Raw genomic sequence first — 65,860 nt, forward strand, 5'->3', positions numbered from 1 at the left:
TTTAATAACAGTTGTGAATTATAATGTACTTGACGCAATGCTGTTTAATTTTTGCTTTTCTTCCCCATTTTTAAGATAAATTTTTCATACAAAAAAATTCTGTAATATTTAGAGGTATTATTTAAAGACAACAACCGTAGCACTGAGAAAAGAATAAATTGAGTTAAAATGGTCTTATTAAATTAGACAGGTGTGGTGGTGTGTGTCTGTAGTCCTAGCTACTTGAGGTGGGTGGGAAGAGGTCGAGGTGGGAGGATTGCTTGAGCCCAGGAGGTCAAGGCTGCAGTGAGCCCCGATTGTGCCACTGCACTTGACTCTCAGTGACAGAGCGAGACTCTGTCTCTTTAGTAAAAGAAATAAAAGATCTTATTGACTGTCTTATTGACTAAATGTTCCAATGTACAGGAGGGCATATTGAAAAACGGTAAATGTGTGTGGTGTATGTGTGTATGTATTTGTGTGTATGCATGTATACACACATATATACATATACATAAGAAAATATTAATCATCAGTTTAGCCACCCCTTTTATGAAAGTAAATTTCTCAGATAATATGATGAAGAGTTAATTCATCTTTGAAAAGAAAATGAAACCAGGAAAAGATGGTTATTCATTGTGTAGGTAAAATTGGACATAGAGCATATCCTCAAATCATTAAATTTGTTTTTGAAGACTCTTGTAGTAATTAGAAATATGAAGTTCACCGTAAATGGAAACTTGGGGATTTCTTTCACTCCATCCTTCAGAAACAATAGGTACTTTTTATGTGTCAGGCTCTGTGCTGAGTGTCAAAAGAATTGAGCATGAAAAGTTGAGTAAAACCTAGCCCTTGACCTCAAGCTAACAATCTACGGTAGGAAAGAGGCAGAAAACCCTTACAGTGCAGTGAGACAGATAAACTGATAAGCACAGGAATAGGAGCACCTCCAAGGTATGTCTGTTATGGAATATGGATGTGGTGCTGAAGGGTGAGTGGCAAATTCTGTGGAAGGTGATAGTTTTTTGGGTGGCAAGAAATGTGGAAAGATATCACAGACCTGAGTAGGATCTTAAAGTATAGCATACAGACAAGGTACGGAAGAGGGCAGAGGGCAAGAGGCTGTAATGATTCAGGGAAGATGTCATGATGCCCTGAATTAAGGAAGTACGCCTACTAGAATGGCTAAAAATAAGAAAACTGGCCTAACCAAGTTTTGGAAAGGATGTGGAAGCAACTGGAACTCTTAGATGCTACTGGTGGAAATGTAATTTAGGTGCAACCCTTTTGAAAGGCAATTTCAGAGTTTCTTTAAAAGTTAAATATTTCACACATAGGTATTTATCTAAGAGGAATAAAATCATACAAATAGTTGTACACAAATCTTCATAGCAGCTTTGCTTGTAAAACCCATAAACTGGAAATGACTTAAATGTCCATCATCAAGTGATTGGATAAATCAACTGTGGTATATCCACAAAATGGAATGCTACTAAGAAATTAAACAAAATGAATTACTGATACCCACACATGAATGAATCTCAAAATAATGAAGCTGAATGGAAGAAGCCAGACAACAAAGAGTACATACTGAATCATCTCCTTTACAGAATTTGAGAATATGTAAAATAATCTATAGTGAAAGCAGATCAGTGTTTCCCTGGGGATGTGAAGCAGGTGTAGAAGGAATGACAAACAGGCACAAGGAAACTTGGAGGTAATGATTATGTTCATTATCTCAATTATGGTCATTCCTTTCCAGCTGTAAATATATATCACATGTATCCAACAGTACCCTTCAAATATATGATATTAATTGTAGGTCAATGTTGCCTCAATAAGGCTGTTAATTTAAAAAAAAAAAAACTACCTGGCAAGTGGAGATAAAAGTTTGCAGAATAGGAAAACAATCGTAATTGAAGGCAGCAATCAATATGTGAATAGTTCTTTAAAACCTTGGATGTAGATGAGGGAAAGGTAAACAGAATCCTGTGGGAACGCCGACAGGGCACTGGCAGAGCAAGAGGACTCACGATGAAGGCAGGGAAGGCACTGTCAGAAACATCTCTTTATTTCTTAGGTTGTTGTCTTGTTTTTGTCATCCTTTCCTACTTGGACAACCCATAGCATAGTTTTGAAATCTGTTCTCCAACGCTTTTGCTCTCAAGTTAGGAACGTAGACTTCCCAGATGGGTCACTCTGTCTACGTGGGACACTGGCTCTGATCTTGAGTGAACTATCTCCAAATAAAAAATGAAACCAGGAGAAAAATTTTTCCTTTTCTTGGGCAAATCAGTGATTTTATTGGTTAAACCTCATTTCTTCCTGTTTCACGTGACACCACAGACTATTCATTACCTGTAAAGTGTACAGTTTGAGTTCTGCACCTTGAACTACTATGGCAAGAGTAGAAGCAGATAGCCCTGATTCCTCCCCACGGCATCACCTTGCTGCCCCAGCGTGCTGGAGTTATGGGTGACCCAAGCACGGTCTAAGCATGAGTCCACTTAATATGGCATTTTCCAACCAGCATAGTTAGGTGTTTGCTGTTGTTGTTGTTGTTGTTCGAGATGGAGTCTCACTCTGTCACCCAGGCTGGAGTGCAGTGGTGCAATCTTGGCTCACTGCAACCTCTGCCTCCCGGGTTTAAGTGATTCTCCAGCCTCAGCCTCCCAAGTAGCTGGGATTACAGGCGTGTGCCACCATGCCCAACTAATTTTTGTATTTTTTTAGTAGAGACGGGGTTTCGCCATGTTAACCAGGCTGGTCTCAAGCTCCTGACCTCAGGTGATCCACCCGCCTCGACCTCCCATAGTGCTAGGATTACAGGCGTGAGCCACCATGCCTGCCTCATAGTTTTTAATATTCTCTTTGGCATTCTAAATATTATAAAAATAAAGGAATTGGCTGGGCATGGTGGCTCACTCCTGTAATCCCAACACTTTGGGAGGCTGAAGCAGGTGGATCACCTGAGGTCAGGAGTTTGAGATCAGCCTGGCCAACATGGTGAAGCCCCATCTCTACTAAAAATATAAGAATTAGCCAGGTGTGGTGGTGCATGCCTGTAGTCCCAGCTACTCAGGAGGCTGAGGCAGGAGAATTGTTTGAACCCAGGAGGTGGAGGTTGCAGCGTGCAGAGATAGTGCCAATGCACTCCAGCCTGGATGACAGAGCAAGACTCTGTCTCAAAAATAAATAAATAACTAAATGAAAATAAAAATAAAGGAATTAACACAGAAATGAAGATGGCACTCGTCATATCTCCTGCCATCATTTTCTTCAATTTGTGGAGGATCTATAATGTATGAACAAAATGGGTAAGGCAATTGCTCCCTAAAGCTCATGTTCCAGTGGTGATATACATAGGAACAAAGAAAAAGAAACGTTAACAACATGATTCCAGTAGCAATAGGCCTAGAGAACATTATAATATAAGGTTGATATGACAACTTGCTTCAGATTGTGTGGTCAGAGGAGGGTCTGTCTTTGGACAAAATCTTTGAGGTCTGTTCAAAGATTAGGCTTCAGTAGAGAAAGTTAGCCACCTTATCCTCTGGGGGAAGAGAGTTTCAGATGGAGAGAAGAGGCCACAATGAGGCCCGTTGATGGGAGGAGCCCATGGGGCTGGAGTAAAGTGAGTGAGTTGAGAAGTTTTCCTTCATTTAATGAATGAATAGGAAGACATAGAGGTAGAGAAGGAGACAAAGGTCAAAGTTCATGATGTTCTGTTTGGATTTTGAGTGTTTTGAAATTGGGAAGGGGAGAGATTACGGTGATAATCTGAGAAGTGATTTTGAGAAGATCACCCTGGCTTCTTTGTGAAGTGCAAGACAGGTAGTAGTGAGGCCAGTCGGGGACAGCTGTAACCTAGAGATGGTGGATCAGAGCAGTGTTGATAAACAGGAAGCACAGTGTGCACACCTAAGACGTATTCTGGACAAAGAGCTGACGGGCCTCGCTGATGGGCTGGATGTGGGTGTGATGGAAGGAGGCATTCGGGAATGACTTCTGCCTGGGATTTCAACATGAGCAACTACATGGGTAATGATGCTTTATCCTGAATTGGGAAAGTTCCATGAGGGAGAAAAAGATTCTGGCCCGGGGGAATGATTAACAGTTCTGGTTTAAATGAGTTAAATCCTTCTCAGGACACAAGACCTTCAACTGCCTCTAACTGCATTGCCTTTTTTGTTTCCAGGGTCAAGGAAGCAACAAGAAAAAGCATGTTAGCCACCTAGATTGACACCTAGGTGACAGAGGATCGGGACAGCAAAACTCAGACACAGGGCATTGGATCCCATGCCAGGAACCCAGAAACCAGGGGACACAACAGAGCTGCAGGGGAAAGCTGACATGGATCAGGTAAGCGCTGGCAGATCCCTGGGAAACAGGCCAGGTTGACAGAGGATTGCAGCGTGGCTTAGAGGACAGAGAGGAAAGAGGCATGTCAGAATCAACTTGGAGAGGCCACTTATGCCCAGACAGATGTCCTCTACAACCTTCTATAAAATATCCCATATTTACCTGATGCAGCTCTAGGGCCACCCTTCTGAAGGACATAAGATCTACTGGAGATATAGCTTATCCCAGTTATCCCCTGCCCTGACATTTTTACAGAGAGACACCTAGAATCAGCTTCACAGATATCTTTTCCCACTGCCACATGCAGGCACGCTGAGAGACTTCCACTGTGAAGCTTAGTGCACCCCTTTTGAAGCCATAAATCCCAGGTACGTCTTCAGGGCAGGTGCCTAGAGGGATTCAAAGAGCCTCTCCCACCTTCCTTCAGGTGGAAGGTGCTGGCAGAAGAAGTCAGCATAGACTATAGGATATGATCAGCTTAATGGGCTCTGCCACAGCACTGAGACCTGAGGCCTAGTGTGCTGACGGAGGAGTGGAAGATCTGTCCATTCTAGAACCCTGCTGCTAAAGCAGAATCCACAGATCAACAGTGTTGGGCTCACCTGGGAGCTGGTTAGGAACTGCAGACTGTGTGGACCAGCCACCTGGGGGCCTTGTTCAATGCTGGACTCTGATCCAGGAGGTCTGGGGCAAGTCCTGAGAGTCTGCATCTCTCCCTGGTGACTCTGCTGCCAGTCATTCTACAACAGGCATGGCACTAGGACACCTGGTCATTTCACCACAGGTTACTCTCTCCATTTTTAAGGAAATGTTTTTAAAATTGGAAAACATGGTTAGGTATTCTTGAGAAATCCATCTCATTATTCTAGGGACGAACAATGCTGAAGTCAGTGAGGGCAGGGGAGTAACAGTAGAGGGAGCAGTGGGTGGAGAGGAGAGAATTTTTAATAATGATAGTCGTTCTGAATCCAGCTGTTTATGCATGAATCAGACTTGTGCATGTCTTCCAGCAGTCAATTCTTTCCATCTCTCAGGTGCTCTGTGTTTTTATATTGTTACTATTGTTCATTATCATTATTATGGCAGTTAGGATATAAGACAGCTCCCCTCGTTACTAATTGCGTGACCTTGGGCAAGTCATTTAACCTCTCTGAGCTCCAGCCTTCTCATCTGTAAAATGGGGATAGTAATTACGCCTCCCTCCTTGAGTGGCTGTGAGACTGAAATGGAGTTAAACAGAGTATGGGTGTAAGCAGTAATGATCTAGTGAGATGTCAGTTGTTGGTACTGCTGTTAGGTATTATACTACACCGACACGCTTGTCCCGGAGAGTACTTGGATGCCTTTTCCTTAAGCAGAAGAGAGAAATTGAAACCTTGGTGTTAAAATATAAAGTCTATAAACGGGTCAGAATAGGGGAATTATTGGAATAAAGTAAGCAATTTGTCTGAATTAAGTAGGTAACTACTTCTAAAAGTTTGACATGCCTCTGAGAATACATCCACTCAGTGGACTCTGGAGATGGATTTGCCAGGTTTGAGTATCCTGACCTTACTTTTTGTCCTTGTCAAGTGATGAGACCAAAACTGGACTCTCTTTCAGTGGCCCAGTAGCCAGAGCCTGGTCCTGTGCCTGGCTCATGGAAGTCACCTGATGCCGAAGTCCTATGTCATGCTGTTGACTCAAGTGCAAAGAAATGATGCTATCAGAAGAGGATAGAAAAAAATATTTAGGAACTGACAAGAAAGTGAATATGCCCAACTCATGTCAATATCCCATTACTTCTTTCTATTGCTTGTTAAAATTTGGAACAGAAGGGAGGAAGGACAGGGAACTAAGATCTGATTTATGTACTCTACGAGTCCATTTTAGATGCTATTATCCCATTTCATTTTCACAACAACATTATGGGTTAGATAAAATTTCCACTGTTTCAGAATTGAGGAGACTGAAGCTCATACAGGTTAAATTATATGTTTGTCTAAGCTCACACAGCTCATAAATGATGGGGCTAGGATTCAAACTCAGGTCTGGCCTGACTCCAAAGCCCATAGTCTTTCCATCACATCTTGCTGCTTCCTGAGAAAGACACCAATTTGAGACATGAACAGCAGCTACACAAACAGTGTCGACACACTGTGGGTTCTCAAAGCTTTATGTAAGGCAATTGCTCTCAAATACCAGCATGCATCAAAATCACCTGGAGGGCTTGTTACAACACAGATTTCTGGGCTTATCCCCAGGGTTTCTGAATCAGTCTGCTTGGGGTGGGGCCAGAAAGTCTGCCTGTCTAACAAGCTCCCAGTTGACGCTGATGCTGCAGTCCGAGGACCACGCTTTAAGAACCAGTGGCTTATAGAAGTGGTTTCAAACTTGGCTGCACATGAGAATCACTTTGGGAATTTAAAAATGTTACTGTCTAGGATGCACCCCACATCAATTACGTCAGAATTTTTTTGGGTGGGACCAAGACATCAGTGATTTCTAAAACTCTTTAGGTGAGCCAGGAGTGGTGGCTCATGCCTGCAAAAATAATCCCAGAACTTTGGGAGGCCCGGGTAGGAGGACCACTTGAGGCCAGGAATTCAAAACCAGCTTGGGCATCATAGTGAGACCACATATCTACAAAAAAAAAAAAATTTAATTGGGCATGATGGTGCATGCCTGCAGTCCTAGCTACTTGGGAGGTTGAGGCAGGAGAATTGCTTAAGTCCAGGAGTTCAAGGTTACAGTGAGCTGTGACTGCACTGCTGTACTCCAGTGTGGGTGACAGAGTGAGACTCCATCTCTAAAAAGAAACCAAAAACTCCCCAGGTGATTCAAATGCACAGACAAGTTTGAGAACCTGTGACTGATGTACGGCCATGACGATCCAATCAGTGGATTTAGCTGAACATCGGTGAAATATTGATAGACTGTCGTTCTTAAAGTTATGGTATAGGGAGGAGGAGCAAGACTTTTCTTTCTGGGGAGGCTTCTTGGGTGGAGAACCCCACTCAAAATCTATGAATGGGAAGTTCAGTATGAAAAAGCTCTACTTTACCATGTTTTCTGTTTCCTATTCCATTTTGAAGGAAACCAGTAGCCTGCTGACTCTCTCTAGCCTCTGGGAGCAACTTCTTTAGAAACTCTCCTACGTTCAGGGCTGGAGCCTGTGGTTTAGAAGAAACATAGTGCAAATCAAGCTTCATTGCAGCCTTCAGCTCATAAACTAAAAGTAAGCAAACTTGATTATGCTAATGCCATGCAGTGCAGCATGACAACAGCCAAACTTTGTGGTAGATTTAAAATCAGAAATGTATGTTGTGTTTTTTTCCCCCAATCTTGCAATGCTTCCCTGACACACTATTTCCTTGCTTTTTTGGTCATGTATCAGAAGCTTATGGGTTCTTAATTTTTAATAAATGAGATATTGATTTGTTTTGCAAAATGCTCCAGCAGGTAAACTTTAATTGACTCTTCCTAAAGACCCAGGCTATAAAAAAGCCATCAGACTCCACAATTACACTTTAAGCGTTTTTACTTTGGAACTTCAGGAGATAGTAAAAAGCATTCCTGCCTCAGTGGCATCCTTTGGAATCGTTTGACCTCCTTAAGAACAAAGCTGTGTTCATTCCCAGAGGAGCTGTCCAATGGAACTCTGCCCTCTCACATTCCGTTATTTCCAGAGTGACTTTTTCATCTCAGACATTTCAGCTTGACTTGTGGGGGGTAAGCGGGGGGGAGTATCTTTGCTCTGTTCAGGATCACACATTAGGGAGGAGAAAAAAAGCAGCAATTTTCTAGGGCATCTAGAAGTCAACTCCTTCATGCCGATCAAGGAAAGGGTGAGGTTTCAGAATGTAAAGAGGTTCCTAGTGCCTCGTAGCCAGCTCACTTCAGCAGATCTCTCTGTGAGATACTTTGTAAAATCACATCCTTGCTTTGCAACTTATTGAAGTGGGTTGCTCATTGACAGCGAAGAAGGGAGACAGAGGAGGTGGCAGGTCAGAGGGTAGGGAGAATCCTCTGAGCACTACATTCCAGACTCTGCAGCTGTATTCTCTGTCAGATAATTAAACATTAACTTTTGACACTAAAATTTAAAAACATGGCTATTAAACTAATGCACAAGGCCATCAGGCTAAATAGGAAAGTCTATTTGTAGTTGCATTCTTGGTCCTGGGGCTATACCTTTGGGTTTTGAGGCATGGACTGAAATGTACGTTTTTCAAAATATGGCAAAACCCAGGACTTAAAGCCATCAGTAAGTCCTAAAGAGTTTATGAATCAGTTCATTCAGGAGGTCCCACATTCACACTGCAGTAACATTCTAAGTGGCCCTCAAGCCGTTCCCAGCCAAATGCTCTGCAGACATCCTGAACAGATTAGTGCCAGCATTTGGTGGTGGGTACACATAATTGCCTACTTACTGTTTCCTTAATTTGATTACTATCTTCCCTCAGTTTGGCCTACCCGCTGTAATAGTGGTTATCCTGTCAAAAGGAATTATTTCATACTGTGCAAAGATTCCGTCAGGGCAGCATATGGTGCTATGCAAATGAGTAAGGATACTGCAAATCACCTCAAGTGGAACCTGAACGGGATGACATTGGCTGATACCTTCAAGCCGGGAAACCTCAATTAAACAAACTGCCAAATAATCACTAGCCCCTGGTAAGTGAAGCTGATATGATTTTCTTTGTTTTCCCACATAGACACATTCACTTTTATATATTTGTAAAAATGATAGCTGATTATGGGGAAAAATTCATGCAATAAGGAGTACAAAGAGCAAAGAAAGGAAATCATGGGGAGGCATCCCAGCTAAGGAACCTGTCACAGAGGCTTTAAGAAACTTTAGGGACCATGATTCTGGCTAACTATACACAGACGGAAGGAAGGAAGTCAGGAAGCAAATTTCACAAAAAATGAAGTTACTGTGCAAACTATTTTTGTGAAAATATATTAAGCTTCATTTATCTAAATGTTAATAATGTATAAGCAAATGAAGTAAGATAAAGTACAATGATCTTCACATAAAAGTGTTTTAAGTTTCTAAAAGATGCCTACAGTTTGAAAGAGAAGGTTATGGACAACATTAAGAGACTGAGAATAATTTTTTTGTAAGTTCCCTATTCTGGCCAGGTGCTGTGGCTCATGCCTGTAATCCCAGCACTTTGGGAGGCGGAGGTGGGCAGATCGCTTGAGGTCAGGAGTTCGAGACCAGCCTGACCAACATGATGAAACCTGTCTCTACTAAAAATACAAAAATTAGCTGTGCATGATGGCACACGCCTGTAATCCCAGCTACCTGCAAGGCTGAGGCAGGAGAATCACTTCATCTCAGATGACAGAGAAAGACTGTCTTGCAAAAAAAAAAAAAAATCCCTATTTTGACTTAGGCAGTGATTATTGATCCTTGCAATAAATTATAAGGCAATTAACACACAGCTCTGTCCATCTGATGATGATTATTGGTTCTATGCTCTACAGTCTGGCTTTAACATTTGTGAGGTTGTAGCAACGGTAAAATGAAAATTTACTTTCCCTATGTCTTAACATTTAAATGTTATAAATGGTAACTGTTAAATGAAACACATTTCATCCTCCTAACTTGACAAATATACCTTTATAATTACAAAATTGAAAAACACGTGTATGCGTAAAATGATAGTTTTTTTTAATATGGTTAAAATTGGGAAATATTGTAGAGAAGCGAATATAATTATTTTTAATCCTACTGATGTATTTCAATGTTTAAGTAATAAAATGAAGATATACATAATTTATCAAGTATTATGTATTTATTTTTTATACTTTAGAAAAATCACATATTATGTCTTTATAATTGAGATTTTAACATAATTTATTTTCTACTGGCAGTAATAAACCAAAGCATTCAAAATAAAATGTAATTTTCATATAACACATGAATATGTTTGAAGCCAAAGTGTAAATTAAAGTAGACATAGAAATTAAAAATCAAAATTATTTTTCATATGGATTTTCCCCTGAGTTGTCAGTTGTGGTTTATCATTGAATGCTGTCACTTAGATATTTTTTTCATGTAGTTATGATTTGCTTAAATGCCACAAGATTCTTGCCTTATAGTGTGAGTTACTTGGATATAGAAAATTTCGTATCTGTTTTTGGCTGACACAGTGTTTTGCATAGCCAGACAATAAGTGCCACATAATATCTTATTATTACTACTAAACTACTAACATCTCCATAAGCATTTCTTTGATTATATATTTGAACTTTTTTTTTTTTTTTTTTTGAGACAGAGTCTCTCTCTGTCGCCCAGGGTGGAGTGCAGTGGCACGATCTCGGCTCACTGCAACCTCTGCCGCCTGGGTTCACACCATTCTCCTGCCTCAGCCTCCCGAGTAGCTGGGATTACAGATGCCCACCACCACGCCAGGCTAATTTTTGTATTTTTAGTAAAGATGGGGTTTCACCATGTTGGCCAGGATGGTCTCAATCTCCCGACTTTGTGATCTGCCCGCTTTGGCCTTCCAAAGTGCTGGGATTACAGGCGTGAGCCACTGTGCCTAGCTCTCTATTTGAATATTTTAAGACTCCTTTTGTTTTGTATCATATAGGAGAGGCAGTATAACACAGAAGTTTAGAATATGGACCCTGAAAGCCAGACCATTGGTTTCAAATCTCAGCTCTGCCACTTATCTCGATGTGATCTTGGATAAGTTACAGAACCTCCTTGTGCCTTGTTTTCCTCACCTATGAAATGGAGACCTACTTTCATAGGGTTCTTATAAGGAGTAGGATACGTAAGATACGTCATATGTATATGTGTCTGCCTTCCATATTTATCATTTTGTTGCTATTACTTTATTTTTTAAATTCAACATTAAAATTAAATTTTTGTTGCTATTTAAGATAATTTCATCAAATGTGTAAGCAATGGCTCTGACAATGCTTATATCCAATTTTTTTTCTACTTTTTGTTTATGTGGCCTTCCTCTTTGCAATAGTTCTATTCTCTCTTCCATTTCTTTTCTATGCTCTTCCAGCTCAGTTTGCAACTTTTTAAGCAGTCTTACCTCATCTTTTCTTTGATATTCCCATTTATTTTCTTTTTGAACTTTTTTAACTTCAGAAAGTCCATGCCATCTTTCATTTTCCTAAGACTCTAGAGCACTAGTTGGTGAACTCTTCTGCTTTCTGTGATAATAAATTGATTTGTACTTATGTTAGATACTCTACTAAAACTAACTAAGTGTAAAGGGGCTTGCATTTGCTCATTGCACTGAAAAGTCCTAAGGCATTGTAGCTTTGGAAACATCTGAGATCTCCACTGTTTCTTAAGCTCTTTACAAGTGGTAGCCATGATGGTTGCTCTCAACCCAAGACTCACATTCTACTGCTTAGCAACCCAGTTAAGACAAAAGCATCTTTTCTCAGAGAACTGATAGAGAAATTCCAGGGAAGACTCTGCTTGGCCCAGATTTTGTCACATGCCCACTCTTGAAGGTATTGTCTGACTAGGCAAATGGTTGTTTTGATTGGTCAGATTTGGGTTACATACTTCTGGCTGGAAAAGTAGGGGAAAGGGATTGGAGCCACATGAAATGAGAGTGGATTAGTTCCCAGCTCAAAAAGTGGATACTACCAGTAAATTTAGGAGAAGGAACATGTTGACTGTGTACCTTTGCTTATGTTTCTTCCCTGGTTTTCCACCACAAGAATCAATGCCTAAGTTCTACATGGGTTCTCTTCTGTTTAATGACAATCTTTGAATGAAGCTGTCTCCACTGAGGTCAGCTGGAATATCACCTAGAAGGGGAGGACGAGTGAATTGGCCAAGTTCATGGTTTTAGTCGGAATGTGCTATCTTGATGATTCTCTCACTGAATTTGCTACACCTCCCCAGAGGTAAGTCGTCCTTCTGTTTTCAGTAATTCCACCTTCTGAGAACGCAAGAAGTCAGTGAAGTTCACAGTAATGCCACCCAAATCTCAAAGACCCAGTGTGTGATTATTGCTTCCCTTTCTCTGTCATCTGAGCATATTTCTTGCAGTCTGCCTTTCATAATAGACCCTTGTGTGGGCCTGAGCGCTTTTCCCTTTATATCTACCTATCATGTTGATGAGGAATTAATCCATATTGATACATTTCCTCACTATTCTGATGGCCCATCCAGGCCCCTGGATTATCGAACAAACCTTTTAGGATTGTGACATTGCTTAGAGAAATGCATATCCAGCCAGGCATGATGGTTCACACCTGTAATCCCGGCATTTGGCAGACCGAGGCAGGCAGATCACTTGAGGTCAGGAATTCAAGATCAGCCTGGCCAACATGATGAAACCCTGTCTCTAAAAAAAAAAACACAAAAATTAGCCGAATATGGTGGTGCACACCTGTAATCCCAGCTACTCAGAAGGCTGAGGCATGAGAATCGCTTGAACCCAGGAGCCGGAGGTTGCAGTGAGCTGAGACTGCACCACTGCACTCCAGCCTGGACAATCGAGTGAGATTCTGTCTCAAAAAACAAGCAGAAATGCATATCCTTCCTATAGTTTAGAGTACCGTATATTGGTTTTTAGTGCTCTCTCACATTTTATCCCAAACTTCATTGTATAGTGCAGTAGGTGTCTGTCCCTTGTAAAAAATTGCCCCAAAACTTAGAGGCAAAAAACAATAAATATTTATTATGCATAGTTTTGGGGAGTCAGAAGTTTGGGAGTGGCAAAGGGTCTTTATCTTGTGTCAAGGTACCTGCTGGGAGGGCTGTCATTTGAAGGCCTGATGGAGCTGAAGCATCCACTTCCAATACGATTCACTCCCAAGGCTGTTGGCAGGAGATCTTAGACCTTCATCACCCTGGCCTACCCATAGGCTGCCTCAGTCCTCATACCATGGCAACTGGCTGTCCCCAGTGCCAGTGATCCAAGCACACAAGCTAGAAACCACACTCTTTTATGGCTTTGCTTCAGAAATTGCACTCCATCCTTTCTGCAGTATCCTTTTGGTTACAGAAGTCAGCCCTATTCCATGTGGGAGAGGATGCTAACAAGGGTATGAATCCTGGGCCAGCTCGGAGGCCGCCCACCACAGGCAGATAGTCCTCATGGTTTAATAACAGAAACAGCTTCAAGGCTTTTCTCTGTCACTTAGTAGCTCTTTTTGTTATTATAGAATGGGCAGACAATATATCAAAATTTGGAGATAAATGCAGTGCATATCCTGGAGATGACTAAAACAAGTTTCATTTAAAACCTGCACCAGTCTGTAGGCATGCCACATGCGGAAGCACGTCCCTAGCAGAGACTAAGAGTATCCAAGTTTGGAGTCACATCCATCATATTTCCCCATAAGCAGAAGAGAAACTAGAGTCTCACTTGAGCCAGCATTCCCTCTTTCTCCTTTCAAACCAAGTTCAAATGTGTGATCCTACCTACTGGAGGCTGCTGGCTGAAGGGACAATTCCCTGTCTAAACACATGTTGTGTTTCCCTTCAAAACTGGGGGCCTGAACACCACCCATCAGCTTCCAGATAAAGTTCCTTTTGACCCCATATCTGGCCTGCACATACCATCCACAGGCAGGGCCAGCCACAAACACCCTGTGGAAGCCTCCCCTCTCAGCACCTTCCCCTCCCTCGGCACCCAACTCCCTGCCCTCCCAGGTGCCTTTTCTGTTTTCTTTTTCCACAGATCTTGTTTTCAGCTAGCTGTCATTTAACTGTCAACAAATTTCCTGGAGGCATTACCTGATGGATTATACACACTTAACTCACTCAGAGGCATTACATTTTAATAGGGCATATTTAAGGCAAAGACGTATTCAATACCCAAAGGAATACATCCTAAACAGTGAATTTTAAGCATCAAGGCTCAAAAGGGTACTAGATAGGACAAGAGAGAGATTTCGTAGTTAAGAGGCCCTAATCATTGCTTTTCTAGTCACTGGCCACTGCTATAATTTGCTCTGGGAGCTTAATCTTCATCCCTTTGTCTCCTATGTCCTTATTCACAGCTTGATTTCCAAACCCAGAGCTCACATACCATCTCTCCTCCAGAGTCTGTTCCAGCTCTCCTGGACAGCTATTCACATCCATTTGTGCCTTGCCCTGAGAAATGCCTCTGCTTCCTATCTCTTTACCTTTATTCCAGCGGTGCCTTTCTCATCTTTCTTCCTCCCTTCCCTGAATTTCAAAATTTGATCCATCTTCTAACTTCCAACATAAACATCCTCATCTATAAAGACTTCCTCAAATTCTCCCAGGCCAATCTCATGACATCTGCCTCCCAGTATCTCCTCCCAGCACCCCCTTCCCCCACACCATACCCTTTGAAGACTTCAATGGAGCACATGCTTCCAGGAGGGGGAGGTCACCATGCACTGTTGCTCCTGCTCACCTTGGTATACTTGGCTCCCAGTATGAGCTTTAACACTGTCCCCAGTGCCAGTGATCCAAGCACACAAGCTCGAAACCACACTGTCTTTTATGACTTTGCTTCAGAAATTGCACTCCATCTAGGTACCTAATAGAAGTCTCATAGGTGTTTTTGTTGGTTTTTATTTTTTTTAAATCAATACTTACAGTTTCTGCCATTAATTAGCTGTGTGCTCTTAGTCAAATCATTCCCATTTCTCTGGGCCTCAGGGTCCTCCATTTTAACATGAGGAAATTGGACAAGGGTATTCATAAGGCCTTTCCAAACGATGAAACGCAATGCAAGAGGTTGGGCTTCATGTCCAATCTCTCTAAAGTGAAGAATTCATATTTTCTTCACAGTACGATAAGAAGAGTGAGTTCGTTTTTAAGAGTACTATGTACACATGTTTGTACAAATCCATGAACATTCCCATCTCTACTGACTCATATGGCCTGGAATGCAAGTTCACATACCAAAGAGAACTGAGAAGGGGGATGAGAAGGGGAATTTATCAAGGTAGGAGCACCACACCTATTTTTACTCCATGAGTCTTAGGCAAGGTCAGCCTCCCCCTCTGCAGAATGGGAAAGTTCTGGATGATTCTCTGAACAGCATGGGGTCAAGGATGACTGCAAGTCATCAGGTGTCATCACACCTGCCTTTCTCCTGGATGTCTTTGCTTATCATTACAACTGAAATGCAAGAGAAACTCTAAAGGAAATGTGAGGCTGAGAAGGACACAGCTCTCTGACCATGACCACAGAAAGTGATAAGCACAAACACGTTCCTCTGGTGGTTTCACATCGTTGCCTCTTCTGTCCAGCCCTGATGGGTCTGAGCAAACACCCATTTTTAAGACAATAAGAGGCCTGACATTTGCTGTCTCTACCGCTAAACCTTTTTCTTCTTTTACACCCATACACTGTGCCTGGGGTAGACTCTGTAGATGCCAGACCCAAATCCCTTTAACTGGCTGGTGACTTGACTTTACCTGCTGTGAGGAGTAAGTGCTAATGGCTCACAGCTTCCCCCTTCTCCAGATAACTGCCCTCAGAGGACAGGAGCCATCTTGCCAGCATCATTCCCCTGATGCCCACAGCCAATGCCTAAGGGACATGGGCTATAAAGGTCAACCTCCTATAAGGGGATAGTTGTTCTGTGTGGTGTGGGCTCCAAAACTTTCCTCTCATGGATCAGATTAAGACTAGGCCTCACCCAAGACCAGATCCTTGCTGTGCTTCTCGCACTGCCCTCTGCTGTGTCAGGCTCTGTTTCTAAGGAACCCAATCTAATTTAGCTCGTCTCCCTTCAGTCTGTGATTCCATAGAACCCCCTTGTAGACAAACTATTTTCACTGGCAGGCAGACTGCTTTGCTGCACAGCTGCCCTTTGGAGGTTTTGTGTAATCCTATTAATATTTGTCTGTGGTTAATTTATATTTAAAGGGCTAGTGGGTTTCTGGTAGTAACATCTGTAGATCACTGGGGAGGAGGAACCTGAGGCAGCATAGACTAGTAGAAAGAGTGTGCCTTGGCATTGAAGGGAACTGAGTCCAGCTCTACTCTCAAGGGTCATTTTGACCAGGGGTCAGTTGATGTATCTCTTGGGTCACAGTTGACTTCTCTGTCAAGTGGAGAGAGGGCAGAGATGAAGCCTAAAGTCTCTTTATGTTCTGCTGAGTATTCTAGGACTTTAAGATTCATATTCTTCTCTCCATTTTCATCCAGGAGGAACATGCAGAAAGACATGCCCTTATGCAGGAAGGATACATGTGGACAGAGTGGACCCTAAACTCAATTATCCGTTTCCTATCTCCAAAGCAGAAAAGCCACCCACGTATTTTAGTGATATTTATTCAGCACATAGTGCATTCAAAGAGCTGGTTTTAAATAAAATGGTCTAAGCACCTGCTTTTTGGTAGGAAGCTGGCAGCAGGGCTTCCTCATTTCACTTTGGCAACCACTCAACATCTGCTCTCCTTGGCTGTTTGCATTCATAAAACTATGTCAGCGTCTGTTGCAAAAGACAAAACCTGCTCAGATCAGTGCAGGACTGATTTGTAAAAACGAAAGTGCTCACTGAATCAATCATAGACCACATTGTTCATTTGAAGAGTGGAGACTTCACTTGCTCTTCCTTTCCTTTTAACTTTTCGAAATGCTTTCACATTTCCTTCTTCATCTGGTCCTTCTGGCAGCATCATAACATACTATCATTTGTACTTGGAAGGAAACTGAGGCAAAGTGTGGTTGTATGACTTGATTTTTAAGTGACCGAGAGTTAACATCAAAGCAGGCCCAGAGCACCCTGTTTAGGCTCTCAGCTGCCTGAATTCCTACCACATCACAGTCTTTCAAAATGGTCTAGAGTTTTCCTCAATGTTTCTTAAGAATTGTACACAGGAAGTTTTCAAGGAAGGGGGATAATTGTTACAGAAAAATGAATGGTTTCCCATGGCCTAAGTTTGGGAAATGCTGCAGTAAGCAGGCTTCTTTACAATGAGACATCTTGGAGCCTTGGATGCTGCTGAAGTGTTCCAAGATTAGGCATTGCATTTAGGATTTCCAAACATACTGGACCACACCTCCCTTTATTCCCAGATTACCTTGCATCTTGGAAAGCATCCCAATAAGGCAGACTCACTGGTGTATATGATACCCACAGTTTGGATATTTGGATGATTTCTGGAACCAAGTAGGCATAGTCTGCTATTGCAACTATTTCAGTGATCAGTAACCTAATAGCTTGGTTTTGTTTGCATGTTTGTGTATGTATGAATGCTGACAACCCTACTTGTTGCAGTGTGAGGAGTGTCATCTCTAGCCCTTTGGCTTTGAAAAGGTTGCCATAAAGAACATACTGATCACTCTCCTGTAGAACTAATTCAAATCTCAAACCCTCTCAAAGTTTTCAGCCAGCTAACGGGGCCTCGTGACTTCCAACAATCTAGATATTCAAGGTATAGCAGTTCTGACACAGCCTGTAATCTCTTGGTCTTAAACTTAAGACTTATTCAAGCTCTTTTTTTTCTGAAAAGCTCTACAGCTCTCCAAAACAGATTGACATCCATCTATAATTACAAGCACTTAATTGCCCATATATAATAAAATTTCAAAGACTGCAATTATCTCCTCCACATAGACATATACCTCTCACAATTCAAAACCAAGTACCTTTGTTGGATTCAGATTATGTATTAATACTTCCCCAGATCACTCTGCCCTACTTGCCCCTAGGTCTTGGATTTTGCTCAGTGGAGATCCCTGGCTACAGTCTCCCCATTTCCTATCACCACTGGCAGCAGCTCAGGCATCCTGTACAGACCTTACTGGATCCATGAAAGCCTGGGACCTCCTTATTTTGGGGAAGTGAATGAAACCAGCCATGGAGCTGGGGATTAGCCTTCTCCCAAACAGGTTGAGTAACACAGGCTGCCAGTAGAGGGGATGAGGGGGTAATTACCTCAGTGAGAGTTCTGACCAGTAAGAGGTAGGAGGCAGAAAGAAGCTAAGAGAAAAACTCTGCTCCCATCCTCCTGCTGACAGGTAGTTCTGAGGTGCAGTGGTTCCTCATGCTACCTCCAGAGCCCTCCAAGCAAGTGGCTGTGTGTGTATGTGTGTGTGTGTCTGTGTGTGTGTGTGTGTGTGTGTGTGTGTGTGTGTGTAGCTATGGCTGGCTCAGAAACCACTGCCTTTGACTTACTGTGTCAACTTCCCTTGACTAGCTCGTTATGCCCTGGACTTATATCTCCCAAGGAAGCATTAACATTCAAACTCTTCCTTAAGCTCTGTTCTGGGGAACTCACGCTAACAATTCCATACATTTCCAAGAGTTTTCTCTGTTTATAAAGTTATCATAATCATAGCTCATGTATACCAAACCTTACTATACAAACTGTTCACAGACAATACCTCCCACTGCCCACTGGATGAAAAGAAAATTGTGATAAGCCACTGTCTGTAACACATTGTTTATTCTTATTGGTGCTAAAGTAGATCTATTTCAAAGTCTTTTCTGTGGATGATAGATATAAGTGCTCATTGAGAAAATAATTATGCTCTAGACAAGAATGCTGCCAGATTTCTTACTGTTTAAGTAGGACTAGCTCATGATTTTCTACCCCAATCCTATTCAAGGGATAAAATGTATTCAGATAAAGAGGGGGAATAGTATATGTGCTATATTATAGAGGTTATAGATTGCACAAAAACCTAGGAAGAAAAACAGATTCATCTAATCATATATTTTAATAAAGCAATTGAAAAAAGTGGTTAATGCTCTATCCTTTTCTGGCACAATTATATAAAACTAAATTTGTATAAAACTTGATTCTTTCCTGGGGCCTAGATAATCCATAGTTCCCTGGACTGGAGATGAGACCTTTTCAAACCCTCATCTGGACAGATGTTCCTATAAACATAGATTATTTCCATGAAATGCACTTCCATTGGCAAGGAAAAGTCCCTGTCTTCCCAGAGGGGATTGTGAGAATCAGGAAAAACAGAACAAGCTGTGCTGCAGTAACAAACAAACCAATTATTTTAGTGGCTTATAACAGTAGGAGCTTATTTCTCACTCTCCCTACATGTCCATCAAGGGTTGGCAGGGCCTGTAATCCAAGTCATCCTCCCTTTGGCAGCAGCAATCGCCGAAACCATCGCCAGTCACCTTGGCAGGTACAAGAAGTGTGAATTATGTAACAACTCTTAAAGCTTCAACACAGAAGTGACATAATCATTTCTTCCCACATTTTAGTGAACAAAGCAAGTCAGATAGTCAGATGGCCACACCTTATTTCAAAGGAGGTGGGGAAAAAGATAGTTCTACCAAAAGTCCTAAAGAAGGAGGATCAGAATATTTGCTTATAGCTCTAATGACTGGGGCTCTATGCACTGTCACTAAAGGAAGAATCTATCCTGGGAAAGGACGGTCAGTAGAGCAGTCTTGCCAAGTACAGCTTGCCCTCTCTGAGGTCGCTGTAGCTATCCAGATGTTCTCTAATATTGGAAGGTGGTGTGCCACAGGTGCATGACACACTACCACCTTGCTCTGCCCCTGACTCAGGCCACCTAGTGTAAATGTGTAAACACTTGTCTGAAATCCCCATCTAAGAAAGAGGCAAATGGAGCTCTTCCTCTCTGGGCTAAGCAGCTTGGATAGGGCAGAAGTAGAAGCCTGTCAGCCCCATTGTGGGGCAGGATGGTATTCAGAAGTCATACCCTGACATATCATCCACTGTGCTGAAGGTTTACATCTCCTGTTTCTGAAACTGAACCCTGCCAGTAGAGGTGAACTCCCTAATGATTTGGCATCCAGAATACATCATCTCCAGATTCATCAGCCTGCTCTGGAAGGCTTTGCAAACACAATCCCCAAATCCTCTGCAGAGAGCATCCTGTCAACCTGGGAGTTGGCTTGTTTTCTGTGGTGCTTTCTTAGCAAAAACCAAAAAGCTATTTTCCAGAGAGTTCCTTTGAATAGTTCCTATAAATCAAAGACGAAAGACATTGTGGCCAGAGGCCTTTTAAATAATTTTTTGGTCTTTCTTCTCCAAGCTTTTAAAAGACCACATCTTCAGAAGCCATTTTTTAAAAATCTATCTAGGGCTAAGTAAAGAATAATATAGAGCAGAGATAGAGGAGAATTTTCCAGAAAAAAATAAAGAAAGAATAGAACAAATCATAAAGAGTTTTTAGATACAGGAACCTAGAAGCATCTATACTGGACACATTTTTATAACTATAAAAATGTCATTGCTTCTTCTTTAACCCCATTAAATGGGGCAAAGGAGAAAAGCACATTTCCCATTTTCTCCACTGAAGCGATTCCCCCATTATGCTGTCCGTGTGCCCAGAGGTTAGTGCATTAGCATGACCAAGCCCCCAAAGGTCACATCTGCCAGCTCAGAGCCTCTCTGGCTGCTTAGAAAGCAGGCCGCAGTTTAATGAGACAAGTTCCCCTTGGAGACTCCTCTCCCCTCGAGGAATTCTGTAAGTGCTTTATATAAAACAGTAATAGGATGGTTCAGCCAGACTCTCTGGCTCAGATACACTAACTGGTGCTCCCTTTGGGAAGAAGGAGCAGGTAGCCGAGTGATAAGACCATTAGGACTGACTGCGCCCTGTGAGCTAGGAGTCCCAGAAGCCACTTTTCTTGCCCTTTGTAAGCATGAGAGGAAGTCGGTGAAAGGTTGATCAGAACAGACTTCCTGGTGGGAGATAAAGCTGTCCATGGACAGACTCTGGATGATAATGGGCAGAGAGTGATTTAGTATCATGATTACTTCTGAAGGCTACACGCATTGGGCCCAGGAAGCCCAGTGGAGTTGCAGGAGAGTGACCAGTGAGAAATCCACTAGGCTGGACACACATAGGACAGCTGAGCTGCCTACTCTGGCATTAGGAGGAGCCAAGAGAAACCCCTGGGAGGCCTTAGCAACACCTCCCAGAGCTCTGGGAGGCATCCGATAAAAGATTCCCATCTGTGGAGAATTTCCCTCCTCTTTCCATACACACTTTACCCCTGTCCTCTGAACTTACAGATTTTTAGTTTACTTATGACTCCAGGCTTCAGGGGTACCCGAGCCTCTGCCTTATTTTTATTTATTTATTTTTTCCTGACAGGCTGGGAATGTTCTTGAGATTTACTAATGACAAATCAACAACTGGAGTTAGGGAGAAGTTAGTGAACGCCATGAGCAGCGTCAGAATGAAATCAGATCTGTGGATGGGACTTGAGATGGAACTTCGTGAGGCAGGATAAGGAGTGGCCTGAAAAAAGCTGTGCTTTTCTTTTACTTTCTTTTCTTCTTCCTCTTCCTTTTCTTCAATGTATGGTATTGATTGAGATCTCACTGTCAACTGCACCAAATAAAAATTCTATTCAACCCGTGGAATAATTTTAAGATATGTCCACAAATTATTTGATATTCTTCCTTTTATAAGAGTTGGAGACTAATTCTCCTCTGCTTGAATGTGGGCTGGACTTCATGACTTGTTTCTAACAAATAGAATAAAGCAGACGTGACAGTGTGTGACTTTAAAGACTAGGTAACAAAGCTTATTGTGGATTCCTGCTAGTTTTCTTTCACTCTCTCACTTGGAGCACTCATTTTGGGAGAAGCCAGCTGCCATGGCATGAGGACCCTTGGGCAGCCTATGGACAGATCCGCTCTGTAAGGAACTGAGGCCTCCTGCCAACAGCCATGTTAGTGCACCGTCTTGGAATCAGATCCTCCAGCCCGTCAAGCGTCATTTGCTGCGGCCCTTGTCAGCATCCAACTGCAGCCTCACAAGAGATCCTGAGCCAGACCTCCCAGTTGTGCTGCTTCCAAATTCCTAACCCACAGAAAGTAAGTATGAGATAATATGTATTTCTTGTTTTAGGATGATTTGTTATGCAACTACAGATAACTAAGACAACTGGGATTGTAGTTCCTATCACACAGACAGTGGCCCGAAGTAAGTAACAGATGACCAGAGTAAAGTCTGTACCAGTGTTCTAGAGTTAATGCCACAGTTTATTAGCACTTGCTTTTATAAAACACTTTGAAAATCTGAAGGCGGCGGTGCAGGGGGTGTGGAAGAAAAATGAGGCAAAAGCTTTCCGGTCTTTGCATGGTATTGGCCAAATGAATTTGTTACTTTAGAGCATCATAAGGTTTGTTTCTTTGTGCCTTTCCCTGGGTCATGCGAAAAAGTCTTCCAGTTGAAGCTGTATTCAAAGCAGTGGTTACATGTTCATTCAGTCATCATTTAAAGTAAATTGGAAGACATATTTTTCTATTCTGTATTTAGACGTTAGACTGGCTACATTGGAGCAGAAAGGAAGAGAAGGAAAGCGGGGAGAAACAAGTAAAAATGAGAACTATAGTTTATATTAGCTTGTCTACGAAGCACCAAAAAAGTCACGAAATTTCATATTTTAGCAGCTAGAGAAAAGGTGTCCTCCCGCAGTTCACGTTTTTATGAATTTTATCGCTAAGCTTTTCATACCCACCTTGATTTATTAGCCTTTCTCAGCATTATATCTTATGGACCTGACAGAAGAACACAGTGCGATGAAACATCTGGTAAATTTTCCCAGATCCTATTATGAAATATCTTCAATTTTCAATTCAGTGAAAAGTAAACAAGTCATTGTCTTCCCCAGAAGTGATTCACTTTGCTGTCAGAACCCACAGGCTGTAGGCAATAGAGGTTTCAGAGTCCTTCCTCGGGCCGATGGGTACATGGGGCCCCATCTTTTGCAGTGCGGGTGAGCGGGAGGGGTCATGAAACTCTTGGATGTTTCACCTAAACAAAGACATCTGCCTGCTCAGTGAAGGGGTCATTTTTTAATTTTCAAGTAATGTGCTTTGTTGTTGTTCAGAGGTCACTTATGAATTGACATTACATCAGCAAATAGTAATTGCTTAATTTCTGCAAAAATACCTCGTTTCATTTCCATTCCAACTTTTCAACCCAAACACACACACACACATATACACACACCCCATGGCTAGGCTTGAAAAAGACAATGCAGATAATGTGGCCACCTACAGCTGCTTGTTGTATTACATTGCCAGCTTCTTTCTCAAAGGAAAGCATTCCAGCAGATCTTTCTGACAGCAGTCTGTCCTGGACTTAAATTAAAATGCACATTTCTGAAAACTTTTTATTCATTAAACAGAAAACAATGCCCAACAGCTGGAAAAGATACTATCAGCTTGGTATTTCAGGAGATTCTTTTTTCAACAGGCATGTTTATAGACATAACATATAGAGATACTAAGCAGATACACTTGACTGACAGACAGGGAGGCCTGAACCATAAGGACTTTAAACAAGCACGTACTAGCTTCAAGTGCACTGAGCATCTGCCAAGAGACTGAATGACTCAGAACCAGATGATTTTATAACAACACATATGGAGAAACTGAGGTCGAATGTGGGAAAGAGATTTGGTTAGCGTTTCACATAAGTGATATCAGTGTGGTGCAAACAATTCAGATGTTAAAAAGTGGGGGAAAAAAAGGCAAAGATAAATGCTTCCAAAATTAGAGTGGGTTGGCTTGATTCTGAAATCACTGCAGCAACTCCATTACAGAGGCTCAGAAATGGTCCACAACAGGACATCTGAACTGTGGCTAGCATCTGAGCCATTCGAATCGTCAGAGGCTGTCTCTGCAGTTCACAAAGATAAGCTCGATGATTGAATCTTATTAATATCATCTATATCAATCACAGTGCTGGCCACGTACTATGCATTCAAGAAATGTTTATGCAAGAAAGGGTGGAATTGTTTTCATCATTTTGGATCATACCTTCTACATCAGCTGTGTACTTCCTGCTTTTCTTCTTCCATTTGAAGCTGAATGAAGACAGAGGGGGATCCACCCCTCCCTAAATCTTTTTCCTTGAAACAAATGAGCCTGCTGGAAACCCTGAGTCTCTGGCACCATTGTTAATACAGTTTCTCTGTCTTTCTCTCCTTTTGATTTCACCTTAATAAGCCCTAAGCCTATTAATGCTTCTACCTGGGGAAGCCAGCAAGGGGAGAAGAAGGAACACCACCTGCATTTTGACCTTCCTTTTCTCCAGGAGCCAAATTATGTTATTTTTGTAAAAGCATCTCTCCTTTTTTTCCTAGTTATCTCTCGGAGATGATGGTGGATCTCCTCCGTGTGGGGGCTGCTTATCTTGGAGGGGGTCTGGTGGTGGACTTTTAAAGTTGGTCCAAGCTGAGCTGGCTGTCTGCAATTCTTTGTGCTATTTATTTACTTTTTTTAAAAAAGGAAGAATCATCTATTGCTGTCTCCTCTGGCGTGCTGGTGTAGCAAATGTGAGTGAACGTTTTCATTTTCAGCTCCAGTTTCTTAATCCCTTGCAGTGGAAGAAAGACAGTAGGCCGGTAAACTCAGAACTTCCCAGGCCCCACACTCATGCTCAGCTTTACGGTAAATATTGTAATACTGCCCCAGGAAAGTGGGACACAGGCATGGGAGAATGTCTAAAGGCAGTCTGAGTGTGCTCCAGTCAGTCGTATTTTCTTCTATGACAAATAGTTATCCTTTTGGTGAAATCTGTTTAAAATGCTAATCCAGGTTTGTTATAGTTGGCCTTAGCCAGCAAGCCTGCAGGCCTGCCAGGCCGAGCAGCCATGTGTGACCCTGTTCCTTGAAAACAGCTTCACCCAGGGCTCAGGCGTCTTGTGGAAGAAAGGTTTGCTACATTATAAAACCAAGGCAGTGGAGGCCAGAGCTAAGAGCAAGTGGCCTTGGAGTTTTCTTATTTGATATGAAAAAATTGGCAAAGCCTATTTCAGGGGGAGATCAGGGTTCAAAAAACAGTGGTCAGGAAACACTGGATAAGGCTAAATTTAGTGGTACAGAGAACTTTGATTCCTCCACCAGCCTCTTCATGTGGGATCAGATAGGAGAGCTGGTGTAAAAGCAAGCAGCCAGCGGTAAAGTGTTGAATATGAATGTGCGGGCTCATCATGGGCTGGCTGCTGAGTGGGGTCATCTTTGTGGCCAGAACTGCTGTCTGTTAGCTCAGTTCGATTGCATGGGCCTTGCTGGCCTGGAGGAAGCAGTGACAGAGGCAGACCCATGCTTATCCAACCTCAGTGCCCATAATAGAGAAAAATTAAAGTAACACCTGAAAAATAAAAAAAGAAAAACAAAAAATGGCTACACAGCCAGGCAAGAAGGAAATGAAGACAGGATGGCTCTGAGCTGTGTACTCTCCTTTTTTTCTTATTGTAGGTTAAACTATGTTCTATAGAATGCTGAACTTCCACAAACATCTAACCTAAATATCCCCTGTATTAGGAAAACAGTCAAATTTCATAAAAAAAATGAATTAAAAGGGAGCCCAAAATACTATTTTATGAAACTGAAGGCAGCTTTTTGAGTATAATGAGTAGGGTGTCTATGTGTGCAAAGATTAAGAGTGAGGGCAGGTAGTACACTTTTATTTAAAGGATTCCTGGTTAGGGAGGTAAGGGTATGGCCAAGAATGAGATTCTCAAGACAAGAGAACCTAAATTACTGCGCACAGTAAGGCAATAATAACAACAAGAACTTGCTGTCATGTGAAATGAGGTTTTCATTTCCTCTGTTCCAGTCTCAGTAACAGGGTAGGGAAGAGAAGAGTGGACAGGAGATTCAATGAGGAAAGCATAGGTCCCAGCAATAAGATGAGGAAGCCAGGGTCCAAGGAAGGAGCTCTCAGGACAGGATGATGGGGATGTGCCAATAGTGAGAGCTCAGCAACTATGACGTTGCATAACTGCTGTGGTTTGAATGTGTGTTCCCCCAAATTCATGTGTTGAAATCCTAACCCCGCTGGGATGGTATTGGGAGGTGGTACCTTGGGGAGGTGATTAAATCATGGGGCAGAGCCCTGATGAATACAGTTAGTGCCCTTAGAAAAGAGACCCCAGAAAGCTCCCTTACCCCTTCCACCATGTGTGGTCTCAGCAAGAAGATGGCCGTCTACGAACTAGAAAGTGGGTCCTCCCTACACACCAAATCTGCCTTGATTTTGAATGCCCCGGCCTCCAGGATTGTGAGAGGTAAATATCTGTTGCGTATAAGCCCCTGAGTTTATGGTATTTTTGTTACAGCAGCCTGAACAGACTAAGACAACAAATGCTACAATCACTCTCCGGCTTTCCTCACACCTTTTTAAAAAGAGCTTGAAGAGCCATTAAGTTTAGGATCCACCTGGTGATGAGGCTGCTTTGGGTACACTGTGCTCACACTGCAGGTCACAGGGACCCAGAGGCCAGAGAGGACTGAGAAAGTGAGCCAGGTTGGGAGAATGCTGTCAGGTGACACCAGGACACATGGGGACCATCTAGGAATTCTCAGAAATGTCCCCCAAAACAGTCAAAACCATGGTCATCAAAATGAGGAATGAGCTGAAGCTGTCTCACTTTAATAGTTAAGCCAAAGTTAACCCAGAAGTCTGGGAATTGGGAAGACTGTGTCACATGGCTACAGACACTGCTCATATTGATGAAAAACATAGATACCACGTTGTTCTGTGAGCACAATGGGGCCCACGTGCACACCAGGATAGACAAACACCTGGTTTCAGAAATGCTGATTCGGCTGTCCCTACCGTCTTCCATAATTCCTGGCACACTTCCTCATCTCCCTGCCTCCTCTCCTATAATCTTCTCCTCACATCTCCCTGGCTGCGTAGCAATTAGCAAGCCTGGTGGTGCAGGTCCTGCAGCGCCTGGCGGCTACACTGTCAGTCAGCAGCTTTATGCCAGCCAAGGAGTGTGGGAGGCTGTGATGATTTATTGAATTTATTGTTTCTACTAATATGAGTAAACAGGCCAAACTACTTTTAAAAAACCAGAAGTGAAACTGCTTCTCCTGGGGAATCATTAATATAAAATAAAATGATTGGTGGAGAGCTTTAATGTAATATCATGCTAAATGTAGAATAGTACAAGGTTAAATTGCTTTCTGCTATCTGTTCTTTTTGTCTTACAGTCTAACACTCTGTATGATATTATCATTAAACCACATAAAATGTTACTTCCTCATTATCCTGAGACTTGAGTAAATACTTTATTTTGGTTCTTTAAGTTGCTTTTTTTTGAGGGGGAGCGGGGGGTGGGTGCTTATTTCTATTTTTAAAATTTATTATTACTGAATTAAATTTACATATAAATAATGAGCTTAGAAAAATATATTCACCCGTGAAACCACTACCCTAATCAAGACATAGAATGTCTCCATCATCCCAGAAAGTGGCCTTATGTTCCTTTCCAGTTACTCCTAACCAAAGCCATCCCCTGCAAGGTCACCACTGTTTCCGTTTCAAAGGTTAGTTCAGTCTGTTGCCGAACTTCATATAAACAGGGGCATGCTGTATGTAGTCTTTGGTGTCTGATTCCTTTGCCTCACAGGTTTTTAATATTCATTCATGTTGGTGTATGCCCCAATGATTTGTTCATCTTTATTGCTGAGTCCTATTCCATTATATACATGTAACACAATGTGTATATTCATCCTACTGTTGATGGACATTTGGGGAGTTTCCAGTTTGGAACTATTGTGATTAAAAGCTGCTATAAAGGTTCTTATGCAAGTGTTTTTGTAGGTATGTTTTCATTTGTCTTGGGTAGGAGTAGAAGTGTAAGATCAAAGTGTAGACGTATGTTTAACATTAAAAGGAACTGCCAAACAGTTTTCCAAAGTACTCACAACGTTTTTCATTTCTACCAGCACAATAGGAGAGCCCTGGTTATTCTACATCCTTGATGCCTTCTTTGATGTTAGCCATTCTAGTTGATGTGAAATGATGTTTCGTTGTTGATGTAGTTTGGATGTTTGTCCCCTCCAAATTTCATGTTGAAACATGATCCCTGGTGTTGGAGGTGAGGCTTAGTGGTGGTGTCTTGGTCATGGTGGCAGATCCCTCATGAATGGCTTGGTGCCCTACTTGCAGTAAAGAATGAGTTCTGACTCTATTAGCTAATGTGAGAGCTAGCTGGTTAAAAGAGTTTGGTATCTCCTCCTCCCTCTCTCTCTTGCTCTCTCCCTCACCATATGATACGCCTGCCCCGCCTTCACCATCCACCATGATTGTAAGCTTCCTGAGACCTCACTAGAAGCAGATGCCAGCACCATGCTTTTTGTACAGTCTGCAGAACTGTGAGCCGAAATAAACCCCTTTTCTTTATAAATTACCTGGCTAGCCTCAGATGTTCTTTTACAGCAACACAAAATGGACTAACACAATTACAGACTTAGTTTTTATTTCCCTTATGATGATGGTGATCCTATTTCCATGTGATTTTTGGCCATTTGCATATTTTGTTTTGAGAAATCTCTATGTAAATATTTTTTCCATTTCATTATTGAGCTATTATCTTTTTATGTTATGGTTATTTATAGATGTATTTACACATTCTAGATAAAGTCCTACTATGTTCTCCAGCCTGTGGCTTACCTGTTTATTTTCTTAACAGTACTTTTTAATGAGAATTTTTTAGCTTTGACAGAGTCTAGTTTATCAACTTTTTTCTTTTATATGTAGCATTTCGTCATTTCCTCTAGGCAATCTTCACTTACCTGTTTGAGTGGTTTTTCCGCTGAATCTTAAAAAAAAATTTAGAAAGTGTTCTCAATAATAAAAATGCCAGATTACCTATGATTTTAAAAATATCTCTTTATTTTTATTATTTTAATTTTTATTAATTTATTAATTTTTATTATTTTATTTTATTAAAATAAATTATTTTATTTTTAGTTGCTGGTAAACTGATTTCAGCTTGGGCAGGGGAAGCCCTGATTTATAGTATTTGTCAATTTCCATGGTGTGCATACTCCCACCATGGCTGATTTTAAACTGTGATTTAAAAACTGGCTTACAAAATTCCTGAATATTTGACAGTGGGCTCTCATTAGCTATTATGAGCCCCTCCAGCACACCACTGCAAATGCCACATGAAAACGTGTGGCCAAAGATAAACCCTTAGGGAAACATTGTTTCCAGGAACACTAGAAAGATGCCATGTTTTGAGAGACACTTTGGAGCAACAGTGACCATGACTGACCTCAGAGTCAGATCTGACTTCCAACTATGGTTCATATACACAGAAGTGCAGATCAGAGTGATGTGAAAGCCAAAAATTCAACACTGAAAATGATGAACCCACTGTCCTGGTAAATTAGTTTAAGAGTAGAGGGTCTGCTGATATTCCAATTACTGATAAGATGAAGAGGCAACTATCACCTGGAAATGCTAAAAGGAAACTGTATGGGAAACTGGAGGACCTGATAGGCTGGGGCAAGAGGATAGACACTGACACTATAGACAAAGGGAGCAGAGTAGAGACCGATAGGGAACGACTCGGGAAGCCTCGGGACCCATGGATGTATCTTCTACTAGTAAGTTCACCTGGAGTAGGAACTGAACGTTAAACCACAAACGCCAGTGAGAAGGTAAGTGGATATGTGTCATCCACCCCTGCTGTGGTGAGGGACATGCTGACGTTACACCACAAGAAAGGGCCATGGGCTCAAAACACCTTTGAGTAATGAGGAAGAATCTCATACATTACTTTCTTTTCATCAAAAAGATAAGAAAATTCATAGTAATCTCCTACCATGGTAGTAAAGAAAAAGAGGCATTTCACAGCAATCATTCTGCAACGAATTTTCATATTAGAGTGGGGAAAGCCTAGAGATTTACAGCTGCATATGGTTCTCTGTAGCAGCAATAACAGAAATAGGGAGCAGGGAACATATTTTGAAAAACCTGTACTCTTTCAAAACTAAGCTTTGACCAATTATAGACAGATTTGGAAGCATTTCCAGTTTAAATATATTAAAGTTATTTTATGAAATATACTATATTGCATATATATACATATATTTATATTTAACTTAGTTTAAATCATAACAACATGAATCCACTTATACTCACTAACGAGCTTACATAGTTGTCCCTCTGTATTCGTGGGTTCAGCATCTGCCTGCAGATACTGCAATCCACAGACTACAAATATTTTTTAAAAAACAATTAAAAATAACAATACAAAATTCAAAGTAACGCAAATTTAAAGATAGTACAAGAACTATTTTCATAGCATTTACATTGTATTAGGTATTATAGGCAATCTAGAGATGATTTAAAGTATATGGGAGGATATGCATAGGTTATGCAAGTTCTGTTCCATTTTATATAAGGGACTTGAGTATGGGGGATTTTGGTATCCACAAGGAATGAATCCTTCATGGAATACCAAGGAACAACTGTATAATAAAAATTCCCCAGTGCCAGTACTTTATATTCATCCCTTGATCCAGTTTCCCCACTTCCCTCCATTCATAGAGGAAACTTTTCTTCATTTCAGGCCCCAGTGGTTTTCCTAACTCTACTATCTGCTCAGTCATGAACTAAAAAGATATTTCTTTCACACTAGTGTGGCAAATTTTTAGAAACAGGAAGTCCATATATTTTTAGGATCACTAAATAATAGGCTTGTAGGGGACCTGCTCATCAAGGTGCCCCCACCCACGTGCTCTTTCTCAGAGAAGCTGCCCCACCCTCTCCAGCACAGCAAGCTGCAGAGCCTCAACCTCATCCACACCCCACTCCTGTTTACAGCTGATTACATGAAGCTTAGACGCCTGAAACAAGCAGGGCTTGATAACGGGAAAATGGAGATCTAGGTAGCTCATCTTGGCTACTGGGTTTGAGAAGTTATGTAGAACTGGGACTGAGGGTACTGCTTTCTCTCATATTTACTCTCTTCTGCAGAGAGGAAGGATGAAGGGGAGGGACTTTCTAGTCTAACTCCCTCATGATTCCTAGTTGTACTTCTTGCTTATTGGTAATGTGTGCTGCTTTTTAATCTTTTCAATGACAGTATCTTTTTTACATTTTTGTTTGAAAAGTTTTAATGAGGTTCTGTTTCTTAGGAACTAAGTTTCTCTGATAAAGACAAGCTCATGTTGGCTTGAGGAGATAGAAAATGCTGATAGAAGCTACAGTGGCCCAATGTGAGAATAAATGAGAGTCTAGCCAGGAAAACAACAACGTCTTTAAGCGTTTCCAACAGAGAGAATTTAATGCAGGGAGCTGGTAACCCACATGATAAGGGAGCTGAGCACCAGTCAGAAGATGATGAGAAACCTAGAGTTTAGCAGCAGCAGGAAGCCACTATCACACCTAGTCTAGAGGGACAAAGAGAGCAGGAGGTGTTACTGGAATCAAAGGTTTGGGTTTTGTTGGGGGTTGGGGTTCTGGAACCACGAAGGGCCTGTCTGGTGAGAGATGGAACAGAGGCATAGCTACTGCCAAAGAAACCATCCATGGCACAGTGTGAGGGGAGAAATACTTCTGGACTTCTTCCTTTCCCCATTCTGCAATTTTCCTGTTAGTGTCTTCCACTAGGTAAATTCAGCCAGAAGCCAATTGACCCTAAGTACGATAATGTGGAGAAGAGCAGAGGAAGGAAAGAAATGAATCTGAGGTCCAGGACTGGTACAGTGTAGATGCAAGGCATTCTTCTCTCTTTGTCAGCGGAGTGAAATAATCATGAATATTATGTATATGGAAACAACTTAAGTGGCCAACGATAGGTAAACGGTTAATTGGTTATAAAATATTATGTGGCCTTTAAAAATAATATTTAAAAGAATCTGCAATTATATGAGAAAACGTTAAAAGTTGAAGGTTACATAAAAATTTAGAAAAATATTACATATAATTTCAGCTACTTAAATTATATGTAGAAAACAACTGCCAAGTATGTATATCAAAAGTTAAATATTGTTCTATTTTAAGATAATGGATCTTTGTATTTTCTTATTTATAAATATTTTTTGTATTGGGAAAATTATCAACATTGAGCATCTATTACTATTATAACTGGAAAAGATTATCTTTATCACCACTTGGAATATGAAATCCATCAGGGAAATGAATATAGCTCCCAGGAAGTTTATCTGCCATTTGGTGACGTGACTATTAGAAATGATAGTCATGATGCTCTCATCTTCCTATAGTATTTTGCGTTTTATGAAACACTTGAACTATTTTTTCTTTATAATCTCACGAACTAGCTTTTCCTGTCTTGCAGAGAAAGAAATAGAAATGTTACAAGATAAGACTAGTACTAAAAGTGAGAGCCAAATTCGGAGCCTTGGTGTCCCTTGCCAAAGCACTCTGGGAGTCAGTACTCTTCTCCAACTACTTCAGAGTTTCCTCTTTCAAGACACATGGTAGGAATATACTTTTCTACTTCCTGGGAAGTGTGGTCATGTGATGTGCCTTGGCCAATGAAATAGCAGCATAAATAATATGTTTTACTTTCTGGTAGAAACTGTAAAAGCTGGCGTACAATTAGTGACAGTCTCTTTCTACAATCATGATCGTTGTGGGAACACATCTAGAATGAAGCCTCCATAAGCCTAGGCCTTTGAGAATCCCATCTATTCACCTGCTTTGGGCAATAATATAGCACGAACAAAAAATAAGCTCCGTTGGGCTAAGACACTGAGATTTCAGGGATGTTTGTAAAGCCTAACCTAACCCATTTTGATCAAAACAGAATTTATTTTCTTCACAGCACTAAAATGTGTATCTGATATTTCTATTCATATCCAAAGATAATTGAGTAGTGACTACTTGTATAAACAGTCCATATACTGTACAAAAAATGAAAATATCAGAGCAGAATAGTCAAAGATATATGTTTTATTTGTCTAGAATAACTTTATAAGTGATACAGAAGTAATTGTGTAAACTCAAAAAGAGATGGAAATAACAAATGTGGTTTGGAAAAAATCTCCCACGCACTACTTTTTTGCTTTCTCTTCCTCTTCTCTTCTTTAAAAAATGTAAATTGGTTTCCTTCCTTCCTGTATCAAAAAGCCATTAAGGCAGACCCAAATGTGTAGGTGATCTGAAGTAAGCAGGCTCAAGCAGGGGTTGGGCTTGCAAGCAAGGAGGGGGCAGCCAGGTGGGGTCAAGAGATTGATTACATACCAAGAGACTTGGGTAGTGGGAACACTGGGTGACAGCTTTCTCACTGTCAAGCAAGAGAAGTACAAGTATGAAAAGGAGAAAATTTAAAATAGACCCTGTGGTATTGGATTGGAATTGGAAGTAGCAATGATTTTCACTGCAGTTGAAAAGTAAAGAATGAAAGAATGAATACTATCTACATAGACACACACACACACACACGACTGATCTTCAGGTGTCAGGGGAAGAACAGGATATATATGAAAGTGAGTCTGGAAAACTTTTTGGGAAAGAAAATAAGGAAATGATCAAAGAACGATGAGGAAATGCCCAGAGTTCACATACATAGGGTCTTTCATTGACCAAACTTGGGCAACTTGAGCATCAAAATAAATAATAAGAATTGTTTATAATCCATTGAATTAACTAGAAAGCCAAGAGTCTAGACTGATATGAATAAATGAATAAATTCATCAGTGAAAAGGGAAAATCCTTCCTTATGACAGGAAGCCAGCTAATAAATGTAGAAGGAATGACAGTATTGGAAAATAACCATTTAGCAACCATCACAATAATCATTAATCTGGACAAGAAACATATTGATGAGTGCAAAAACATGTGGTTATTGACTTCAAACTATACTACCAGGCTACAGTAATCAAAACAGCATGGTATTAGTACAGAAACAGACATATAGACAAATGGAACAGAACAGAGAACACAGAAATAAGCCCTCACATCTACAACCATCTAATATTTGACAAACCTGACAAAAACAAGCAACGAGGAAAGCATTCCCTATTTAATAAATGGTACTGGGAGAACTGTCTAGCAATATGTAGAAAATTGAAACTGGATCCATTCCTTACACCTTATACAAACATTAACTCAAGATAGATTAAAGACTTAAATGTAAAACCCAGAGCTATAAAAACCTTAGAGAATATCTAGGCAATACCATTCAGGACATAGGCACAGGCAAAGATTTCATGACAACAACATCAAAAACAATGGCAACAAAAGCAAAAATTGACAAACGGGATCAAATTAAACTAAACAGCTTCTGCAGAGCAAAGGAAACTATCAGAGCAAACAGACAACCTACCGAATGGGAGAAAATTTTTGCAACCTATCCATCTGACAAAGGTCTAGTATTTAGAGTTTACGAAGAACTTAAACAAATCTACAAGAAAAAAACAAACAACTCCATGAAAAAGTGGGCAAAGGACATGAACAGACACTTCTCAAAAGAAAACATTTGTACAGCCAACAAACATATGAAAAAAGCTCAACATCACTGATCATTAGAAAAATGCCATCTCACACCAATCAGAATGGTGATTATGAAAAAATCAAGAAATCACAAATGGTGAGGCTGTGGAGAGATAGGAATGCTTTTACACTATTGGTGGGAACATAAATTAGTTCAACCATTGTGGAAGACAGTCTGGTGATCCCTCAAAGACGTGGGAGCAGAAATACCATTTGACCCAGCAATCACATTCCTAGGCGTATACCCAAAGGAATATAAATCATTCTATTGTAAAGATTGATGAGCATGTATGTTCATTGCAGCACTCTTCACAATAGCAAAGACATAAAATCAACCCAAATGCCTATCAATGATAGACTGGATAAAGAAAATATGGTACATACACATCATGGAATACTATGCAGCCATAAAAAGAAACAATATCATGTCCTTTGCAGGGACATGGATGGAGTTGGAAGCCATTATCCTCAGTAAACTAATGCAAGAAAGGAAACCAAACTCTTCATGTTCTCACTCATAAGTGGGGCCTGAACAATGAGAACACATGGACACAGGAAGGGGAATAACACACACTGAGGCCTGTTGGGAAGGGGTGGGGAAAGGGAGAACATCAGGAAAAATAGCTAATGCATGCTGGGCTTAATACTTAGGTGATGGGTTGATAGGTACAAGAAACCACCATGGCAAAAGTTTACCCATGTAACAAACCTGCACATCCTGCACACATACCTCAGAACTTAAAATAAAAATAAAATAAAATACACCTTGGCTGGGAATTAAAAAAAAAAAAAAACAAAGAAACATGGGTAAAAGCTAAATGAGGAATGGGATTTTACATTGTGTCAAAGTACAACCCATATTATATTTATTAATAACAAAGAAAGAGTAATTTTACAGTGAAGAAATCTGGCAGGCATCATTTCAATCGAGTGATCAACCTTAACACCACCAGTAACATCACAGATATTGTGTGCCACTTGAGGGAATGCATTGCAAAGATCACAGCATTTGTGGTATTTCCTCCATAAAACATGTCATTGATGTCTAATCATGAGGAAAATTCGGAAAATTCAATTTGAAGAACATTCAACAAAATGACTAGTCTACAATCTTCAAAAATGTCAGGGTCATGGAGGTCAGGGAAGACTAAGGAACAAGAGCATAGGGAGGTTTTTCTACTCTTCTTGCAACTTTTCTCTAATTTGGAACTGTCAAAATAAAGTATTAAACAAATCTCTTAGCATGGCACGATAGGTTCACAGCAGCCACTAGAGGAGGGAGGGTCCAGTGGAGCAGAGGGGGGCCCTGTGCCGGAAGAGAGGCCTTGAGGTATCGTCAGCATTTCTCACAGTATCACCCAACAAAATCAACCCTCTTGTGAACTTCCACTGTTCCATTGCAGTAAGTGGGTGATGGGCACTAACAGTCTTGCTGGCTGGGTAAAGATGCTTTCCAATTTCTGCAAATTCCCCATTTGGAAGAGTCAGATAAGATAAGGGAATTCAGTGAGTACAGGCCAGGAAAGCAAGAGGAGAAGGGCACAGCAGGCGAATGAACCAGGGTCCAAGAGAAGCTGCAACCCAAACCGCTAAGCAGACAGCAGCCCTAGTGAGAAAAGCAGGAGCACAGAGGACTCGTCAGTGGGTAGTGTAAGAGCTTGCAGCTGGGGATCCCTGCAAAGGAAAAGAAGGACAAGGTAGGGGCCGGGAGGCCACCACCAGATAGCCAGGGTATAAAACTAGGGGAAAGGAGGCCAGATCAGAGAACCAAAGCGAAAATATGTAAAAACGAAAGACAAAAAGTAAAAATATATCAAGCTGATAAGAAGCAAAAGGTCAGCAGGGCCTCAGAGATAGGTGGATTATTTATTGGTGTTAGAAAGTGAGATTACAGAAAACTGAAATAAATTCTGTGCCTGAGAGTTTATGGGAAAGGCTGGCAGATGGGAGACAGAAATATAAATTCCAGGAAGAAAAAAAAAAAGCACAGCTAGAAAAAGCAAGGGAGTGCACATGTTGATAATATAAAGATTATACTACCTGGAATGTGATAAAGCATCAAATTTGGAGAAATCATAGCCTAGTGTTCAAAATTGGCAGGGAAAAAATAGCGACACTTCTCTTTAAAATTGCATCCTAAAGACAAGAAGCTGTTCTTACTCTGTAAAGAGATGAACATGCTATGCTCAAAACATCATTCTGGAATCAGAGGAAGTAAGAAGAAAGAGGGAAAGCCTCATCTGACATTCCTAGTCGGGAACCTCAGTCTTCTGATCCAACTGGTGGGAAGACACACAGAATTTACCTCCACAGCCTGAGGGCATTCGTTTTAGCATCCCTAGTACCTGACACAAGAGCCAGTCACACAGCAGTTGCTCAATACGTTTTTTTGTCACTATCTGAAGATTGAAAGTTTTCCCCAAAGGATAAAAGCAAATAAAGAAAAAAGGAAGAGTCTATTATTAGTTGAGATCTCTGGGAGAGTACCAGGAATAAATAATTATGGAGTAAACAGTTACATTAAGACTACCTTTTAGGATTTCATTTTAAAACATTTTGAAACAAACTTGCAAAGATTTTAATCAGCAATTTACCACCATAAATGGTTCCTGTAAAACTCCTAGAAGATACCAATGAACGTACCCAGAACAACTCCTATACATTCTTCTGTGAAATGCATTTCCCTGGTCTCTTTCCCCCTCCACCCACTCGAGTCAGGTGGTCCTAGCTTAGGCTGGAAGTCATACTACCGGGATATCCAGATGTAGCATCGCTAGTGGTAGCCCAACTGCAACTGCTCAGCCTACTCCAAAGACTCCTGCAGACAGCTGCCCTTCACACTGACTGCCCGCTGTAGTCCCTGCCTAAGCAAGAGTCTGGCTGCAGAACAGGTCCAGCCACAGTGCCCAGGCAGCAGAATGCTTGAGCGGTAGTGTCCCTAGAGAGAAACGTTCAACCAGTGAGAATGGAAGATGATGGCTTAATAGCCCAGTGTTCACACCCTCCGCTGGGGGCAATTCTGAGATGTACTTCTCACAGATTCAGAGGGTCCTCAGCATGGTTGAGCTGTGGATGCCAATGTCATTACCAAATTCTGTACTGATCCTCTTCCTGCCTCACCGCTCCACTGCTTCACGGTGCTCTCTGGGACAATGCTCCCAAATTAATGACTTGCATTCAAACCCTTATATCATAATCTGCTTTGGGGGAGAACCAAACTAAGACATCAAGGATGAGAATGTAACCTAAACAAGAGCAATCACAGTCCTGCCTTGAATGTTTTCAGATTAGAGCTAAGAGAATAAAGCCTCTTCTTGTTGGAGAATCCGGGAAAATGAGAATAGTTGCTGGTGATAATCAGGGTTCCAGTTTGGCAGAGAAAGCTGGTGTATTAGTCCATTTTCATACTGCTGTAAAGAACTACCTGAGACTGGGTAATTCATAAAGGAAAGAGGTTTAATTGGCTCAGAGTTCCACATGGCTGGGGAGGTCCCAGGAAGCTTACAATCATGGCAGAAGGGGAAGCAGGCATGTCTTACATGGCAGCAAGCAAGAGAAAGAGAGCATGTAAAGGAGGAACTGTCAAACACATAAAACCATCAGACCTTGTGAGAACTCAGTATCACAAGAACAGCATGGGGGAAACCACCCCCATAGTCCAATTACCTCCCACCCTCCCTCGACACAAGGGAATTATGGGGATTACAATTGGAGATGAGGTTTGGGTGGGGACACAGAGCCAAACCATATCAGCTGGTAGGGGTGAATGAATTCGTATGCCCACCCAGGTGTATTACATTGTACATTCTCAGCAAGGTCAGTAGGATGTGAGGGGTTACTTCCCCTACTTCTCTAAGTTTCACTAGAGACCCCAAGGCTCCATTTTAATAAAACAGATGTCAGAGACCCTCCTCCAACCCCATTTTATTGAGTTCCTCAGCTCAGGAGATTTAAAACACATTTTGCCAAATATAAGTTGTATAGGGAAGAAGGCGAATAATGCATTGAGGGTTCCAAAAGTTGTAGTGCCTCAATGAGCCACCACTGCACACCCACTAGAGCAACTCAAGTTAAAGTGCTGGTGACGATGTGCAGCATCTGGGACTCCTAAACACTGACGGAAGGGATGTGAAACAGTACGACCACTTTGGAAAACAGTTCAGCAATTTCTTAAGATGTTAACTATATAGGCATCATACAGCCCAACTATTCCATCTCTAGGTATTCATCCAGAAGAAATGAAAGCATATGTTCACACAAAGACTCGTATGTGAATTCTGACAGCAGCTTTATATGTAATAACCTCAACCTGGAAGCAACCTAACTGTAAGTGTGGTACACCCATCACCCGTACAATGGAACACTACTCAGCAGTAGAAAGGGACAAACTTTCCAAACACAAAATAACCTGGATGAATCTCAAAATAATTATTCTAAATGAAAGAAGACAAGTCAACCCTCCCACCCCCGAAAAACAGAAAAGCAAACCAGACCGATTCTATTTACACAAAAATCTAGGAAACACAAAGTGAGGAAGCAGATCAGTGGTTGCCTGAGGACAGGGGTCAGGGAGGCATGGAGCACAGAGTGGCATGAGAAAACCTTTGGTGTGATGGATATGTCGTTATCATGATTGTAGTTTTGGTCATGCATGTTTGTGTATGATAAATCCATCAAATTATACATCTTAAGCATGTGCAGTTGTTTTGTACATCAATTATGCTTCAATGAAGCTGTAAAAGTGCTAGTACAGATATTTTGAGAGACACTTTATGTGCCATATATTCCCTCATAACCTCCCCTCTGAGGACAGAGGTACACCCCCCTCTTTTTCAGCCAAGTGAGAAGGGCTTGAAAGGACCCACTCAGAAAGTCTGATACACGTCCTCTGGAATTTGAGAGATGAAGAGGATGGCACCAAATCTATACCTAAAAAAATTCTGAATGCTCCATCAGCCTAAGGGGGGCAGAAGAAAGAGAGAAGAGGCCTGCATAGGAGATGGATGTGTCTCCACCAAAGGTGGGTAAATGAGTATTTCTTGTGGTCCGGATAAGGACTCTAGAGAAAGGAGCTAGACTAGGTCATCTTGCAGGAACTATACAGATAAATACTGTAGGGCGACATAACCCAATAGGCTCTGTATGCTATCTGCCCCTAACAATTTTGAGGCCTTGAGGCCCACAGTATATAACTCTAAACATTAAAAATCGGGCCTGGCACAGTGGCTCATGCCTGTAATCCCAGCACTTTGGGAGGCCAAGGCAGGAAGATTGCCTGAGCCCAGGAGTTCAAGACCAGCCTGGGCAATATGGTGAGATCCCATCTCTCTCTCTATATATATATATATAAAAATAACATTTATACATCAAGCTAATTAACATAAGTAAAATGGGTTCCATCCCCTTATCTTGACAGATATGGCTTCATCTGTATCTTGAAGTCTAGGTTTGCATTTAGACTCTTCAGTCATCATTGTATCCTATACTAGAAAGTGATGTGCAGAGAGCCCAAGCTCTTCATTTTCTATCTCTAGGCCATGATGAAGAACCATGTAGTTCTTCTCCTCTTCTCCCCTAACTGACTCCATCCCTCATTATGACAGCCTTGTAGGCACACTTGTAGCTACCCCCACTGCATGTCTAAGCTCCATTCCATACCCACAAACAGCCACCCACTGGATCAGGGGAATGGACACCAGAAGCAGTCTGCCTTCGGGAGGAGGGACACAGGGAGAAGCTTGCTCAAGCCTTAGAAGCAGGTTCAGGGACACTGGGCAGGAGATTGGGTTCCAGGAGCATGGTCTGAAAGTGAGGAGAGTGTTAGACCATGTGCCATGTGCCCCCGGCTCCACCAACTCCTTGCCCCAGTTCCTGGCTCTGCTCAGGAGTGGATGGTGTGGCCTGGACTCCTGAAAGCCTTGGGTTGATGGGGTGCTCTCAGTGTCCAGTGGGAGACAGCACTTCAGGGAATTGCAGTCAGAGACCTGATGGGAAAAGTACCTGAGGAAACCACAGACATATCCTACAAGCAAAAGAATCAGAACATTCACATTGGCCACACGCAGAAAATACAAACCCTAGGGACCAAGGGCATGGTGCACTTTTTCCTGTTACACTCTTTACTCCTTGGGCTCAGTCCTTTCAAGGAGGAGGAGGGGGGAAGAGGAAGACAAAAAGAACTGCATGCCCTCCCTGCCCTTGTACATGTTTCAGCTCGAGATGGGGAAACATTTTAATTTGGATGAAAGTTTAGAGTTTTGTTATTAGGCTGAGCTGGACATTTTATTACCTGAGAGGAATTGCAAAAGCTCTGGATCCTGCAGAAGATTTGACTAGAGGGGATAACTGTCAACAGAGCGGTTTTGCAAGAGAGTGATGAAGAAGAATAAAGCTTCTTCCTACTTCATCTGTACTGAGTTCAGCCTATTCTATGTATTTACATTTATCTGGGAGGGGGAGATACCTGATGATGATCAGGTCCCTCTCCGTTTTGCCTGAAGTAGAGTTGGGGTTTGATCTCTTTTATTCAAAAGGATTATGTGAAACCCAATCTGTCTGGCTGAAGCAGACTATAAATCTGCGGGTCTCGTACCCATTTCAGGCCACTCTTAAGAGAGTACTTTATGAATTTTCAAATAGACTCTGACTACACAGAAGAAAATAAATGATTTTGTAGAGAAAGATTTTTTTTTTTTCCTTTTTGTAAAGGCAAAATAGAAAGCTATGCCCTTCTGATAAAAAAGACTTTCAGGGAAGGCTCAAATTTAGGAAAGACAGAGTCTTGACAGTCGTGGAGAAGAGCTGACCATCCCGAGAAGCAAGAACGCTGTCAGGGCTATCAATTAGACTACCTTGTTGGTGGGGGAACACTGGAAATTGAGGCTAAATGACTACACGGAACTAGAGATCAGATTGTCCTAAAGTCACAAAGCCATCGCCATAGCATGATAAGCGAATGATTCAAAGAAAATGATTCAGGATGAATCTGAAAGATACATTGTATTATCATCTGAGGTTAAGAACATACTAGACCATAACTAACAATAAAGGGCACAGGATCATAGGCTACATGTGTCTTTCCTTAAAAACTGTTTTCCAAGTGAAACAAAATCAGCCTCTTCTTTCTCAGTGATTTGACAGGGAAGTTAAACCAAATCTGGAGAACCATGCTGGCATATACTGATTACAAAACTTCTAGAAACGCAGGACTCAAATAAATGGTGACAAGAAAAGCCACTGTGAGAACAAATTTCATTAAAAACCTAAAATATTAATTGAATTTCATTCAATAAAGTGGAGAGCTCTCAACGTGAATGAATCAATAGAGAACCCAATCTTCCCTTTCTCTTTCAGAGCAGAATTCGCTCCTTACACTGGACTGGCTTTGTTGTCCTAAAATACAGCTCTGGCCAAAAGACTGGATGGAAGCTCTGAGCAGATGGTGTCTCAGCCTGCTCTGAAGTTCTGAGGTGGACTGACTCCTTGGGGAGCCATGGATGGAAGGGAGATGAGAAAAGACATCAGAGAAGCCAAAATCCTTTGCAGGATCACATGGTGGCCTTCCAGGAAAATCATTTATTAGACAGGATCACGAGACACTAAGGTGGAAGGAATTCCCTCCTGCATCTCTGTTCTCAACAAGCAGTTACTGAGCAAAGCACTATTCTTGGTGCTCAGGCACTGTTCCAATCTTTGAACGCTAAGCAGATGTCATTGTGACTGATGAAGTGCGTGGCTGAATCACAGTGAGAAGAGGAAGGCAGACAGTGAAGGCTAAGATGAAGACAGAAAAATGGCTTTTCTCTGTCTGCTAAGAAATTTAAAAATTAAAGTTGGAGTGTTGGTGTGCATGAATAGTGTTTGCTTTGCAATCAGCATTGATTAGAGAAGGACCTTCTTTGCATTTTGAGGCAATTTTTTTTTGTTGGCCTTTCATTTTGGGTGGCTTACTTACTGCAACACAGGGTAATGCACTAGATAAACTTTTGAAGTTACTCCAGATTTAAAATTCTGTGTGCTTATGTTTTCTATTTTGCCTTATTTTTAGAATGTTTCTAATCTGACATATGCCTGTTTAACTGCATTAAGCAACTTGAGGACCAAACAATAAATGAATCACAGCCTCTGATTTTAAAAGGAGTCATAGATGGAGGTAAAACAAGTGCCCAAATGATATCCTATTTTTAAATTGCTTTCAAAAAAAAGTAAAAATGAAGCACAACAGAAAACTACTCCAGACAGGTAATCACAAAAGTTGTGGTAGAATGATTGCAAACATTTTTCCAAGTTTTTATTCATTTCTCCCCACCCTTTGTGACATAACTTTGCAGTTTCTCCCATAGAACAGTGTCTCCCTAAGCCTTGAGTTGGCCTTGTGACTTGCTTTGGGCCACAGAATGCAGCAGAAGCGATGGTGTGCCATCTGTCAGCCTGAGCCTCGAGGAAATGGCAAGGCCATTCCTTCTTTCACAAACCTGTCTCCACCATGAGACCGATCCTAAGTTAACCCGCTACAGGATGAGAGGTCATATGAAAAAAGCATAGTTGTCCCAGCTAAGGCCATCTAGGCCACCTCACAGCCAACCAACCCCTTACATGTGAGAGAGCCAAGCCAAGATCAAGAGACCTTCCTGCCATCACACAGCTGTCTTCAGATCCATGGGTGAAACCAACTGAGACCGTAAGAACCATGCAGTTACCTTGTAGGCAAAAAATAAATAAATAAATGTTCATTGCTGTATGTTACTAAAACGTGGTTATTTGTTATGCAGCTTTATTGCGACAATTGATAACCGATACCCAAGGCTTGATGAGACAAGCGTCTTTCAGCAAAGCCATGAAGAATGAGGAGGATTGTATCAGGGAGTTTAAATAGAGGTCCAGGCCAAAGGAATAACATCAATAATACCATGGAGTGAGAAAGCTGAAGGCATTTTCACAGAATGGCAACAACCCAGTTTAATGAAAAGAGTTCAGTATTTCAAAATGACTCCTATTATGGTATCAAGTAGAAGAACTGATCCAGAGAGTGGTCATTCTCCAGATAAGCTGCTCTGTTGAAAGAGGGTTTGGTTCTGACACTGGGTCCCCTAAGTGCTGGGGCTATGGAGATACAGATGGCACTCCTCACTGGGCTGGGCCAACAAGGTGCAAGAAATGGAGAGTCAAATCTTGTAATTGCTCCTGTTTTAACACATGCATCTGAGCAGGGCAAGAAAGGAAATAGTTTCTTGAAATGAAAGTAACATGATTGGATGGTGGAACAGAAAACTGGGAAGAGTGAATACAGGTGTTTTAGCTGAGACGAATTTTTTATTTCACTGAAATTTAGAAGCACTCAAATCAGATTTTTGTATCGGCTTGTTGTTCTGCCAAGAAATTAAATCTAGGAACTTGCAGGTGTTACTGAGGTGCTATCAAGTTGGACTGCCTCAAAAATCTTTGGGGAAGTAGGTGGCATATGAATAATCGATACATAGCTAATTCCTTTTTAGAGAAACTGGAAGGAAAACAAAAACACAGTGTTGACTTCCTCATATTGATTGTTTGCTTTTACTTTACGGTCCCCCCTCCCATTTCCTGTTATTGCCAGGATGCTAGGTGACCTTTCTGTGTTTAATTACTCAAAAGAAACACACAAGAAATGAATGCCAGGGGAAAAGAGCGTTCTCTATCCCTGAATGTCTTGTCAGAATAACCACCCCCATGCTCTTTCTTCTCTGTGTAGGATAAGCGATGCTTGTTTGAAATAAACAGAAAATGAAATGGAGAAAGCATATGGCTGTAAGGCCAGAGAAAGTGGAGTACAGTGGGGGACAGCTAAGCACAAACGTGTTTCTCCAAGTAAAAGGCTCTGTTTCATTCTTTGGAATACAGTGGTTTCTAAATGGCACATTCCTGGGAATTCTTAAAACAGAATTCTCTTAAAACAGAACTCAGACACTTCCATCGGGGACTGTGAATAATTAGATCCGGTTATCTTGCCCAACTGTATGGCTATTCCCAACCTGGCTATTGCACAGACAGAACCTCTGATATAAACAATGCTGAAGAGAAAAAGAAAGATGCTTCATAGGTATTGCTACTCAGTCAAGTGTCACACACCACTCTCTCCAACAAGCACAGAGGAAGTAATATTAATGTCTTCCCTCATTATTTTATTTGTACCCAATGCCTTTGGTGCCTAATAAAAGCTACTTTGCTGCCCTGGATTGTTTTCTGATTTAGTGACTATTTTATTTCACTCTTATGAGGCTTGATAAGAGGTGCAGGGAGTGACGCAGGAGAACTTCAATTTGAATTATAAGATTTCTCATTTGCAGTTTGGGAACCGAGACAGAACAACTCAACTCAGTTTCACAGCCCTCGAACCAGAGTCCGCACTGACAGGGAGGCAGTTCAGAGGCCTTGAGGGGGTGCATGCCAGGGGTCACCATCCAAATCTATAGAGAAACAACTTGGAAATTAAAACCTTTTACTGAGAGTTAAGAGAACAAAGCAGTGTGGGAGGGGATGAAGTGGCAAAGAAAGGAATTATGTCTGTGTTAAGCACTCTAATACTTGAGTTATTCATCCCTATTATGCTATCTTTCTAAGAGCAGAGGGTATGAAAGGGCACACTTCAGTGTGCATGCTTAATTAGCCACCTCAGTGCTGTAAGTTGAATGCTTGCATCTCCCCAAAATTCATGTGTTGAAATCCTAAGCCCAAGGTGACAGTAGTAGGAGGTGGGGTCTTTGTAAAGGTGATTAGAGCAAGAAGGCAGGGCCCTCATGATTGGGGTTAGTGCTCTCATAAAAGGGATCCCAGAGAGCTCCCTCACCCCTTCCACCATGTTTGAGCAAGGACTGTGCAAGGAGACTGCCATCTAGGAACTAAGAAGCAGGCCCTCCCTAGACACCAAATCTGCCTTGATCTTGGTCTTAGTCCATTCAGGCTGCTATAATACAATATCATAGACTATTTATAAGCTCCCCAGTCTGTGATATTCTATTATAGCAGCCTGAATGGACTAAGACTACTCAGTGACTAACCCAGATTTATAAACTTCACCAAATGGACACCCGTCACAGCGTGGCTCCCCAGGCCACATTCTGTTAAACTCAGACCTAAACACCTAGTTGAACTACTTCACATTACTTTCCCTCTGCCTTAGCAGATTATCAGTTGAGCTAAAGGAAATGAACATCCTCATCTTTCCTGCACTGGACATTTTCTCTGGGGGTACCAGCCACGGGAGGAATAATGACCATAGAGTTTCTTGATTAAACTCATGATCTCAGCTCTTCTGGTCACAAGACCTAAAAGTCGCATCTTTAAGTGCTAGCCTGAGAACGAGGCACATGTCAAGATTGCTCAGGAAATGTGACTTTCTTATCTTGCTCACCAAAAAAGGCATTGTTGTTAAAGCCGGTCAACAAAATTGATTTCAAGGGCTGAGATAGTGATTTTTCACCTGTGCCAAGAGGGCAAGTACTTTTATCCCTGTCTTTTTTTTTTGACAGACAATCATTTAACTTTGCCTATAGAAGTCAGTGTCCCAGTAACCTGCTTTGGACATGTTAGAAATGCTGTTGAGAATAGACTTCATAGTTTCTACCTTCTGCTTATCACCTCCCCAACAAACGCCCCCTTGTCTCCAATTTCTACGTACAAGAGTATCGGTTTTCATGTCTCAGCTTGAGATCCTTGATTTAAATCTCTGATTTATTTTTACTCCTGTCCCCAGTGCCAGTGTGGGAGAGTTCAGACATGTTTTCATATTCACTGAGATGTCAGAGAAATTAAAGAAGAGACAGATTTTTCATATCAGTCAGTTAAAGACTAATTACAACTGTGCTTTCCAGCAAACCAGTGATTGTAGGCTAATTTTCGGTTATGAAACAGAAACTGAGGTTAATGAGGCTAATTGTGTTTACCAGCATTTTTGAATAAAAGAAAAGAAGCCAACTCAATTTTGAAGAGACTTCTTCCTCAGGAACAAATTGGGGAAAATTGCTACAGTTGTATCAGCATTTCCTAAAACTGCTAAGTGCCATGCTTGGGAAACTAACATCCTTGAACACAAGCTAGCAGTCCAGAAAATCAAGTCCTTAGACAGTGAGGCTTTCCTGATCCAAAAGGTGTTGCTGCATGACTGTGATAGCTGAAATCTTGAAAGCAGTGCCACACAGAGACATTCAAGTGGTTAGCCCTCAATTCTGTCTTCTTGGGTAAGGGGGAGAGGCAGGAGGAATAAGCATATGTTGATGTCTGATAAACCAATATTTTGGCTGTGCTGACTTCTAAAGCTTGAAGGAGGTGACACAGGAACGGAACCACCTGAGAAGAATGCTGCTTCCAGCAGGAAAGTAATGGGTAACCCTGACACCCCAAATGTGAAGTCACTGCCTCGTGTATTGGGTTGCTCACAAATGGTAATCCCTACTTCCCAGCAATTCCAACCAGCAAGAAGACTGGCTGTAAAAACTCCTGGGGAAAATCATCAATCAAGAAGCCAGAGTTTCCTAAGGCCATGAACTGCCACCAGGTAACAGTACAAGCATTTTTTTTTTTTTTTTGAGGCGGAGTCTCGCTCTGTCGCCCGGACTGGAGTGCAGTGGCCGGATCTCAGCTCACGGCAAGCTCCGCCTCCGGGTTTACGCCATTCTCCTGCCTCAGCCTCCCGAGTAGCTGGGACTACAGGCGCCCGCCACCTCGCCCGGCTAGTTTTTGTATTTTTAGTAGAGACGGGGTTTCACCGTGTTAGCCAGGATGGTCTCGATCTCCTGACTTCGTGATCCGCCCGTCTCGGCCTCCCAAAGTGCTGGGATTACAGGCTTGAGCCACCGCGCCCGGCCAAGCATTTTTTAAATACCGAGTTCATGGGGAAAAACAGAAATGAAAGGCCAACATTTCCCATGTGGGCCCTATCGGCTTTGTGTGAAGGCTCCTCCCCTGTGATTATGCTAGGCCATGTGGCAGAGTTCGCTGTGCTCTAGGAGAGGTTGATATGTGGCCACCAACATCAGATTACTTTAGTTCTAAATTTAGGTTCCAAGATCTCAATGTTTCTAATGAGGCCTCTGTAGAGGATCCTTTGGAGGCATTAGGCAGACTCTAGTGGTACAGTAGCTTTAAGAAGGACAGCAGTATTTTGAAATGCATCACTATTTGGCTTGCTCACAAATGGTAATCCCTACTTCCCAGCAATTCTAACAAGCAAGAAGATTGGCTATAAAAACTCCTGGGGAAAATCATCAATCAAGAAGCCAAAGTTTCCTGACCTCAGTCATTACCAAGACTATTATAATTCTGTACAATACACCTTGTTTTAAAGGATATCTGGGGTCCTTCAACTTCAGATTGTTTGAAGTAATCACAAACTATTGATATTTGTAATGATGGTAATGTGTCCATGACCCAGCTAGGACTAATGAAGCACAGGACGTATGCCTGAAGAATACAAGAGAAAAAGATTACAGGGCTTGCACGAAAGGAGTTTACTCTCTTCCAGGGAGACCAATCCCACCCACAGTTGACAAAATTGGGCATGAAATAAATTGTATGTTTTAAAGGACGGTCACATTAGGTGTAATCACATGCCGTAGTACAAGATACAACATGTGGTAAACACAGTCAGAAATCAACGATAATTCACATTCACCAAGGCTCTGTTCAAATGCAATTTCTTTTGTGGTCTCATCCCTCTAGTCACTGTTAGTCACCTTTTCCCTTGTCTATCTAACTAGTTTTTTTCTTTAAACCATAAGCTCTTTGAGCATAAATATCCTACCTTGCCCTTATATTCTTCATAGCACATAATAATGACATAAAATATACATTCAATAAATATTTACTAAAATGCAAATGAAAAAAGGGAAGATATTTGTGTTTTCTAGAGGTTACTGGGGAAAGTGTTATGGAGAATATAAAAAGTAAGCCAGAGCCACAAGAGCTGGAGGGAGATAAATTTAGGTAAGAAAAAAGTTGACTGAGCAAATACAGAGAAAGTAACAAACTTGTTTGAGTGGTAGGGGTAGAGTGGGGATCAATAATGAGAAATCTGATGATAGATGAGGAGTTGTCATAGATGAATGCAGAAAGCTGAGACAGAGTTTAGAGAAAATAGTTAAAGTATAAGAAGCTTAGGTTTGCCAAAATTCAATTCATTGATCCTTTACATCCTTTTATGAAATGCATGAAGGTGTTTCTGGGATGGGCTTATGTGGGCTCAGAAAAATGTTTATGACTGTGAGCTTGCAAGGCTGGATGTCTGCTGCACTGGTCCTTTAGAGGCTGGAGTAGTAACCTGCTTAGGTCAACAATGGAGGTTCAGAAGTAACCCTATGTACAGGGAGTGCTTATCGAAAGTCAGGCCAAGAAACAATTGTGGGGCTCCAGGCTTTGTCTGAATGTGCAAAATATCCTGGCCAACTCTGATTAGTCTAACCTGCCTGGCAAACTAACGTGGTCTTGGCTCGTAGGATCTAAGTACTGGCTCTCCAGAATCAACAAGGTTAATTCGTCATTTTCCCCTGTGGTAACTTTTTGGATATCACAACCTGTGCAAGGCACATATTTTCACATTAGATTTTCCTACTCACTCATAGGATCTGCAGGCTTACTCCAGAAGAAAACAAGCCTATGGCCACTCTGGTGTGCAAAGACTGCAAAATCATCTAGGGATGGTGGGCTGGTTACTTTGTCTGTGGTCACAGGCCTGAGTGTGAACATCCCTATTCATACCAAGAGCCATTTGGTCACAATAGGGCTTTGAGGTCACTTGAATTCTGACATTCTACCCAGCAATCTCCAGAGTTCTCCACAGCAGATCCAGGCCATGGGTAGTTCACAGTGGGCACAGAGCCTCAACTCATTAACATTTTATGTGTATGAGATAACTTCATCTTGTTTCTGAATAGAAAACTAGTACAGAGTGGCACCCAAATTTCCCCAGGCATTCCATGCATCATTGTTTGCAAAATTACAACAAAATCATGCATTCCTACTATTTTATAACAGGAGAAGGAGCACAAGGAGGAGGAAGATAATTGAGGAGAAGAAGAAGGAGTAGGGGAAGAAGAAGAAGAGGAAAAAGAAGGAGGAGGAGGAGAAGGAGGTGGAGGAGGAAGAGGAGGAGGAGGAGGAGAAGAAAGAGGAGGAGGAGGAGAAGGAGGAAGAGGAGGAGGAGGAGGAGGAAGTCGTCATTATTGTGGCCACCACCACCAAAATGTAGCCTGATTGTTTCTCATATTTTCTAATCCAACATTGCAGAAAACTTTCTAATCTCCGTCTTTATACTTAGAATTTAAAAATATCCTGAAGGTCAAGAAAGAAGTAGGCAAATTCCCAGGACAGACCCAGCCCTTATGCTCCTCACAACCTGCCCACCCTTGGCTTTTGCAACCTTGAGTTCAACTCCAGTCACTTCATACCACCTGTTGCTCCCACACATTCTCTGTGCTTTCCTTCTTTGTTCCCTCTCCTAGGCTGCAGCCCCTCACCCTCTGCCAAGTTCTAGAAGTGCACAGCATTCCTGAAGGCCTGGCTCAAATACCATCTCTTCTGGGAGGCAGGCAGAGCTCGTCACTCCCTCTTCAGCACGCCCACCCCTGACACTGAGCACACTTGTCCACTACCTAATTTGTCATGTTGTCATGAAGTTAGTGTTTTGATGAATGTATCCCTTGCTTCTTTGTGAGCTAAGTAAGGACATAGTATGGGGTTAACTCTCCTCATAGGCTGGCATAAAGTAGGTGTGCAGAAATAACATTTACTGGATGAATCAATGCTTGCATGCATGAGCGAGTGTATTAAACAATAAAGTTAAAGAAAGAAAGAGCCCTCCATTTTCATCTGAGAGAAATCCTTTCTAAATAAGACAAGGATAGATTCTTCCATGGCTTTAAACTACTCTTTGGGCATAGAGCTAAAGGCTTTGAACTTAGTCTTAGAGGACTCTGGTAACTGATATGATACAAAGAACTTAGGAAGATATAAAAAGAACAAAGGCATTCTGTTACCTCACCTGAGAACAGAGAGAGCAAATTTTCTGACTTAACAGAGTAGACTCCTATTGCTGCGTATTTGTGTATATGTGAGTGTGTGTGCACACAGACACACCTATGTGTGGGGGGGCAGTACGTGCATATGGGGCAGGAATCAGGGCATAAGGATTGAGGAACACATGGAGAATATATCTGAGTTGATAGAGTTAATAACAGACTCTTCACAATTACAGGAAGCACTTGCACACTGAAAATAATATAGAAAATTTGGCCCCACGTGGTGGCTCACACCTGTAATCCCAGCACTTTGGGAGGCCAAGGTGGGCGGATCACAAGGTCAGGAGATCGAGACCATCCTGGCTAACATGGTGAAACGCCGTCTCTACTAAACAATACAAAAAATTAGCCAGGTGTGGTGGCGTACACCTGTAGTTCCAGCTACTCGGGAGGCTGAGGCAGGAGAATGGCGTGAACCCAGGGGGGGAAGCTTGCAATGACCTGAGATTGTGCCACTGTACTGCAGCCTGGGCAACAGAGCGAGACTCTGTGTCAAAAAAAACAGAAAAAAAAGGAAAAAAGAAAATTTGCAGATTTCTAGAAACAACTTTAACCCTTAGTCCTTTAAAAAAGCAAATAAAAATATGGACTGCTTATGATTGCAAAATTCACTCTTCTCCGTATTATCAGCTTCTTTGTATTCTTCTCTTTTCAAAAAAAGTGTTAATATTTTGTCTCCTGGGTTAAAAGCAGTAGAATTACTACTTGTCTAGCTGGACTGAGTTCTGTCTTCTCAGAATTAGGAAGGCAAGAGCTTAGCATCGAATAGGCTTAGACCTCACAAAGCCATTCCTGGCAACAAACAGAAAGTAAAATGTACAGATTTAATAATATGAGACATTGCTATAGTAAGTCAGTATTTACCAGGTTGACTGCGTTATGCAGTATAGAAAATTGGTCTATTTGTAAATGTTACATAATTTCATATACAATTGTGTAATTATGATTTCATTTTAAAAACAAGCTGCTTAGCTGGGTGTGGTGACGGGGGCCTGTAGTCCTAACTACTCAGGAGGCTGAGGTGGGAGGATTGTTTGAGCCGAGGAGTTTGAGGCTGCAGTGAGCTATGTTTGTGCCACTGCACTACAGCCTGGGCAATAGAGTGAGACCTTGTCTCTAAAAATAATAATAGTAACAATAAAATAAAAATTAAAATAAGCTGCCATCTCTAACATACATTATATAGATTGTAAATTAGTCTAACATGCTATGGAGGGAAAAAAACTCATGTAGGCCTAGTTCATCCTAACAAAACTACAGTCTGGAAACAAGCGGTTAAAGGGATATCCCTTGCCTCAAATGTTTTCACTATTTTTTCTCTAAAATTATTGGAGTAGTTGCCTAAGTTCTCCATTTCTCTATGTATGTGTAGCTATAGATGAAAACTTGTTTGCTCTGAAAACAAAATGCTTTCTAAAGCATTTGCTAATGCTTTCTAAATGAAGGCCAAGAAAAGAAAGAAAAATAGTATGTTTTGTTGGAGGAATGTTTCAAGTTTAATTCAATTATAGAACCTCATGATTCAAAGGGACTTCAGGGATTGTCTGATAGAAGTCTTCATTGAATTATCAAATCCTGGCCCAAGTGCACATCAGCTGCTACTTGGCCCTTCTAATGACAAGAAGTGCAAGAGAGAGCATCTCATTTGTTTCCTGAAAGTTCTGATTGTTTAAAGTTCTAAGTACAATCAGCCTCCTGAACATTCCATTGTAGTTCTTTGATCTGGAGCCGCACAAAAGCTTCCTCTTTTACATGTGAGCTTTACTCACTACCCTCAGCCTGGAGGAGGATTAAAGTTGCAAGGAATCATGATAATATCCCACTAGGAGAAAATCAGGGCAAGCTCATGGTCAGTGCCAATAAACCTTTTAGGAGTTATGGACCAAACATTCAAATTCCTATGTTGAAGCCCTAATCCTGAAGGTTAAGGCAGTTGGGAGTAATTAGGTTTAGATGAGGTCACAAGGATGGGGCCCCCATGATGGGAGTAATGTCCTTATAAGAAGAGGAAGGCACCACAGTTCTCTCTCTCTTTCTGCCATGCCAAGTCACAACTAGACATGGCAGTCTGCACGCCAGGAAGCAGGTCCCTACCAAGAATTCAGCCATACTGGTACCCTCATCTAGTGCTACCCAGCCTCCATAACTGTGAGAAGAATTGTCTGTTGCTTAAGCCCCCCAGTCTATGGTATTTTGTCATAGCAACCAAGTAGACTAATGTAAGAAAGAGCCTATAAGCCTGCTCTGTCCAATATGGTAGTCATCAGCCTGCCAATTGTGATTATTGAGTGCTTGACATATGGCTGATCTAAATTGAGATGGGCTGTGGGTGTAAAGTACAGAGCAGATCTCAAAGACTTATATGAAAAAAGAATGTAAACTATCTGGTTAATTTTCTATATTGATTACATGTTAAAATAGTAATCATTTGTAATATTGAATAAATTAAAATAATTTATTAAAATCAATTTCATAAGTTTTTTATTGTATAATGTGGCTGTTAGAAAATATAAAGTCATATATGTGACTCATACTACAGTTGTATAGAAGAACACAGCTCTAAAGGCAAGCAGCTGTTCACAGATGTGACAAATGCAAGTCTAGCCTGGCCTCTTCTTTATCCTTTCTTACTTCTGCCTTTCCCTAATCCCATTGGCCCATGTCCCTTCTTTTCTGCACGTTTGCAGCAGGGTTTGCCCTTGTCCTCACTAATGTCAAATCAAACCTCAAATTTTTATGTGGCTTCTCAGTTGAGTACTCAAAACTCAGGACCACATATTTGAGAGCTCTAACGATACAGTAGTTGTCCCTCAATAGGCTAAGCTCCATTCACTCAAACACTCAACAATTTTTTCTGCAGTTACCACATGCTAGGTATTCTATCGGGAATAGAAAAATAAATGAGATAAAGTCCCCTCTTGTATGGAACACATGCTTGACTGGGAAGATAGATGTTAGACAAATATACATACATGCACATACAATAACCTGTCAGTTCAAAGTGTGATAAATTCTGTGGTGCAAGTAGTATGACCAGAGGATCTTGCATACCTTGGAAATCACAGGGAACGTTTTTAAGGAAGTGGTAATGAAAGGAAGATTTGAAAGGCAGGAAGGAATCATCTGGGTGAAGACTGAGAGAAAGAACTGTTTAGGTGTGTGGTGGCCTCAAAGTAAAAAAGAGCTTGGCCACATTCAACTAAATGGAAGGAGGCTGATATAAGCAAAGGGCTTGGGGTCAGGAGGAGGATGGGCTAAGATGAGGTTGGAGTTGGAGGCAAGGCCTGCATCAAAACCTGCTGCAAACCATGTCAAGAAATTTGTACTTTAAGTATACTGACTGCCAACTGGAAGATTTTAAGCTCAACAGTGACAGGATGACAACTGTGTTTTGTTTTGTTTTGTTTTTTTCCAAAAACGATTACTCTAAAAATCATGTGCAGAATAGACTACAAGGGCCCAAGAAAGAAAGCAAGAAACTAGTGAGGCTATTTTTGGTGTTTGGGAAAGAGATGTAGGTGGCTTAGTCTCGAGGGAATATAGACTTAGATAGTGGATGGACTCAAAATAAAATCTATAGAACTTGGAAGAGATTGTATAGAGTGAGTGATGAAAAAATAGAGATCAAGGAATGCTCCAAGTTCCTGGCATCAGCATTTGGAAAGATGAAGATGTCTTCACGAGCAGAAGACAGATGAAAGAACAGTGAAGACAAAGATCAAGAGTTCAGTTTAGACAGCCCAAGAACTCTGTTCTTGGCAAGTCATGTACACTATAATTAAAAAGGGCCAGATGGGGTGGAGGTCAAGGGTATGGTGAGAAGCAGTAATAGTGATGACCTTTCTCACAAATAAGAATGAGCAAATGTTTTGATCTATCCTGCATTAACAACAGAAACTAAGAGGCATCCTTCGTCAAAGGTTTCAGAAGAAATCTTGAAAAACATAAAGGACAGTCTTTTGATGACTAAAATTATGACCAGGAGTGTATGAAATTAACCTGACTGTTTTTGGGTACGGCTGCCTAACTCATGGCCAAGGGAATGTGTGCTCACCTGAATGCAACAAGATTAAAGCTGGAGGCACTGGAACTATCCATCAAGCTTATCATTTGTCTTCAGAGATTCTTCTCAAATATTTACAAAAATTGTTAAGAATCCTGAACCTAAGGCCATGCACAGTGGCTCACTCCTGTAACCCCAGCACTTTGGGAAGCTGAAGCAGGCAGATCGCTTGAAGCCAGGAGTTTGAGACCAGCCTGGCCAACATGAAGAAATCCCATCTCTACTAAAAATACAAAAATTAGCCAGGCGTGGTGGCACACGCCTGTAATCCCAACTACTCAGGAGACTGAGGCGCAACAATCACTTGAATGCAGGAGGCAGAGGTTGCAGTGAGTTGGGGTTGCACCACTGCACTCCAGCCTGGGCAACAGAGCGAGACTCTGTCTCAAATAATAATAATAATAATAATTTTTAAAAAGAATTCTGAACCTAACATTGAAGAAAAGAGGACATATTAGGTGAAGGAGTAATAGAAAGCATTTTACTCATGAACATGCATCTCTTGGGAAGCTTATAGAAACTGGCTTCTTTTGTGCTTTCTAATTGGCAAGAGGAGTAAATTCCTTTCCAGGCAAACCTAGAGTTCTCCCTAAGTCTCTCACCCAGCTGAATATAAAGGAAACCTCAGAAAAGAGGACAAGTCTACTAACTTTCAAGGAAATAAAATATGCCTATGCTGCTGTATCTTTCTTACAGCCACAAGAGATGATCCATGGAAATGAGGAAGTAACCCAAAAACCTGGTCTGTTGGAAGTCGAGTTTTTGATGATTAAAAAAGCAGGTACCACCCTGTCTGCATAAGGAGGTCCCCTTCTTGGGCCCGTGACATTGCCTGCCAAATCTGAAGCTCCCACTGTGAAGGAACTGTGAAATACTGACTCCAGATCCAGATTTTTTTGTCTTCTGGAAACACAGCGCTGCTCCACTCCCATACTTCAGCAGACTTCTTCTCCTCTCCCTGCACATTCAACTCCCATATTCTAACCATGGATACTATTCCAAAATCTTACTATACTTATGCCCTTGTTTCCTGTCTTATGTTAAAACCTCTAGTTAACTATGCTGTCCATATTCTGCACATTCATATCTCTTAAATACATACATAATTTTTATATTAGAGATTCCAAATTGCCTACAAAACAATTACAAAACATGTCAAACACACAGAAAGGACTGGTCAAGTATGAAATAGTATAGAGTAAAAGTGTTTCAAGGCAAACACACTGACCTAAATTCACAGCCAATTGTTCTGCATTGTTAGGACATTACTAATGATTGTATTTGTTCCATTCTGTCAAGGTTGATCTACCTTTATGCAATCCATTGATCTACAGACAAGAATTAATTATGGAACTCAACAACTTCTGTCAAAGTAAGAAGCTTAGTTTGAAAATACAGTTTTCTGTTGCAGATCTTTGCTGATATCTTCTAAAACTGAAATTCAGGCAGTATCAATATGAAAATAGAAAACAAATCACCACAAAAAACCAACTCCATGCAAATGTAGGCTTAAATGTAGGATGAATGTATTTGTATCCTACTTTTTCCTGTACCTTTTCTCCTTCCACCCTCTACATGCCTCCCTGTCACCCATCCATTAGCATTGTCAAAGTTGTTTACATTCCGTTCTGCAATCACAAGCAAATGTACTTCGTATAAACTGATGGTAAACATTGGAAACAAAAACCTAAACCTGTTTACATTATCATGATCGTGTAAATGCTGTTCATTGCTGTATTGAACAGCATGCCAGGATTACCTCTTCTTTGTAGGTCTCACCTTGGGATCCTTGAGTCACTGGTAGCAAAAGTTTCTAGCATCAAAGCTAAAAGCATGTTTTCCCATTATACTCAATTAATTCTCTAAAATCAATTTACATTTGACTTTGCTTCACGGTTGGACCATTACTCTCCTTCTTTTGTTTTCCTTGGAGTTTCTAATTTTTTTTCATTTCAGTTTGTGCTTTTGCCTCGAACATATCACCAAACATGTCCAAGTTATCTTGCAAAGACTTTGTAAATATTTTTATACTCAGAACCCAAACTCTCTTTTTATGTAGGGGAATTTCCCACAGGGTGTGTCTTTTGGAGTCAAAGCCCAAGTTCCTCTATTGAAAGCTCAAAATGCCCCAGTCTACTTTGCTGATATCCTTTGCGTTGAGGCCATGAACAAGTTACCTAGAATTTGCCTATCAAATTTTGCTACTCAAGGCTTTAAATTAAGAACTAATGACTCAAGGAAGTGGGCACCATGAAGTGTTAAGTCTGGCTGGTAGGGTTGACGGCAGTGGCCAGAGTGATGAATTTGTGTAGACCCCAAGACAGTGGTATTAGGGTGTCCAGTGCCCAAGGCCAGTGGCAACCGTGAGACAAACTGCATGTTCAGCCTTCCATGGAGCTGGGAGTGGTGTCCCACGGGTCTAAAGCTGTGGCCTAATTTTGTCAACTCTCTCTGGCAGCTGCTCAACTGCCCCTTTTCCTCCACTTTTTTCAACCTGATATTTCAAACTAATCCGTAATGAGATGTACATTTTCTAAATACTTACTGTCCAAAAGGCTTTCTATTCTGAACTCCCATTTGAGTGGACATAAACTTTGAGCTTGAATATCATTTTCCATCAAATTTGAAGTTTCTTGTTTCATTGTCTTCTAGCTTCTAACCTTGCTTTTTGAAAAAACTGATGCCAGTTGCATTCTTTTTCCTTTGTAGGGATTTCGGAAAATAATTTCTGAAAGATTTACAGGTCTTCTCTTTATCCCTGGTGTTCTGAATTCACAAGACTATGTCTAGAGAAGGTTTCTTTCTATTATTTGGAATCAGCACTTTGTAAGTCTTTTCCATTGGATGGTGCCAGTATTGCGGCTTTGAGGAAATTACATTTTCTGTTGATTATTTACTTCCCTTTGTTTTCTTAATTCTTTCTTTCTAAGAAGCTTATTAATCCAATATGCACTCCCTAGATGTTTCCTTGCCCTATGTCTCTTACCGTTTTTTGCATTTTTTTCCCCATTTCTGTCTTTTTCTTCTATTTTCTCAGAAATACCATAGACTTTAATTCTTTTACTGATTTTTTGGTTACTTTTGGCAATTATATCTTAATCAGTAGAGGCTTTTTCATTTTTCTTGTTCTCTCAGTGTCTTTTTATGGCATTTGAATCTTGTTTTGTGAATATATTTTCTAATCTCTCTGAGTTTATTACTTAGGAAGGGTTTAAATGCTTCTCTTTCATTTTATGAATCATTTCTTCTCTCCATAGCCTTTGTTGTATGATCTGGGTTCTATTAGTTCTCCTCATTGGCTTTAGGCTTTTTACTTTCCATTACTATTTACACAGAAAACTGGGTACAAAAATGGTGTTCCTCTGATACTGTACAAGTAAAACTGCACCTTACCAGAATACAATACAATTCATATTGGCAAGGCTTTCCTATTTGTTGGCAATAAGAAGCCCATGAAATTACAATTAATGTGTAATGAAGTAAGTAAGGTGCTTCTCTGGACAAGGTGTTTCCATAAAAAACTCATCACAGAGCGATGGAATGATGTCTATTGTGAAGCCAGAATACAGGCACAAAAGCCAAAATACATTCCATGTGAACCAGGCTCCAGGCCCATGATGACAATACTCACACTTTCTAGGGGTCTGAGAATCACCTTCTTTTACTGCAGACAGACCTTCCCTACTGCTTCTATCTCCATTTACAATTGACCTTTAATCTCTCCCAGTGACCTACCAGCTACCGAAGTTAAGGAAACCTTGTTTAGATTGGTGGTTTTTCATTTATTCTAGGTCACTGACTGCTTTGAGTGTCTGATAAGAACATCAGCTCTTTTCCCCCAGAAAAATGTGTATGCCTAAAATTGTTCGGATATAATTATAGAAATTTCAATTCATCCATAAACCTTGTGGCCCAGAAGTGAGAAGCTCTTTTCTATGTTATGAAAAGTCCGAATTTTAACAACTGACATACTATCCAAAAGCCAATGCAAACATCTAACCACCATATCAGAAAGTGTTCTGCTGTCAGCATTATTCTAAGAGTAAGCAAAGAAGTGCTATAATAGTATTTTATCAAAAGATCTTCCAGTGACTGAAAACTAGAGCTTAAAAAGCAACTCAAATATCAAGGGCACAAGAGTTGGAAATTCCAGTCCCCTGATGAGGAAATCTAAGCTATATGAAAAAGTGCAGGATCGCTTGAGCCCAGGAGACAGAGGTTGCAGTGAGCTGAGATCATGCCACCGCACTTCTAGCCTGGGCTACTGAGCCAGACCCTATATCAATAAATAAATCAATACTTAATTAAAATGAAATTTTAAAAATTAAGAAAAGTTAGTCCCCAGCTTGATTCTGTGCCACTGGCCCAATAAACCAGTTTTCCTGTCTGGTGACACACAGGACATCTCTGTGGAGTGGATGCGAACATAGAGCTGCATTTGGTGCACAGAAGAAACTGTGCAGGTGGGAAGTCAGTTCCACAGACTCACCGTGAGTCTTACCCAGCTCACTGTTCTCTATGAACTCTTCTTCGTCTTGTCCCTGTGAAGAAAATATTCTACCTGGTCTGTCTTCTACTCTTTGGGTCTGGAGTGATGGAGTCTTGCAGTCCACAAAAATGGAGAGCTTCACAGCAGGGCATTACAATGAGGTCAAGAGTCACTATTATCCTTACAGATTACATCAAAAGATGTAATTTATCTTTTTGGAGTTTGAATCCAGAAGTGTCAAGGCAGCAAGATGAAAAGCAGGAACTTATACAGCATGTTCTTGCCCACTTGCCCTCATACCTAGAGGAATGAGTCCAGGTTACATACTATAGCCTTAACTCACATACCTTAACTTTTGTATGGAGAAGTGCATAATCCTTGAAATTGATTCATTTAGGAGTAATGACTAGCTATAAAAGCAAATTTTGAATTGCTAATTTAAAAGTCCACAGGCTGACTGACATTAAGATGTAAATACAAATTTCCCAGCACACACCTTGTATCTGACAGCTACATGACCACTATGTTCCAAAGAAGTCTAACAGTCACAGGCCATTGCTGGATGGCAGAGGTAAGAGACCTCCATGGGCTTATTTGGCTATATTTTATTACCGAGCTCAGGACTTGCTTGTGCCAGAACCAGGAGATGTTGACCTTTTATAATTGAGGCAATCTCCTTAAAGGTCAACCTTGACAGAAAAGACTGTAATTGTGGTTGGAATTGCCAACTCCCAGGGCTATGTAAACTCAGAGGAGCATTTGCTGTTTCCTTTCACTGTTCTTTCAGCAACTCTACTCAGGCCACGTGGGGTTTTAATATCATCAGTTGGGGGGAAAATCAACCAAATACAACAGCTGCCACTCCTTGAGGGCAGGGATTGGGTCTTTTTCCGTCATGTTGTTATCTGTAATATTTAGCCCAGTGCCCAACAAGTTTACTAAGGATTTGTTCTCTCACTGACCAACTAAACAAATGAACAAATGTTCTCACAGTAAATAGTTATGAAATGCCAGCATTTTCCTGGAGTTTTCCCAAAGGGATGTATTCAATTTTACCATTCCTGGAAATACCGAGGGCTCTAAGCTACCTAAACCTAGAAGCAAAACAGAAAGGTAAGGTTTCTCGAGCCAGTATATGTTTCCCACAGTCTTATCTGAGTTCCCCTTCAGGAGGAAGAACCTGTCATGTGTCTTAAAACCTTAAAACTGCACCCTCATAGGTTATGATGCTAGTTTTACAGATGAGGAAGCAGAGACTCAGACTATGTAAAGAGCTTTCCAAGAACCTACGGATAAGTACACATGGATCTGGAATTGGAAGAGCAAGTCTATCAGATTCTGACATGTAAAGCTTTCTCCCCCACACAGTCCCAAGGGAGCCTTTGGAGTGGTCCTTCTTGTCCTCAAAGCCTCTCACTTCCTCAGAAGTCCCCACCACCTATAAATGAGAAAGATGACCCTGTCAGGCTCCAATTCAGACACAGCATAGCATTTATCTAATATGGGCTTGAAGCCCTTCACTGCTAGCTCTCTGTTGAGACAAATTTCACTCAGAGTGAACATGAGTGTGACATGTATGCAGTAGATTCTGGCCGAGGGTGTAGACCGTGAAATAAATGCCTGAACTCACGGACTGCTTCTTAGGTGTGTGACATTGTATTGAATCTTCCCTTGCTGATGCAACAGGAGAGCCCAATCCAGTGCCTCTTCTACTACCTAACGCTAAATGTGTCCAATATCCTTCAGAGGGCAAGGTTTTGTGTAATGGGGAACACTCCTGACTCTACCTGGAGAAGTGCATGAACACCCAAGATCAGAAGCCAAGACGTCAGATCAACAAAATGCCACAGGGCAGGCACTGACCTGTCTCTCATTCAGAAGGGTGTGCAGTTCCAAGTGAAAGTGGGACCCCCAGACCACCTGTGAATTCAGAAGGCAGCTGAAAAGTCCGGAAACTCATAGCGTACTGTCTCTCCCCGAGGTGTCGATGCAGGTCACTCACTCAAGGGACATTCTCACCTCCCACTGGTGTACCTCCCCCAGCGTTCAGCAAAGTGCAACAGGAGGTCAGGCGCTCCCAGGAATATGATTCATTATCTCTCTCCCTACCAAACGGGGATGATTTGATCTGGTTCCAGTCCAACCCAAGGGTACTTCAGTAAACAGTGTTTATTTATTTATTTTTTCTGAAGATTGCCTATTTCTGTCTTTTACCTCCCTTGCATATGGCAAGGAGAAATAAGATAATATATGTGCAATGCTTTGAGCTCCTTGGGAAAGCAGCACTCTTTAAGTGCATGATATTAATAATAGCAATATTTCTGTTACCACGAAGACAAGCTGAGTCCATCTTTCACATGTCCTTTTAAGTCATTTTCCCTGCGGCTGCCTTTTCTGGTAAAATGGTTCTAAATGAGCCATACAAATCTCTAGTTTTAAAATACTCATTTGGGGAAAATGCTGGTTAGGCTCTATCTTACCTGGAAGGGGAATATTCCTATGTTTGTTTCTTGAAATGATGATGGTTCCGGTAGGTCAGGAATGAGAGGGCAGTCAGCCACCAGGAAACAGACTTGTGAAATATGCAATTGGTGTGGAAAATGGAAATCCATAGATACCCTGCCCACCATGGCCAGGATTCCAGGCCCATTTCCTGCAGAGCAATGTGAGCAAGTGACAAGAAACTCCTTTTCTGAGAGTCATGAAACACAACTGTCTAGACAGCCAAGCCCCTCATTCTGTTAGAAAGAGACCTGACATTACTATTCCCAATATTAGCAAAAATACCATGATGATGATGACAATAAGCATCATTTATCAAAATCCTGCCTCATTCAGAAATTGTGCTAAACTCTATGCTCCTTGTCTCATTTTATTCAATCCTCCCAATAAAACCACATGACAGATATTATTATCTTTAAAACTCAGAGATGATTAGTAGCTAGTCCAATGTCACACAGCAATAATTTAAAATTTGAACTGCAAATTAAAAATAATATGCTCTGGTTATTTTTTTTTTAAGTAAAGAAATAAGTGGAACCTACTCCTTTACAGTACTCCCCACCACTCCTCTCCATCCATTCAGATGCATTTGGTGCTTGGGGTGTTTAATTTTATGTGTCAACTTGACTGGCTCATGGGATGCCCAGATAACTGGCTAAATACTGTTTCTGGGTGTGTCTCACCTTCAGTGTGAGGGGGTTTTTTGAAAGGGATGAGCATTTGACATGGTGGACTGAGTACAACAGACGGCCGTCCCTGATGTGAGTGGGCTTCATCCAATCAGCTGAGTGCCTGAGTAGAACAACAGAAGGAGCAGGGGGATAGGGGGAGATTAAATTAACCCTGCCTAGCTGCTTGAGTTGGGCCATCGTCTCCTGCCTGCCCTTGGTGTTTCTGCTTCTCAGGCCTTCAGATCTAGACTGGAATCTATCCCATCAGTTCTCTGAACCTCAGGCCTCTGAACTATACTGCTGGTTCTCCTGAGTCTCCAACTTGCCGAAGGTAGATTGTAGATCATGAGACTTCTCAGTCTCCGTAATCTCAAGAGCCAATATCTTATGATAAATATCTTCATATATATATATATATATATGGTATGTGTATGTGCATGTAGACAGACACACACACACACACACAGAGGGAGAGAGAGAGAGAGAGAGAGAGAGAGAGAGAGATCTTGTTCATTCTGGAGAACCCTGACTAATATAGTACTTTTTGTATATTTGCTAGGCACTTTTAGTTTCTGGGAATACAGCAATAAACAAAGAAAGGTCTCCAACCTGGAGAAGCAGAGACCCACCCCAAATGATAATTTGAGGGCCTGGAGCACCCAAGTGAAGTTCATGTTTCCTGGTTTTTCACTAGTACAACCCAAAGGACAGTCCGTGAGCCTGTGGTTTCCAAACCTTTAGCCTCCGATCCTGGGCTCTGCTCTGCCTCCAATGTGTTTCTTCCTTAGGAGGCTGCAAATGTGTTATAAATAAAACCAAATAACGGGTGAAGCCAAGGGTCCTCTCACCCTTGGGCCTGAAAGAGCACAGTCTTCAGTGTAAATTAAAGCTGTGTTTTACCTGTAGATCTATCATCTACTTGCTGTGTGACCATGAGCAAGTCACAGCCTCTCTGAACTTCAGTTGTTCACCCAGTAAATGGAAATAATATTACCCATGGCAAAGGGTGGCTGAAAGCACTGAATGAGCTGTTGCACTTAAAGGGCCTGACACAGGTCTTGGCAGCTATGTGAACCTCATTTATGGTAAATGCTCTTACTGTTGTAAAATCCAAGAAGAATGTACAAAAACAACCAGGCCTTAAGGGTAAAACCTACTGGAGACTGGTGAAGTGCCAGCGTGACCATTTTGAAGCCTGTGAAATCCTTAATAGAACTCCTTCCAGCATCCACACTTGTCCAAAACTCGTCTGCACGGGAAGATTGCTAATAAAATGGGAACAAAGGAAATCATGAGGAAACCATCCATTCAACAACCAAATAAAGCCAGCGCAAAACCACCCACTGCCGCCTACCACAACGGACTGGCGGGTCACAAGGCAGGGGGCCCAGGGTTGCTGCAGAGCCCCCTTATTAAACAGAGCCCTGAAGAGAGGCCATCCATTCACAGGCTGCAGCCCCTGGGGGGCTCCGGATTGTCCACCCTTTCCTTGCAAGCACTTACATCTTCAATAGGGGATTGACACAGCATTGGGCATAATTAACTGCCTTCTAACTCACCCCAGCACTGGGCCTTGTTCTCAGGAAACTGAGAATGAATTTGGTATTTAGCCTTAATGAAGGAAAACAAGTCTAAGTGTTAAGAAACCCCCAACTTCCCTGCACGATGGGCAAGTGTATCTCGTTTTATTCTTTCACAACAACCACATACTCTGTTTTTTTTCTTTGCTTGCAGAAGAATGTCATCGTGAGGCAGATCAAATATGACAATTTAAATGCGTACCCCCAGGCTTAAGTAGCACAATGCCAAAAATTTTAGTGATCCTGTTGGATACAGACAGTCTGACCCCCAGCTACAGGCTTCAGAAAAGGAGGCTGTGCTGCCCAAACACAAAACAAATAAGATCTCTTTTGTAAAGGATTCTGTCAAGTGTCTTTTTTATTTATGTTGCCTTTTGTCACACTCAATCAGAAGTCAGAATATGGAAACTCTTTCCTGCTGTTTGCCTATTTTCCTTTTCTCACTAAAAATTATTCCTGCTTCGTGTTAAACGATACATAAACAAATGAAGTTATTTATTTTAAGGTAGGGCTATAAAATGATAGGAAATGAAAAAGAAATTAAGCATCCTAGAATAATTATTGGCATAAATAGTAGCAATCTTAGGAAATTTCACGAATATACCAGAGATGTTGTGGCTGGTCCCTGCATATCCATGGCCCTTCTTCCCCGCTGATGGGGACCAGATTTGGTTGGGTGTCCTCTCCTTCTCATGAGTCACAGGTACATTCTGAATTGCCCAAGCCAGTGATGCAGACTTCCTTTGGTAGAAACAGGCTTAGAAGTGGGCAGGGATGCCAGTCCTGGCCAATGAAATGTGAGAAGAAGCCCACTGGGAATCTTCAAGGAAAGGTTTTAAAAATAATTAACAAACCTGAGAGCTACTCTACTGTGTAACATTTTGTTTGTAAGATATTCTTTCCTTATTCTTTAAGACTGTTGAGTTGGAGGTTTCCTATTTGTCACCGAAAACATTCAAACTGATAAATGATAACTGCTCAAATCATCTTGTAATCTTCTCTATGGAAAATGCTGTCAAAATCAATTTAACACCATCACAAAGAAATTTCTGTAGCAGTTACCTGTTGCTTCTGCTCAGCATTCGTTCCCCTTTCTTAGTAAGAGTAATCAGTGCTTCTCAAACATGAATGTGCAGATGAGTCACTTGGGGGTCTTGTGAAAACACAGCTTCTGGTTCAGTAGGCATGGAGTAGGACCTGAGACTCTGCATTTCTCTCTGGTGATGCTGACGTTACTGCTCCCTGGAGCACTCTTTGTATAATAGTAGTCTATATTTCCATTGGGACAACCATTCCTTTTCCATAGCCCAAAATATTTAGGTGAAATTATCTTAGGATAGTAAGACGAGTCCATTTCCAGGTTACAGTTATTGGTTCAGAGATGGGCAGTTCACTCAATATGAGCCAATGAAATGGGAGATGTTTATTGGAAGCCCTTAAGAAAGAAGGTTTTTCACTTTCCAAGAGAGCTATTGGAAGAGTTTTCTTTGGATGATATGTAAAAGGATGTGCTGGTTGGAAATATGACAGACATTTCTGCAGCAATGAAGGGAGCCAGGTGAGGACAAAGCCCATTCACTGAAGAGGGCAGAGCTGAGAGAAGCATAGAGATATGAAGCCCCTGGGGATAAAGCTGTAAACCTCTGGGGTGAGCTCCACCTGAAATTAAAGATTCTTCCAGATTCTTTATTGACATAACCCAATAAGCTCCCCTTTCCCCTTTGCTTAAGCAATTTTGGGCTTCGTTTTATATTAATTGCATGAAAACAGTCTTAAATAACACAATTAGAATCAATGCTGTAGATTAGAGCAGGGGCTGCAGACTATCATCAGAAGCCTCTGTATGGCCCTAGAGCTAAGATTTCTTCTTCCCTTTTTAACGGATTGTAAAAAAGAGAAAGATAAAGAGAGAGAGAGAGAAAAGATGTCAGCAAGGAAGGAAGGGAGAGAGAAAGGTGAAGAAGAAGGAGAGGGAGAGAAAGATGGAGATGAAGATGGAAAAGAAGAGGAGCAGGAGGGATTG

At 41.4% G+C, this 65,860-nt stretch overlaps 1 long non-coding RNA gene across 1 annotated transcript; it reads right to left on the reverse strand.

The window, feature by feature from the left end:
- Positions 1-5,991: 5,991 nt before the first annotated feature.
- On the reverse strand, positions 5,992-49,175 carry LOC105502176. The gene is made up of 5 exons (XR_001000293.1): positions 49,068-49,175; positions 47,793-47,920; positions 30,179-30,224; positions 7,385-7,493; positions 5,992-6,043 (listed from the first exon to the last, which is right to left on the reverse strand). It is a non-coding gene; the product is annotated as an uncharacterized LOC105502176 (long non-coding RNA).
- Between the last annotated feature and the right edge of the window lie 16,685 nt (positions 49,176-65,860).

This window comes from Colobus angolensis, unplaced genomic scaffold, assembly GCF_000951035.1.
Source record: "Colobus angolensis palliatus isolate OR3802 unplaced genomic scaffold, Cang.pa_1.0 Scaffold78, whole genome shotgun sequence".
Classification (NCBI taxonomy): domain Eukaryota; kingdom Metazoa; phylum Chordata; class Mammalia; order Primates; family Cercopithecidae; genus Colobus; species Colobus angolensis.